This window comes from Mastacembelus armatus, chromosome 20 (genome assembly GCF_900324485.2).
Source record: "Mastacembelus armatus chromosome 20, fMasArm1.2, whole genome shotgun sequence".
NCBI classification, from domain to species: Eukaryota; Metazoa; Chordata; class Actinopteri; order Synbranchiformes; family Mastacembelidae; genus Mastacembelus; species Mastacembelus armatus.
The window spans coordinates 5,629,851-5,701,939 of NC_046652.1; the positions used below are offsets into that span (position 1 = coordinate 5,629,851).

Below are 72,089 nucleotides of genomic sequence, written 5' to 3' on the forward strand. Positions count from 1 at the left end.
CAATAACACTGTATTCAAATAGTGCAAACAAATAGATGATACAGTTTTCTACTTTATGAAAAATGAGCACTGAGAAAGAAAGTGTGGGAAAATAGAGAAAGACAAAGAGAAGCAGAAAGAAGAGGAAAAACACAAGAGTGTAAAAGTGTGTGCCAGCCACTGTGTTGTATTAACTTATGAAATACAGGAATAATCCTGAGGAAGATATTGATCAGGTCCTGCCTATTTCCTCAAAGGAAGACAGTGAAGCCAATCCTCAAGCACATAAACATACACTGACACATACACACATCAGTTCCAGCAAAGGAGAAAATGAGAATCAGTGGTTATCCAAAATAAACCAAAGAGGTCTTTAATATGAGGCAAAACATTCCACTGCCGCACCCTCGGCACCCATATGTTGGCACTCAAGTAACCCGAGCTAACCAGCAAACCTCTGGTCTGAGCCTCTCTTTCTGATATTGGTATGGAGGTTTGTCTGATTAGAACCAACTCATGAATTAAAGCTCTTGAGGTTTTGGGGGTCAAGGAGCAGGAGCTGGAGCAGATGGAGATACCACTGGGTGGATGGAGACCAACACTAATTTAATTTTGTGTTTATATTTATAATGAGCCCCTACCCTAAACAATTAGTAATACCTACTATTTCTGAAGAATGACTTAGCTCTAAAATCATGGTTCAATTAGCAGCAATAACCAATATATTTTTAAAGCTAATTTCACTAACTTTAAAAGGTAAAATTCCTATATTTTTTATATTCTATTATCTATATTATTGATTTTGTAGCTTATATTAAGATTCCTTACCCAATCTCTGAAGAAATATGAAATGGTGACTAGAATATATATAATATATAGAATATAAACAATTTCTTTTCGCAGGCTAATATTTAAAAAAAAAAAAAAAAAAAAAAAAAAATCACTGAAAATACCTTTATATGTAGTTTTTCACATGTCGCCTTCCTCATAAAAGATGCCCCTCTTTAACATTCAGTGGCAGAAAGAAATTTCAAATTCGTGGAGTGGTAGATGTCAGAAAACACATGTCAGAACAAGAGCAAGACAACTGGAACAGAGACAGACCACTACTTGAATACAGAGAGGTTTAAACAAAACCACATTGTAGCAGTTCAAACCAGTTCTCCCAGGATGTCAAACACCGACACTTTGTCAATTATTTGGCAAAGCATCACTAAACAGGATGATTTTATGCACAAAAAAAAAAAAAACATGGTTAGATTTAGGAGAAGACTACTAAAAACATGTTTCACACTAAAAACACCTCAGTCCTCAGTATTTGACACCTTGGGAACATCAACAGGCTTACTTGTTACGCAAAAGGAAGTGGAGGATTCATGTTTTGTAATGAGGTAGATTGCACCTTGTACACAGTATAATGTCTCTCTCCTCACACTACACATTATCTACACATTATCACTCCATGAACCCAGTCGCCAATAGTCCTCTCCAACTTAGAGGGAAATTGTGTGTGTTTGAACTCTTGAACTTGGTGTTGCTACCCCCCTATGCATAAGTCGTTGTGATTAACATGGCTGGTGGAAGTTCAATCACTTCAATATCAGAAAGGAGATACGACCCGTGAGATGAATGAGTGGCTTTTTGAGAGGTAAATGACTCTTGTGTCCCTTGGCTTACACATAATCAGCAGCCAAAGAGGCCAAAGTGTGGCGAGTAATCATACACAGGCATCATTCACTCCCACTGGACAGAGAAGCACTAACCCAACACTGACCTCCATCTCTACACAACATGGTTACTGGTAATGAGGATATACCAAGGCAGAGTAGAGAAATAAACAGAGAAATTAAGAATGATAGGAGAACTGAAGGGAAAACAGAAAAAGATGTAGACATTAAGATAGAATAGATGAGAAAATTATAAAGGGAGACAGGTAGAAAACTAGATCGATTCAGGAGCAGGGAGTAAGATCTTCCTGATGCAACAAACTACTTTCCTCTGACTCAAAACAGCACTTGACATTTAGCCAGCAGCAGAAGTAATCACTGCAGACCTAGACAGATATAAAAGTAACAGCTTAGGCAACTCTTCGTCTTCCTGCAGTTAAGTCTAGAGTGTATCTGGGTGGAAATGTACAGGTTTCTCTGGGGGAAGATAAAACAGAGTAGTGATACATCACCTCCATCTGACCCTGAATGAGTAAAGACAAAGATGTCAGATGCAGACACTCACAAACACACAAGACATACACATTCATGTAGGCAAGGTTATTAAGGAGAAGCCTATCTACTCAATCAGCTGGAAATGCTAACACAATTTATGGACTATGAAAGCAAGTGTACCGCAAGTAGCTGGGGTGGATTAATTTTCACTATCTCATCAGCCAATCCCATTGGCTCAGCAGCTCCAGAGGACGGCGGTGGTATGCAGCTGCTGATTTGTCACACTCAGGGGAAATCAGAATCTTCCTCCATTAGACACCATAAAACACCATCTGTTTAAGACACCTTGCTCAGGAAAGCCACAAACCAATGTCTTCACAGAACAGACACTCTTCTTTTCAGAAGTTTGATCACTTAGATTTATGTTACGCTCAAATAAAACTGTTTTGATCATCCACATTAGCAGCAAGCCTGATGCAACTGCACTCACTTTTGCTCAAGGCTCCGAACAAACAGCACCCAAACACAGTGCTGTCCAATGAGTTCAATTTAATTTGAAATATACAGTACATATATAATGCAAACTATGTTAAAATGTCTTGATTAATGGATATATATAATGATTAATGGATATATATAATGGATATATTAAGTAGTGTATCCATTTAAAACTGTTACAGCACTGACAAATATGATGGATCTCATTGTGTCAATATGTGTGCACTTATACAGCTATACATTTTTAAGGACCATTTTAGGCTTCAGACAATGGGATGCATGACATTTTGAGCAAGTGAGGACATTTTGACCAAAGAGTACATCACCACCAGGATTAAGGTGGTTTTAGGGTTAAAGCTAGAATTAGGTTAGCATTTGGGGACTAAGCAACGAATCACATCAGTAAATATCCTCACAAAGATGGCGTGCATGTGTGAGACAGACAAGAAAAAAAGACTGAAAATAGTATGCGAAACCATGCCCATGTATAATTGCCATGGTCAGAGGGGCTATATTTCTGTCTTTTAATTAAGTTTAATTATATTAAATATCATCTACTAAGGGCCATAGTAAAGACTAATTAGAAATCACAAAGTCTGTGGCAGCTGTGCAGATCACCTCAACAGCACTGAACCCATGAAAACAAATTAAAGCAGAACTGGTCAGAAGTCAGCAGAGAAACCCATCCTGTTTTCAAGCATTTCACAGGCTGCAGCAAGGGGAGTATGGTGAGTACCTAAATCAGCAGTCAGTGCCCGTCAGATTAAATGCCAGTGCTATTTCCATAAATTACTAAAAACATGATAATAACTCTAACTCAAACCAAAAGATGTAAAATACAGTTGTAAATTGTTCAAGGGTATCACTGTGAGCACAAATGGGTAGTGTATCAATTATAATATCACCCTGGCAGGCAATGAAAATTGATGACTCATGTGTTTAGACTGGTAATACACCTGCCAGTGTGCCCACAGAAAAAGGTCAGAAGGATTTGTCCTTCCTAGTTGCTGTGCACAGACACATTCAGTGCTGATGAGATCAGTACATACACACACAGCACTTCCACATAAAAAAAAATGCATAAAGACCCCGCCCTCCCCTATCACCACCACCACCACCAATAATGGTAGACAGCTAATCCCCACCAAAAGAGAACCACAGCCAAGGAAACACAATTGCCCCAGCAACCAGCAGACAGAAATTAACTCCATCCAGACACATTTTTCTAGCAGCTATAAAAAATACATTTATTCTAAAGATGAGGGGAGGTGAAGCAAATAGCCATGTAATGCTGTTTTACTGCCTTTCTATTTATGTGAAGTTACAATACATTATCCCTGCAGCTTTGGGCTGTTTCATTTAAAAACATCAGCTGCTAACATGGGACCAAAGGGTGGATTACGGCACAGAATAAACACCTCAGACACCGAGAAGAAAAGAATAATACATGTCTGTTTAACACAATAGAGCCATTCAACCACCCATAAACCGTGCTGGACTAGTTACACAATTTCTGGATTTTCCTTTAATAGAGGCAAGTTAGGGTCATTAGTTCACTAGTCTAGGAAACCAGGCTTATTAGAGTGAACATAAACTTTTAGACAATCTACAAGTAAAAGCAAAGAAAGTCTCATGAATGTAGTGCTAAACTCAAATTTGAGCAGAAGGTGAGAAAGGACATGACCTTAGGGCTGAAGGCTAATCTGTCCCAATTTTGTGGTGCTTTAAAAGAGGAGATGGTATTGCAGCCCAAAGGGACTGTCCAGCAGCAAACAATATCCTGTGACTGCTTCTGCTCTGAAATCCAATTACACTAATTTATTGATCGTCATGAATAAAGAACCATCAGCCAACAGAACCTCACTGTCTCTTTTATTTTGGCTCAAAAACACCTTTTCTGAAATTGTCCTCTTTTTGTGAAGATGGCTAAGTGTGTGTGTGTGTGTGTGTGTGTGTGCATGTGTCATCTCCAGACAGAGAGTCAAGAGGATAAATACAGGAGGAAATAGAGGTCAGCGGTGTCCCTGATGGAGTGACATCTATTCCAGCCGTCTTTAAAAAATACCCTGGCCTCCCAGTGTGACCCCTGTCCCTGTACCTGCTTGCCTGTCACATTCAGTGAAGGTAAAATAAGCAACAACTGACAAAAAGGAAAAGAATGAATTAAAGAAAGAAGCCATAGCCTTTAAATGCATGATTCATTGTTGGCTCTTGGTCAACAAAATCCTCTCAAAACAGATATGAATGTATTCTATCTAGAATGATTCAATCTTACAATAAAATAGGATTGATTAGGGATACAAAGTCAATTAAACCAATTAAACCTACAATACATGGTTGTGGCTACTGCTCAGCCTAACTTGTCTTAATGTAACAGCTTCATTTATAAAAGTATTCAGAATTTTCCTGATAATTTTAACTGTGGTGTAGATGATGATGTAGAATCAATTTTTGGCTTTATTTAATATTAATGCAGAGCCTTTCAATAGCAGGGACAGACTTGTCACAGCAGAAAATGGAATGAGTTTTGAAGTAAGCATTACAGGTACAGTAATTGGCGTACCATACAAGAACTTGCCAGATGTGAAAGTGGATCCTTTGTAGTATTGAAAGCAAATTACTCATAAGAGTCACCAATAGCTTGAGCTCCAGCAATTACCACTTCTTACCACTCACACAGAGACAGTGCAGGATAGCTATTTTCTATCTATAATCATTTCCCAGCTTGTCTCTCCTGGGGCTGGGGCTGTTTTTTTTTTTTTTTTTTTAAGTAGACCCATGCCTGGGCTCCCCTGAGCTTCCTGCTGTTCCATAATGAGCCTCTCCAGCTGGATGGCCACAGAGACAGTGGAGGCCAGAGGTTGAGTTGCTCACCCTCCATAATTGGCAGAATCACACTCTCACCCTTTAGTAGCAAAACAAGTGCAAAGCAAACATAAGTGTTAGTATTATTTTTAGAAAGTTTCATGGGTACAACCAATGCAATAAAAACGAACTAAATAAACTAGAGGGACACAGACAGATTTTAATTCAGATGATCAAATTTACTGTTGCTGTTAACTCCAACAATTTAATGAGGTTGTCTTCCTTTTAAACTGCCAAAATGGATGGCTGCTATTTTCTTTTTTATTAAATCCACAAAAAACTAAAATCCTTCTAATTGGTGCAGATGTTGCTAAACCAAAAATGACACATTATCACTCAACAGTCTTCAAAGCACCCTAAGCCTCACAAACCAGGCTTGTTTTCACCAGCTTTGAATAATCTCAAATGTCAAGTCATTTTTATTGACAATAAAAAAAAACTGTTATTCATGCCTTCATTTCATCTCACCTGGATTATTTTAAATCCGCCTTTTCTGATAAAAAAAAAACTTGTTAAATGCTAATTAGAGCAAAAATGCAGCTGCCAGGATTTCAACAGGTGCCACAAAAAGAACACATTGCCTTTCACACATCTTTGTAGTGTTTGCCTGTTTTAGGAATTTTACTTATTGATTTTGTATAAGGCTGGCTCCAACCTACATATCAGAGGTTTTAATCTAAATATGGTTTTATTTTCCTTTAAATTGTGTTTTTATCTTCTCTTATGGTTAGCAATCCTCAATGGAACGTGAATGGGTTAGTATTCCTATGAAAGATTCATAACCAGATGAAATGATACTTAACGTATCATGCAGTCCCAAGAGGGGCTATCAGCAGCACCATTTTTCCAACCTATCATGAAATACACATCATAGGCACCACTACAGCATTGGCAAAAATGCAGACAATCCTGTTGGCTGAGGCGCACTGCTGTAGTTAAATATACTCAGTGGCAACAGGACAGCTCAAGCCCCGTGTTTACTTTACAGCGTTGGTGTTTTTCTCTGTGAAGCATTTTGTAAACCCTGTTTTATTATGAGGCACTGCTTGATGAAACAAACTAAATGTAGCAGTAACTGCTGAAAAAACAAATGAAAATGAGATGAAAAATGATATGTAATAGGTTTTTAAGTTTAAGTTAACATGCACATCAGTTTGCATCTGATATCTCTTTTTGAAACTTGTGCATAAGACTACAAACGAAGAGCATGAAGAACAGCAAATATCTGCCTGTGATTACATCAACATTAATATGCTCATCTTTTTCCAGTAAACAGCTGTAATAACAGCCTGAGAGGCATAAATTTCTTTTTCATCATTCATGACAGCTTGGTGGGAGAACATTTTACAGCCCAGTAATTTGGGAATACACCATCGTTGCTTTGAAACTGATTCTGGGAAAATGAGATTTTTAAGCTGTACAGACCAACAGTTGCTCTTTGGTTTGTAAAGTAACTTTGCTATGCTCCTTAGAGTCTAATCACACATCCACTCAAGCACCAAACCGCTAAGGATCTTTCAAATATGATGACAGTCATTAAATCAAATGTAGCCGATGAAAGAAAGTAGTTAAAAGGTACATTACCAAGAGGTACACCAGAAAAATAGAAGCAATGAGAATAAACTGGATGTTCCCAATGAGTGTACTCTACAAAGTGTACTCTCACTGGCAGGATGATAAAATGAAGGCAGACTCACCAAGACTGGACACTGAACAGTACTGGAAAAAACATATGTGAGAATGAAGCGGTGAAAACTGTAGGCAACGATACAGGTAACTGTCTGCATATCATTAACATTATAGCTTGCACAATAAAGAAATTCATGTGAACCATGAGAGTCGCTCACCGAACAATGGGAGTAGCTCACCGAACAATGGGAGTAGCTCACCGAACAATGGGAGTCGCTCAATGAACAATGGGAGTCCCTCCGTCACCGAACAATGGGAGTCCCTCCCTCACCGAACAATGGGAGTCCCTCCCTCACCGAACAATGGGACTCTCTCACCGAACAATGGGACTCGCTCACCGAACAATGAGAGTCTCTCACCGAACCATGAGTCTCTCACCGAACCATGACTCTCACCGAACCATGAGAGTCCCTCACCGAACCATGAGTCTCTCACCGAACCATGAGAGTCCCTCACCGAAAAATGAGTCCCTCACCGAACCATGAGAGTCCCTCACCGAGCCATGAGAGTCCCTCACCGAACCATGAGAGTCCCTCACCGAACCATGAGAGTCCCTCACCGAACCATGAGAGTCTCTCACCGAACCATGAGAGTCCCTCACCGAACCATGAGAGTCCCTCACCGAAAAATGAGTCCCTCACCGAACCATGAGAGTCCCTCACCGAACCATGAGAGTCTCTCACCGAACCATGAGAGTCCCTCACCGAAAAATGAGTCCCTCACCGAACCATGAGAGTCCCTCACCGAGCCATGAGAGTCCCTCACCGAACCATGAGAGTCCCTCACCGAGCCATGGGAGTCCCTCACCGAACCATGAGAGTCCCTCACCGAGCCATGGGAGTCGCTCAATGAACAATGGGAGTCGCTCACCGAACAATGGGAGTCGCTCACCATTCCTTCGCCAAGGAATAGTAATTATGGTTCAGTTACAGCTCAGTTACAGATCGGTGAGTGTGTAGCCGGCTTCTCATTTACCACTGCCATTTTCTTAGCGACCAAATCAGTTGCTGGTCTTGACATAGATACAGGCTCCTGTGATTTCCCAGTAGTCGTAATTATTGGCACATCATAATGGAGGAGACCCTAAAAGCATGACCTGGAACCTCTGTTTTTTTTAAAGTGAAACTTATTAATTAGTTTACATGAGTGCCTGGGTTGCTGACATGTCATACCAAATATCACACATCATGTCCACTAGAAGTATGCAAAATGACTTTCTGTTTGCTCCCCACATACATGAATGGGACAAAATAAAAAATATCCTTTGTCTCTTCTACGACTGTGCAGAGAAGTTAGTATGTGTATCTGTAGTTGTGGAGGCAGCAAAATTATTTGTATGTTTATTCAAATAATAGTGGTGTAACAATCTTACTTACAATCTTTGTTTTTATTATACTTGTAATTCTAGGATATTAGTGTTAATATACACTCTCTTCAATAAATTATCAGCAGAACATTTGGTAATGTGATGTTGGCATTTGTTTAAATGCATCTGATATTACAAAAACAGAATTAAAATACAATCTGTAAAAATATAAACTGAACATTGTAGTTTGCAAAAATGCAAAACAAGCCTGCAGTCCAAATAAACAAATTATAGACTTGTTGAATATGCATTTGACTGTTCAATAAGCCCCACCCACCATTACAGTGAAGACTCACTGGAAGCAAATAACATGGTGCCATTTCTCACTACTCACTTTAGGTACAACAATGCTTCCAAGTTAGCAAATGGCTTGTTTAGGGCAATTATTGTGGAAATAGGGAACCAACAATTTACATGATAATGTGCCAAGAAACACTTTATTTTTATGCCTGAAGAGGTATTTTTCTTATGTAACCTGTAATCCCATTTAGAAATGTTCCTAGTTAATGGCACACACTACCCTGTTGAAGTAATGCAAAATGTCATAATAAAATAAAACTTTCCTATTACCAACATTGCATTTATGTTTCACGCTAACATGCTCTTAGTTTAGCAAATAACCATGAACCAGAATTTACCATGAACAGCACTTTCTCTACAGGAGGCAATGTTTCTCATAAGCACAGGGACTTTGAAATCCTTATTCCCAAAAGCTTCAACATCTGGTATCAATCTGTCATCTACACAAGTAGCCACAGCTTGTTGTGTGTTTTTTGTGCATCACATTTGGCAAGGGATTACAAGAAACAAATCTTTCCTGCTGAAAATTGTTAAAATAAATGTAATTTACATTAGCCACAAGTCTGAGTCAAGTGTGAGGTCAGTTAGGTACCAATAGCAGATAAAAGCTTTTTGTTAGACGCCTGTGAGCTATGATTGCACAATCACATTTAGATGGAGTTTAATGAATTGTAAATTAACAGAGCAATTAAACAGCAACTAGGACATATTATTTTACAGGCTTTTTGTTCTGCCTTTGTTAGCCGAGACAGCTATAAACATATATCTGGTCATTTCTGCTCACAGCTCCTCAAATCACGCTGGATCAAAACATATAAAAATACTACAAAAGGTGGTGGCAGGTGACTGCTTTCTCACCTTAACCGCTCTTCTTCCTTCTTTCGCAGCTTCATGTCCCGCTGCACCACTTTCAAGACATGCTTTGCCTCATCATCCGTTAGACCAGACAGGTCCAGCTTCCGGCCCATCGTCCCTGGCCTCACCAGAAGGAGCTACTGCTGCTAATGCAACAGTGGAGAAAAAGGACAGGAACCGGCACTCCTGCTCTAGGGGCCGGGGCTGGGAAAACCCTGAAACATAGAGAAATTAACAGGGTATTAATAGTTCATGTGTGCAGTCATTACTGTTGAGATAAACATATGTAGTATGTCTGAAAGAGCTGTTGTACACCTGGTATTTAGTCATTTTGGAATGTTATCGACCTTCATTAGCTAACAAATTACAAAATAAGTAGGCTTCTGCAGCAGTATGATTATATAATGAACAGAAAAAAAGGCACATTTTCATAACAGAAAACTTCAGCAGGTCCACTGAAAAGGCAAAAAAACATCTTACCAAGCAAAAAGTGCTACAATGTTGACTTTTATTACTTGAGAGCTAAATATAATTTGGCAGAATATGGCTCTGAGCAGCTGAAAATTGAATGAGGGTTAGTTTCTGAAATAAAGTGTATTGACAGGGAAAGCTTTTTCTTTTCACTGCTTCAGGTCATTGCTTGACACCTGAACACGTCAAACCAAATAATGTATACTGTCCTGTCAAAGTGAATATATTTTAAATGTTTTGAAGTTTTCATGGTACCTTATGGTTGCCTGTAAAAAGTAACCGTCATCTCAGTTGCCAGTGTATTGATTACACATAGCAAATGAACATAGCAAATGGATGGTTATAATGTTCACTTTTTTGTAGAAAATATTTTGGAGAGGTATCACTAGTACCCAAAAACTGAAGCCCCCTAAAGTGACCATAAACATACATCAACACCTCTCCAAAGCAACGCAGTGTGAAGCAGCTCTATTCTCCAGATCATAGACATCCAAATCACACCTTTGTATCTATTTTTTCTATGTGTGATAAGCTCTTATTTTTGCATACAACATGCAAAGCAGGCAGATAGTTGTGAAAAGCATAGATCTGTCTTCTGTCAACAAACACTAATATGATAAGTCATTTGTCTGTGTGGTAGAGTTTGTTTTTTTTTTCTTTTATAATGGGTTTTATTGTCTACCATGAGGCACAGTGGGTGTTCTAATATAATCATACTGTATTGACATAGCTGCAAACCAGTTGCAAATAAAATATTGAGTTTGTTTTCCTTACAAAATAAGATATTCAGTTATACAGCATATGAGTGAAATCCTCTATGGTATTTAACTTATTGATAGTTGATCTTTAATGGCTCACACAGTAAATTGAGTTGAACCAAAGACAGAATACAGATCTGCCATAGTGTATGGAAGGGACTGGCATCTCTTATCTGTGTGTTGCAGCAGAAATAAGTAAATTTATATAAAGAGTAAAGAAAAGGGGAAGGTGAGAAAAAGAAAAAGACAGGAAGATGGACACTAAGGAGAAAGTCCATTAACTGCACAGTCTAAACAAGATGGGAAAGCACTGGCAGTGAGGAAAGCAATGATGACTCAGAAGGCCAAACAATTATGTCCCTTCTGCGACGGGGCCAATAGGTTCATCTGCAAGCCATCTCTCCCGTCACTGAGCTGATCGCTCCAGTTCAGCTGGCGGTCTGTACCAGGACAGCCTGCATAACTAGAATACATAAATTGATCTAGTGACCCCTTACTTATGTACACCAAATAATCATGCTTTAACTTTTCAAATGTACTAAGCCATATAATGCACTGAATTGTTTACTGTAAGAGTAAGACCCATTTTAACATTATCAAACAGCTGGGTTATGTAAAGAATATACAATGTGAAATATATTTTCCCTTATTTGTCTCATATTGAACAGTACTTATAAAAGGTTTCTGGTCAAACCAGAGGAATAGCATTTCTGAAAATATAACTTCATTTCATCCTTACAGATATCTCTCCAACTGATGGTTAAAAAGTCTTTTATATCAGATGGAATATCATCCACAAGGGCAAACACACACCCACACAGCTCACCACCTCCCCAAACACACACAATCGCACAGAAAGCATACAAAAGAGTTTCACATTCTCAGTCACAGTGGGAAAAAGCTGTAAAATCTGTCAGGCTCAGACATATGGTATCACAGGATAAATACACTCTGTCATAATGCCATTCACAAAGACTCCTCATTCAGACACTGTGATAAGCGACCTTGCTCCTGTCCTCAACAGAATCACTTTTTAAACACAAAATGCTAAAAACTGTAATCAGCTTCACGTATATACACAGGTACAGTGGTTTTATAAAGTATTTAGGTTGCTTTTCTTTTCCAACCCTTGATTGCAATTTTTACTTAAATGGAAAATAAATGCCACAACAATGTTCACAGAAATGTTTGCATAAAACTACAAAAATCATAGCAAATGTTTTCAGATCCTTAATCACATACTGTGTTGAGGGCCCCGTGGCAGCATTTACAGCTTTAAGACATCTTGAGTCTTCTTGGGTTATTGCTGTCAGATCCTCTCAATCTGTTTGCAGAGGAAGTGTTCGTGGACTGAAGTCTTCAGGTCTCTCCTCTCCACATATTTTCTCTGGGGTTTATGTCTGGGCTTTAATAGGACACTTAGGGACAGAGACTTGTCCTGAAGCCTGAATTTGCTTCCAATTTGCCTCCATATGGTACCGTGACTGCTGACATTAATGAAAGCAAGGATCAGGTCTTTTGCACACCTCATGAGTGCATACCGTTGCGTTATTTTGAGCCTTGAGATGGGTTACTTTTACAGTCAAAATCCACAAATATTGGATATGTTGAAACAACACTGTATTTAAACCTCTCAATCTCCAGAAGAGCGTAAAGTAATCACACTTTATACGCTTTTGCAGAGTCTATCCAGAAACTAAAAGTAGCAGCTGGAATTCAACCTATCTATAACATATTACAATGCCAACAGCGATGGGCTGGTCTTACCCTAATGTATAGAGGCGATTAATGCACCATTACCGGCCATTATTGTATAGCCACAAGGGAAGGTAATTATTCAGACCTTCTTTTTATAGGAAGTGGTGTCAAGGACAGGGATGAAATATAATTTATGCCTGTGAGAGTGTCTGCCTCTAAAGCTTTAGTGACACACACTTCATTGCAGAATTTGCTATATACACAGCAAATCATTTTTCACTTGAGACTGTAATAGGATGCACACAAACTTGTATGGATGAATATATATATATATATATATATATATATATACACACACACACAAACAAGTGCATATAAGGTCTCAAATGTATGCTTTCTGTGTACTGCCCTACAGCAGCACTAACTTGCCATCCACAATAATATAGATGACTCTGTACTGAATCTGCTGACAGTGGAAAAAAGGTGCACTATTCTAACTGAAAAATGCTCCTCAAGCGACACTGATTGGAGACTATTGCAGTGGTTCAGTGCTTTGCCAAGTTGGCTCAGAGAGGTGGACTAAAAGTAAATACCGCATCTAGCTTTTTTTATCCAACACCTGTCAGATTTTACAGCAAATAATTCTCCAATTGCTTCTGAACTCAGCCGGCAGAGCCACGCTTTGACAAACTGCACTCCACAGTTTTAAACTCAAGTTGTCCTTGAATTTTATTTGATTAGTAAATAATCAAACTCACTGAATTATACAGCATCATCGCTTGTCATCATCCACTCACATCATATTGCATTGAATTGCACTGTGTTGAATCAGATCATGTTGATGACGCACTGCAGAGTGATCGGGGTGTGGACTGCTGACAGTGTATTGAAATACATATTGTATCACCCCAAGCCACATTAGGGACCAGTGAGCTAGATAACCTGAGCCTTGTCACATACTTTGTTTGCAGATTAGTATTTTATTAAGGTCATTGGAGTTGTAACCTGTGAACAAGCCCTATGTTTTGAAGACAAGCAGGTTACTAATAGGAACATTTAAGAAGGTATCTTTGGTCACTACTGTTACATTTTGACACTACAGCGAAGTATGCCAGTGTAATACTGTCAGATTACAAGAGAAATACATTCGGACTGACACAGTTAATGCTGAGAAAGAACGGCTTCAAAAGGGAAAATATAAAGTCACATTGATGCATCTCTCAGAAGAATGAACAAGAACCTTTTCCCTAAAAACTATGTGCATCTGTCTACCACATCTTCAATTAAAATGTGCACACCCTAATACTGATCATCTCAAATACACAACATCCCTAACAGTGCTGCAGAGATGATGGCTCTGCTGCTGTCTATCACCTCAGAGAGTCATAAGAGGATGGGTAAGCTGAGGACAAGGCCCTGTTGGAGGGCAGGTGCAGCCAAGCGCTAAATGAACTGCTTGTTTTAGACACTCTCCACTAGACTGGCTATTGTTACAACCAGAAGGAAGGCGTTTGAGAATGACTTTACTGAAATGCCATTTGGCATGATGGTGAATACAGCAAACCTGACTTGGCATGATATGCATTTTCTGTGTGTGTAATTTGGGCTGTTTATGAGAAACACAGTACTTGAAATCCTTATTTTCATTTATCTTCTTACAGCTACATGACAGCAGAAACAGTGTTCAGGTGTTCAGTGTTATTTCAAGCCATTATTTGACCACAATCTTTCAAGTTGCCATGAGGAGTCGTCATCAGAGAGAAAAAAGAACTGTGGGTTACAGATGTATTTTGGCTTTCGGTGAAGGGAGCAAAGTGGTAAATATGAAACATAGCACACAGTGTGAACAGTGCCTGTGTTTACTGCATTGAGCTTATGATAGCACTGATCATTCATATTGACAGGACTATGCAGATTAAAAATGATATACATCTGCAAATAAGTTATGGCAATTAGAAATGCTTTGAAAAAAAATCAGCCACAAATAGTATCACTTTTAAGAAGCAATACTGGTTCTAGTCCAATGGACTGTATGCACTGCCCTCATATTTCTGTGTGGTAAAACCTTCCTCATCACCACTGAAAAAATCTCCTGCAGATGCAGGGGATATGGAAAGTAAGAAGTTGCATCTTGAAAAAAACTTAAGGCTATTGCAATCAATGACTTAAACAACATACCAGAGAGTCAGTGGTCTGTGCATTTTAAACTGTGGCCACACATGGGAAATAAACTAAACCAGAATGACCAGAATTAAAATCCAAGCTTTTCTTGAACAAAAACTGCAGCAACTGACATTTCTCATGCCAACTGTCCAATGTGAATGCAGAGTGTAAATGCTGAATGTGTGTTAATGGCAACTTTCAAAGATGGTGATGTCATGTTGTTAATATTTGAGCACTGGGCCTTTTTTACAAAGGTCACTGTGTGTCATGTCACAGCAGTAAAAGGTACAGGTTCAAATTAAAAAATGAATAATGTCTGAATTCAGTTTAGCTGCTTCACGTCCAGTTCAGTAAGTAACACTTTTGTCTTCCTACTACGACGGGTCAAAATGTCAGTGTGAAAAACAATATTGTGCAATATAATAACATATTTTTGCAGTAATGTGGCCCTAAACTACTGAATTACTAAGAAAATAAAAAACATCATTATTATATCATTATGATTTCTGGAAAAAAAAAAAACATTAGCTATCTTATGAAACGAATGCACCTATAAATGTTCCAAGATCATAAGAATATTCATGTATCAGCCATAAGATGAAAATAATAGCTCAAATACAACTGCATGTAAGTACATTAGCCTTGTAGCTAATCCTGCACTGTAACTAAGAACACTGACATCTTAAATGATGCCAAAAATCAATCTCTTTTTTTTTTTTTTTTTTTTGACCTTGCACTGTGTGACAGATACCATAGGTGGTGAAGACACAACAAAACAAGACTCCTCCTGTTCCCAAATATTAGACAGTGGGAACATTTAAAGCCCCACCAGGGGCTCAGGGTGAGAAATTGGCCTTGATCATTTGTCAGCATTTGACATCCACCTACTGTGTCACATCCAGTAACTACCTGCCTAATTATCGCTCTGTGTTAAACCAGAGAGGTGGCAGGAAAGGTGAGAAATCTGCAGAATACACTCTCTCACTCACACACACACACACAGCCTACTTCATTCACGTAGGCCTTTACATGGAACCACATTGTGACCTTTTGTTGAAATTAAAACAGATGCTAATTGAATCTTTCTCTCAGTCATTGCACATGTTGTACAAGTGTTGAGAAGTAATGAAACAGAAATACTAAGAATAATCTGGCTGAGCATTCTTCATTTTCTTTGAATGAATTACTCAGAATAGCAAAGTGATTCATCCAGTGAGTTGGTGATTGTATTCCTGGTGTCTCCCTAAAAAAAGCTTCCAGAGATAACCCAGTATTATTGTCAACAGGTGCCAGATGCAGAAGAAAACAGAAATGTGCTTAATCCAGTGCAGCTACCTGCACTCCCACTCAGACAGGCTGCCAAATGAGGATTTTCAGCCTGCATTCCTTTGGGTTAGCCTCAAGGTTTTTCTGCAACCATGGCTCTGAGCCAAGCCCTGACTTTGTTTTTAATAGTGTCTGCTAATTTCCTTTTATATGGGTTTCTGTAGGTTTGTGATTCTGCACCTCCTGAGCCTGGCTTTCTTTTTCTTTCCAGCACTCTAAACTGTGTCGAGCTTTGGGCAGATTCACCTGATCATATCCTCCTCAAACCCAGCAAATAGTCCGCATCCTCCTCATTTCAAACCACAACTTGTCCATCTCATTCAGGCAGCCACGCTTGCATTGACTGTATAACATCTGCGTGAAAGCAAAGCCTGCGGTGACAGATGACAGCTTTAGCACCTCTGTGGAGAGTCAATCAGGCACCTTGTAGCAAACGGCAGTGAGGAGGTGATCTACTAAGGTATGCAAACATGCACCAAGCCTGAAAACATGACAGAGACACCTGACACGGCGGCTCATCTTCCAATCTCCATCATAGGCTAACATTTTACCTATTCGCTGTGAGTTTATATGGAGAATCACTTACAGTGGATCAGTGGGTCCCGGATGACTGCCAGTTGCAGTCTCTTTCACGTTATCCCAAATAATTAGAGAAAGATGCGGAGGGATGCGCCTCTGCAAGTGTAAACTTCCGCGCCACCACTCTCGGATACTTTTGCTGCTCCTTCCCCTCGACCAGTCGGCTTATTGTTCCCCCAAGGAGCAGACGCAGGCATTGCCGAATGGGTGATCACGAGGTTTGTATTACACGGAGAGAGGAGGAGGAGGAGGAGGAGGGGGGATGGCGCACGACGGGCGAGGTGAGGGATTTGCACCCAACCTTGATTCCTCCCGTATGGCAACACACAGCGGATTCGGCGATGGAGCAGAGAGGAAAACCCGCTGTTTGGAAATCAGAGAGAGTTGAGTGTGTTTTCCGAGCTCGGTTATCTCTAAAGCCTTTTTTTCCTGCTGCCACCTGGGCATCCTGGCACTTCTGCACCCGGAGGGAAGGGGTTACTGCTCCATTCACAAAGTCAGTCACTGTGCAATTTATTCAAGAGAGAGATGGAAACATCCCGATGAATCGAGCATCTAAATCAGATTTACATGTGTCTGTCTGCTGGATCCAACACACCACTTCTACTTTATTTAACCTTTAAAGGCTATTTAAGTGGAATAAGAAATAAAATGATGTAACTATACATTCTGCAGTGCAGCACAAAAACTAAATGAGAAAGAAACCTAAACTAACCTAAACTCAAAATGATGCATTCTGCATATTAGACAGAGTTTTATTCCTATAGGATTCATAATGGCCCTGTGTGCTGTGTCTGTGTGGCCCTTTCAAGTCCCACCCTTGATCTACACACAGTCTGTACAGAGTGCTGCTGCACAGACAGGTGTCTGGCTAATCTTAGGTGCAGTATTTGATTCATATCATAGTTTCAATGTCCACAGTTAAAACAAACACCAAATGTACTGCAAATATGTAAGCTCAAAGAGTGCATGGTTTTTGTGGGTCCATTTATGGATATGGTATAAATTCCTTACACAGTAGACTGATATAATAAACATCAATTACATAACATGTTTGCTTGTTGCTTGGGGAGTTAGTTCTCCCTACTGCACATAGTCATTCCTGTCAGTCTGAAATAGAATTAGTCGCTAAGGCCATAAACCTCGAACAGAGGCTGTTCACATTAGAACACACTATTTGCATTAACATTAAGTGCTTAGGTCAGGAACCTTGTCCATTTTCCATTTCTCCAGATCTGGAAATTTAATAAATGTCATATTTCAGAGAGAAGTTAGACAATACTAAAATAGGATTTAATAGTAGTAAATATTCGTATATCTTCTGTACTGTACCAGCTCAAATCAACCTACTATAGAAATACATGCTATAGTCATTAATGTCAGAAAGTCAGAAGTGTGGATTATTCAGCTATTGAAGTTAAGAAAACTGCAAGGTAAATGTTCAGTGTTGTACACTTTCAAATGTGTGTGCTTATTATGGTTCAGTGGTCATTGCCTGAAGATTGAAATGATTTGCCTGGTCCATTAGACTGCTGTTTTTGTAGACAGCTTCGCTTATAAAGCAGTGAAACAAACACAGTGACATACAACCACATCAGTTGCTGGTGGACTACAACAAGGACAAACTAGAGGAAAGTCAAAAGTGACAGCCTGTACAATGCAGGTTCTAATCAGGTGAACTACAGGCAGATAAGAGAGGAGGATGGAGCAGATGGTACTGTGACTTTTCTGAGCATATGCAGTCCCAGTACCATTCCAGTCTTCTATTGTGGGTCAGTAAGTAGTTCCAGTGCAAAATGAGGGGTTATTCTAGGGTCTCACTCCTCTAGTTACAAGCATATTTATGCAACCACAGACTCCACAACCACTGATTCTCTGATATGTTGTCAGTGATTGCAATAGCCTTTTTTTTCTACAACCTTAAAGTGCTGGTTGCACATATGTTTGAATAAAACTTCTGAATGGCTTCATACTTCAGTAATCCTGGTTTTCATTTTTTATACTCTGATTCTGAGTCACCTGCAGAATAACCCTGCCTATCATCTTTGGATCTGAGGTGAATAAAATATGAGCTCTTTATTTTGTGGCCTGTACGGCTGCATATGGTCTACCTCTGCTATTTCAGTTTTTACAGTATGTGTATTTGCACACTTGAATAATCCCATTAAGATGCTAAAGTAGAATATTTGGGGAAAAAAGCAATGCTCTCTGGTTCCACCATCCATGTCACACTTGAAGTCGCACATTGCTGTGTGCAGACATGTGTACAGTATTTGTACTGACTGCTGTGACATTCAGTAGTCTTATATGTTTGGAGGCACCTAGACAATCTCGGTGTTCGCATTTGAGATTCTTTGAGTTACTCTGTGTGCTTCACTGCACGCTATATTTTTCCATCCTTCAACCAAATGTCAGCTTTCAAAACCAATGCAAGCATGAGATACTTCCTGGATGTTTTGTCAGGTAAATTTGTAAAACAGTTGTTTTTGAAAAGGGAAATATTTACACTATTACTATAACTTCACAAAGCGACAAAAAACAACCAAGTCAAATGTGTACCACAGGATGAAATAATGGCAAAGTATAGGCCAAATCTCAGCCAGCAGGGGGCCTCCAAAATGTAATCTGCCATTAAATTGTTGCTTTGTGAATTATTATATATTATATTATAATTCCTGGTTTTATTATATTGGTCAGTAGCAATCCAAATTAATTTAGGGACATTATACAAATCCCTGAACATGTTAACATGCGCTCCAACTACTGATTCCCCTAAGGTTTTAAATAAGGTTTAGAATTTTATTTTATTATATGCATTTTATTTCCATTTATTTGGGAGAATCTTTACATTTATTTCTATGGATTTCTTCTTGGGTGATGTGCTTTAAAAAGTCAAAAACATACTACTGCTCTTGGTGAATCTATACTATATTTTTTTTTAGTCAAGGAAATTTTTAGAGCAATTGTGACTTCTAAATCAGTCCTACTATTAGTAATGTTGACAAGTGAAAAGTAAAGCGTGCCTTTGGACCCTGGCATTAGGAATGAATCAAAACTATCAATGTTTTAGCAAAAATATTCACACTATAAAGAGACAGTCATACAATCTCTGTGTTTCAGTGAGACAGCAGTTGCATCAGATCCACTTGAGAAAACGGTTTTGCTCCTGTAACACTCAACATTTAGTCATATTTAGTGATCTATATTGACTCACTTACATAAACCTGCCTCTTTGTCCACGTGGTCACATCAGTCATATTCTCCTGCTGACCTTTCTTTATGGTTCTCAAATGAAAGCTTTTCAAGGCTGGGTCACTTTTTATAACCATTTTATATAAATTATATAAATTTTATAACTGTGGCTGTAGGTGCCACTAACTTATATTGATTTCTTCCTCCAACATCGACATTTCTAAAATTAACACATTGTCAGCAAGGTTTGTTTGATTTTTTTTAACTTTATAGTTCAATACAAGTAGTTTATTCTTTGTTGCTTTTGGTGTCATTGAACTGTTTTACACTTTGAAATATTTCTGTGTTTGGGCGATCCACATCATTGCTGATAGAAAATGTGAATTTGGATGTCTTTCACAACCTAAAAGGGTAACAACTATCGAACAGTTGTAAAATTTGACATATTTATAATACATCCAATGACAAAAGAGTCTCTTTTGTCATTGGCCCATGAGTCTCTTTTATCTTTAACTGTCTATTTATTTTTAAGTGTGTAATTCTGCACAAGTATGTGTACTTTAATAGAAATATGTTCAGATATTTCAAAACATAAAGAGCTGCATTGTCAACATCAGAAAAAGACTAGATTAGAATCATATACAATATGATTAAACCTGTAATCAGCTAATCAAATAGTGACTCATGTTTTTTAAAAAAAGTATGTGCTGTTATTTCTCCGTCATTGGAAAATAATTAGTAAAATGTATGATTTGTTGTACTTGCTTCATGTATCAAAGTATTAAATGCTTGATATACTGCAGAGCTCTATGACAGAGTATCGATTTTCTTATTAAAGCTCCTGTTTTTAATCAAACAATAATGTGTGTTAAGTCCTGTCTATCTCTGAATGCTACAATGAGCAACATCTTTTCCTTCTCTCAAGCCTGTCAGCTTGTTCAGTCAGTCTGCAGTAGTTCAACCTATTCTAGTTAAAATACAAAGTCTTGTGTTTGCCAGTGACAGGGTGGAGGTGAAGCCTCTGCCTACTCAGCATGACTAATTGCCCATAAGTGGCCATTCCAGTGTAGGAAACAAAGCACCACAAATACCAAACAAACATAGTGAGTCACTCCATGTATTACACTGTTATTCACAGAGAGGAGAAAGGGACAAAAAGGTAATTAATAGAGATAGGGAAAAGGCGTACCTACTTTCATGTTTAACGTTTTTACATTTAATGATTAAATGAATTTGACATTTTCACATTTCATAAATACATTTTCAGAAATCTCTTGGGCGAATGGCTTCAGTGACGGAAGGGAATAATGAAGCTATTTCCCCTGTTACAGCCAATAAACATCCACTAATTGCACTCTGGGTTGAGTAATGAGTTAAAGCAGAAGCTGAGAAAAATCACCTCATACTGGAAAACAACTGATTTACCTCCTGGATATGCTATTAAAAACAACCACGATGTCTGTTAGTACTGAATGGAGCCATTTTGCTCAAGTACTGAAAACTACTTTCACAGTCGATGTCCAGGTTTATTTGCATTATGAGCACACACGAGTTAACAAGAATACAATGCATGAACATGGCAAGTCACAGCATCTGGACATAAATAGGTCAGATATGCCTGTAGGGTACACTAGCATGCAGCCTTCAGGCTTCTCAAAGTGTGAATATTGTTCTGCATTTCTGGCAAGATCCCATTAGAGAGTGTTTTCCATGTACTGTGCAAAGTTATCTAGATTAGCACTTATACTTTCAGACATGTTCTTAGCTTCCAGTAGTCCCTAACCAATTATTTCTGCTTCCAGCGTTTAGAAACCACAACATATTAACGGTTTGGTCAGTTGCCTTTGAGACTGTGGTGAAACGCACACTAACCCTGACTCTCCTGTGTTTATTTCACAAACGTGGATGAGTGAGAGTAAATTTACCAGTCGCTTCACTTTTTACTTCCCAGTTTGCTTGCCAGTAGTTTTAGCTGGCCAAGCTTAGCCACGGCTGTTTACAAAGGGGGTGTTTTGTTGCGATCCACCCAGTTCTGTAAGATATTTCTATATGGGGTCTAACATTTAGCAACAATTCTTACTGTACCATTGATGAACTCTGATAGTTTCAGCAACCTGTGAATGCACTCAGCAATCTGAAAAAAACAGGTACTTCACCAATTTAGGTTTGTACTTTTGTAAAGTTGAAAAACATGAGAGAAAGATCAAAATCAACAGAGAAAGATATATTCAGACTTTTACCGCTTCTCACGGCTTCAGACTTACAGTCTGCATCCAGTTTGTATCATGCAACTTGATAGGATGTTATTTTTATTTATTTAAAATCTCTTCCTGATAAATATCCACAACTTTCAAATGTTAATCTATCAGTCTGGACAAAACTCTTCCATTAAGGATATTATATAACTGCTTCCACAGGCTGAGGTCAAACTGATCTGATATTTAAAATTGCTGGAGAGCCCCTTTAATGAAATGGCTTCAACCTATCTTACATTTTAGTCCAAAGAATACACCACAAATACTTGGCTTCCTGCACTCATAATATTTTTTCAAATTCAGTTCTCAAAGACAAAAAGACAGTTTCCCTTCTACCTCTGAACAAATGTTGAATCTATACTGACAATAAAAATAAATAAATAAACTGTCCACACCTTGTCTTGCCTAGATACAGATATCATAGGCTCTCTCATTGTCAAAGACTCCAACCCAGCCCTCAGTGGCCTCAGTGTTTGAATCTGACTTCTTGCTGCCATGGTAACCAAAGCAGAGAAAGACTGCATTTAAATGAGAAACCGGGCCCCAATTCCCTAATTTGATCATTTCTTGTTTCTCAGTCCTCACTTGACCCATTCCTCCATCTTGAAGGTTGTCCCAAAGCTCTTCTTTCTGCTTTGAGGTTCAAGGCGTGAGGAGGAGGAGCCATGAATGTGTATACACAGAAACATCCTTCACAGAAGTTTTTTAACAGCCTTTTAACACCCCTTTATTGGAAATCTGTTAATGATTGGACTCTGGAGCTGATCACAGTATCACAGGGGTTTCATGATGAAGCATACAGATGAATCAATTTATTACAGTCAAGGAGAGAAGGGGAATCTGACTTCTTAACAATGCACACATAAATAAACATATTTAATTGTCTACCATAGGACCATAGGATAGAAGATTAGGCCATATGGTGAAGAGCAGTGCCCTTCATTGTTGGTAAGTGAGTGGGAAACAAAAACAAGACACGTTTGAAATGTAACTCAAATTAGCTTTTACAAAAACTGTCAATCATCATTCATTAATCTCGATCACTGCTTCACTGGTGTAGTGCATGTTTTTGGACTGTGGGAGGAAACCAGAGTACCTGGAGAAAACCCACACAAGCACAGGGAGAACATGCAAACTCCACACAGAAAGGTCCCTGCTGGGTTTTGAACCCGGGACCACCCGGCACAATGATGCTAACCACTAAGCCACCATGCTGCCCTGCTTTAATTACCTTAGTAATATTTCTACAACTGTACAGGATTCCCTGAGTTTTTCTGATTTGCAAAAATTTCTAAAAACATGTTTTTACCAAGTCATTATGAATGTAGACTGACGGGAAAATGTAATTTTATCCATTTAAAGTGAATAAATTAATCTATAACACAGTAGTGTAGAATTTACGAGCAGGATGCCAATAAATAGAAGCAAATACTTATCCCATGTAAAAAAAAAAAAGGCACTACAAAATGCAGCACACATATGCAGATGTCTAATAGTATACAACATGCAGCAGACTGGCAATAATAACAGCCTTTAGTGAAAAAATGCATCCCAGCGCAGTAGGATACAGCACAATTTAACTGTGTGAGTGTCCATTGTTTACTGACATTGAAAAGAGTGGGCTTATTGTTTTATTCATTTGGTTTTTAATGCTGAAACTCAAAGCTGCTCTAAAGAAACCACCTCTTTTTAGATGTCTAAACAAAAAAATGTTCATTTTTATATAGTTTAGAGTTTTATATAGTTAAAAGATAAATGAAAAATCCATAGCATTGGGCAAAAATAGCTGGAATTAGTCATTTAAATTGCTCTACTGCAGTTTTAGGTTATGTTTTCAAACATAACAGGTAAATGTGGGATTTATGCTGCAGCTAAGACAGGTGACAGAACAGATGCTTGCCTGTTATCACACCAATACAACACGCTGCTGCACATTTTACAGATGCACAGCCAGAAAAAAACTCCCTGTCAAATAATGGAGAGATTTGACACTTCAAAAAGAACTCAAAGGAACACTGACACATCTCATCTTTGTGTGAGATGACTGAACCAAAGCAGACCAAACAAGTTAAAGTCAGACTATAGAGTGAAAGCTTTTGGGCTTATCGCTTTACATGGACAGGGGAAACTCAACTTAATATTTATTATGGCGCCCTCTGTTAACAATCACACTGCACGTCTCTCACCATTTCAAATGCTCAGAAAATGTATTCTAGTGCAATCAAATGTTTTTTATCCTTTTGCCTATTTCCTTGCATTTGTGAAGTAATATAGAAGTCTGCTACTATTTTAAAACCAACCTATTTGTGTGAATGTGTTGATTTGTTTGAAATGTCCCATCTCCACAGAGCACCCAGCCACACTGATTTGTGATTGAATCGATTGTCCACAGACTGAATGTTTTCTCTTCCTGGGAGCTCTGATGTCTAAATTGATATGTTATGGTCATTTGTAGATGGATCAAAAATGACTGCAGTGGAAAAAAAATCTGTATATCTGTCTAGTATTAGAAAGCAGGGGCTGTGATTGCTGTGATTGTGAGATTAAAAACAAATGATGTTGATGATAAAATTGACTTTGGCTTTGAAATGACCGCTGCTCTGTGTGAGCACATCAATGTTTAAACAGCCAAGGACACATGAATGGAAAAGAGAGGCCAGACAAGAATACCTCCCTTTCCTCCAACTCATCTTTGGTTTCCTCCCATTTCCAAAAGTGAGTACTGCTGCTTTTCTCTCCCTCACACCTTTTACAAAGCTGTCACTGAAGCACACATAATAAAGAGGACTATAGATTTGCAATCATAACCATGAGCCTGTCCAAGTGGTGGGATGGGGAAGTCATTTATCATCTAGAGGAATTTTTCTAGACTACATGACCAGACATAAAGTACACACCTTTCATGCATGTCCATTCCTACACATGGGAGTTCTCTTCATATATAACACTCACTTATATCTGCCGACAATAACATGACTGAAAAGTGCCAAATGGGGGCTTAAATAACATACATTTCACCTTGATGCACAATAAGACAATTATTCTTGTTGTGTCATTATGCAGTTCATCTGTAAGCAGCTCATACACTTAAACGGTGTATAAACGGTGTATAAACGGTGTAACGGTGTAAGTATTCACATAAACAGGTAGCTGAGGTTTTTCATTTACACTTAAATTGCTATAAAATGCACTTATCTTTAAAAAGCAAAACATATATGGTGAGAACACATAGCTTACTACAAAAAAAAATTGCATAGTAGAGTGAAACAATTGTGCATTACATGGGATTTTATAAATCTGCTTTATAAACAAACAGAAGGAGAAGGAAAACCAAGAGTGAAAGGGAAAAAAATACTGAAAGGAAATAACACAGGAGAACAGGAGTTAATGTGTCCTGAGAGACTCCGGGCAGAGAAGAAACAGGCATATTGCCTGTTGTCTGTCTATTGCTTGTTATCTTAAAGCTAATATAAAGCTGGTACAGCCCTTCAAATTAAATCTCATTCACTTTCTATGTGAACACACCTTTAAAGGAATATTTGACCAAACATACATTAATATCACTCAGTATTTTATCTTATAACTAACCTTTAAATATACAATACTGATGCAGTGGGTGTGTTTTATGATTGCATTACGTAACATAAGAAAACAAACTAATTTCTCAGTTACTCTTACAAGAATGGAACAGGCAACAAGACAAATATTTTAACTTACCCCTAGTCCCACTATGTCAACAATTTTTGTAAGGCATACTTTCTGCCAAGACATAGTCCACAAAATTGTTCACAGCAAGATTTGTGGAATTATACGTAAGAGGCAAAGACATTTTGAATGTATGTGTATTATTTTAAGCTCTCACTGCCACAAATAAAATACCTTTAACTTAAGTAGTATCTGGGCATCTGGATTACTTCTCAGAGACAGACATCTTAAAGCCTGGGCAACAACCCCAAATTTGTCTGCATGGATATGTACCACTATAGTGCAGTGAGAAAATGTTTTCTGTAATTTGGGTGAACCAACTGTTTAACAAATGAAGCAGTAAGAGAGTCAGTGTTTCAATTACATAATCCAAAACATCCATTAACTCATGAGTCATGTGTTCTAATCCACATGTTGTTTCCTAAGTCACATTTCCTGTTTTCTTTTATCAGTCATGCAGCTGCCAAACAGCACTGTTGGTAATCCTCACTCACAGACATAAACCAATCCTTCAAGTAACTACGCAGCACAAATGACCTCTATTCTTATTTCTGGTGTTTTTTCACATAAGGTCAGCAGCTGATAGTCATAAAGCATCATCCTTCAACATGCTGTCAGCAGCTCAGTGCAGAGAATGACAAAGGGAGGTGAATGCTGAGGATGACTGTGCAGACTGTGTTTATACAGCCAGCTCCATTAGATGCTTTAGAAATCTATGTTAAAATTGAAAGTTTGAATAAAAGGGATTTGGGGTATAAAATAACTACTTACATATTTACATTGTGGTTAATGTATACATGCAACCTTGGTAAAACTATTTCAAGGTGGTTTACAAGAAGTCATCTGGTTTTTTGTTAGAATAAAGCACATAATATGATTCTCTGCAATAATGACACTGAATTACAAGCTTTTCTAGTAAATTGGCTGACATGTTTGTTTCCTCGCAGTCCGTTTTAGACGATCTGCCAAGTAAAGCAGGGTTTCCTGTTTGATGTTATTTTTCACTCCTGACTTCCCTTGTCTCCTGACTAAACATCTCCACTTCATTTGCCTGCAGCTGTCTACCTACAGGTCTCGCTGAACCTCTAGGGACGTGTGAGCAACAACTGTTACTACAAAGCATCAAATGCATTTTAGAAAAAAAAAACAAGAAGATGAAAATGAATAACTAGTGCAGTCTCTATAAGGTTTGCTGAGTAAGAAGTCACATCTGACAGGAAGACAGGAAAATGGTATATGAGGTTGTCAACTAATTTCCCCAGTTTTCACAGCAGTGTCTGTTTCCTGAAGCTTGAAGGCATTAAGCTGGATTCTCCTCTTTCGCCTACTCCCACTCACTTTTTCCATCCTGTAATACACCTTGAGACAGAGTGCCTATTCATGTACCACTCGCTCCATCAGGACGTGCATTTCTTATGATGCATCACACTGTAAAGGCCACATAAATGTCCCACAGTGGTTAACTAATCCTCCCAGCGTGCCTGCCAAATAATGTAAAACATACCATACAATAACGCAGAGGAAATCAATGAAAGACATCAGATTTTTGTTTTTCAGTCATTTAATTCTCACTTGATGATGTAATGATCTTGGATAGTTGTGTTTTATAAACAGTAGTCTTCAGGCTGAAAGATGTGTTGGCTGTTGATAGCCACTGTATATCCCACTAAGAAGTCTACTGAGAAATAATTATTGCAATTGTAACAGACTTGCTGAAGTGTTTAGACCACTGAAAAACTTCCTAAACAGTTACTGAAAGTATAAATCTCGAAAGCACAAGGAAAGAGATTCAGCCACAATGAGTCAATAGACAAATTCACTGCATAATGCAGCATTTCTTCAAGACATTACAAAAATAATTTTTTCACTTGTTATGTGCAGAAGTTTGACAACTTAGGTTTCCTTCCTTTCTTTCTTCTCTCTTTGCTTTTACTCAATTAAACACACACAAAACACACACACACTTTGGCAGGAGCAAGAGTGCAGGGATAAATAAAAAATGGTCTTCATGCTCCTCTTTTGGTTAGGATAGTGGGGTAGGGGGGAGGTGGTTTTTTAAAGGGGAGGCCTTTCAAGATGTCTGACATGTTTCTGCAGGACCGCAGGCCACTGGCTGGCGCAGAGCATAGGCTTGTGGTGAGCTGTTTGTCTGCGTGAATCTGGCATGGCCTCCCGTTCCCCTGCATCTGGTCCCCATTAGCAGAGCCGAGAGTATAAAGCAGGGAGCTGACAGGGGCTGGGAACAGTCTAGTTCCAGCCTGGATCATGGGGTTTACTATCTGGCTGTGTGTGCTCTGCCTGCAGGCGAACCTGCTGTCACACGCCTTCGACTGCTCAGAAGTGACTAAAGGAGAGCTGTGTGTCAGTGGACAGACCGCAGACGAACAGGTAAGAGACGCCCTTCAAGCGAATCTGATAGTTAGGGAAGGACAAGGGTGTTCATTATGTACTCATCATCATCTGAGCTGTTGTGACACTATAGGGGTAAGTGCAGCCTGTCACAGTTTATTTATTTATTTTGCCTGGACCAAACTACATAACTCTTTTCGCAAATCAAACTGAAAAGAAGCTAAATTATTAGCACCTTCTTCACCAAGGACACTGCTACTTAAGACTTTATGTAATGTAATCTGGCAGTGAAAAGTGATAACTCATCTAGTATTAAGTTAGATTGATTTTCAATTCAAGGACTTTATTTTATATTTCTTGGAAAAAACTGTGAATGTGAATAGAGGTATTTCTGTTATTCTCTTCTGCATTAACAACTGACAGCTAACATTGATTGAAAATCCATCTAACGCCTCTGCTTCTTTGAAGCAGCTTTCCTTTATGTGATTAGTATAGATTTAATCAGGGACTTCTTTCAGGACACACCTTAACACCTCATGAAACGACCATCTTCAAAAGTTCAATTGACCAGTAACATTATTTAGCATTTAGAGGTTTCTCTTACCTAGACACTGACTTCTTAGAACAAAGCTTCAGGATGGCAGGAGACATGTACATGAACGCTGATCTGTGGAGACATCTCATTTTTTTTCTACCAAAAATAAAGTCTCATTGTAATGGTTTTTACAGCCATAATGCCACTGCACCAAAATATACCCCTCTGTGGAAGAAACTCTTTCAACACCCCTTTTTGGCATTTCATGTGGCTACCGGCTGTTATACTTTAAACTTGTGGTTAGCATTTTTCTGCGGACAGTCCTCATGTTCTGTCCAAAGTAATCACCCTCATCTACACAACAGATTCAACAGCTGCAGGAGAGAGGAGGATTTTCACCCACACATGAAAGAGTTTGAGCTGGAAATTCTGTTCCATCTGAGGGAGTTTGTGCCACATATGTGCTTCTCTGCACTAGTTATTTGTAATGTAATTACAACATGTGCAATTATAAGTTTTAGATGTGGTGGGAGCTAACTAATACCAGAGGCAGCATCTTTTAAGAAGCTAAATTTTCTCCCTTTGGTTTGGTTTATTTGTGTTTGCCACCAAAGTCACTTGTGTTTATAACTGAATGGAATATATTAAATGAGTAATCAACGTGTGATGTGCATAACGGCAGAAAACCAAATGGACTGTAGCAGGTTTTGATGAATATCCGTAACACACCCACACACATACAAATCAGAGAGCTCCATTTTATGAGGTTGTCAAGACACAGAAGATCACAGCTCTAGTTTTCTCTAACAACTACTGAAAATGGTATGTACAGCATAAATGTTGACTCTTGATCCTGTCCTCTGTCTCTTCCCAGTATAATGATCAGATGCAGCAGGAGGTCCTGCCTTTAACCGATGGACTGGTATGTGCCACCACTAAAAGCTATCCTTCACAAGGTTATACTTTGAAAAGTCTGAATGCTTCAGTTCCTCTGTAAGAGTGCATTAATTATGAGTCTTGATTATGGTCATAACACCCAAACAGCAGCAGGTATAAGAGAAGAGAAAATACACCAGGTTACTAGACAGAGGTGGCAGAGACAGAGTTGGGTTTTCAGCTACCCGACAGTGAAACTACAGAAGCGCTGTCATTTTTTAAATTGCTGTGGGAAACAGAAAAGCATCGACTGTTATACACAGATAAATAATATGTGCATCCCTGCAGTTTCAGTTATGGAAACAAACAGCAGCACTTGCACATTGTGGTTCTGCTTCAGCCAGTTCTAAAATATTCCATGCCACAGAGCTGAAAACTAAATTATCAAAATGTAGGTCAACAGCAATCACAGTAAGCATTTTAAATGGCATCACCAATTATTTGGATGCAGATATATCTTGTAGTCTTCTTGTTTTCAGCTGAACGGAAAAATAGAAAGCGTAGGAAGTTATTATCCCATACTGGAAACAATCTCGTTATTTCCACACTTACATAACTCGGAGGAAAAATAAAAACAATTATGGACTCAAGGCCATGTGGTGCTGTTATAAATGTACCTCCAAGTCTGAAAACAGAAATCTGTTGTTTTCCAAAGTGACACTCAATGTATTTGGAGAATGAGTGGATCAATAGTAATGCTTCATTTGGGTGTGGATCAATGAGAAATGTAGGAAATGAAAGCGCCACTGACAATAATAATTTTGCAGTGTCCTCCCCTTAATGCTGGAGTTTGCTATAACACAAGGGAGATTGAACGTGACCATGGCAGGTCAGAGCACCATAAAGCAGGATGAAACGGCACATGAAGTCAGAGAGCAGGGGAGAACAGAGCACAGCAGAGACACACAAGAATGTGCTCCACTCCGCATACACCTCACATAAGACTTCATGTGGTTTATCACATTGGAAGACTTGTAGGAGTTGTTGTTTCTCTTTGTGGTTGTGACTGTCTCATCCTTGTAGGTTTTGCTCAGACGTAAGAGACAGTTGGACCGGAGGGGTCCCACCCACCTCAGTCACTCCAGCCTGCCTGGGGCCGTCTCTGTCAAAGGCTTCCCTAACACTCTCATACAGGTAAACAACTCATGCTAGTCACACAGGAGTCAGAGTGAGCAAAAGCCAAGAGCGGGGGAGGTGGGGACTGGTTTTCAGCTCTGGCTGCGGCTGACCAAGGTCAAGTTTTAGTCATACTGTATGATCTGTATGTGTTGAAATCCAAAAAGAATAGCATACAAAAATCACATTATTTTGTCACTAAATTGATAAAAGTACCGTGCTGCTGCACTAAGAAGGAAGCAATTATGTAATGGTCAAAAAATGTTGGGCTGGTTTTCAAAATCCAATGTAATGGATTCAAACAGAGCACAAATGTATGTAGAGTATGTATCATTGTGATATATAATAATGCACAGGCCTATGGTTTCTTAGGCTGACAGGGCCAGGCGACACTTGATGATTAAGAATAAGAAAATGAGCAAGCCTATTTCCCGCGTTGGCTCCTTCTCCCTCCTTAGCAACGACAAGAAATCCACCCCCCTACAGGTGAGTCTCCATGACAACCTCTGTGCAGGGTTGCCCCCCCCCCGGGGCAACAGGCCAGATGCACAAGCTGAGTTATAAGGCCACTTTACTTGGTTTTATTGGATCAGTTTAGTGTACTTGCCAGTAGAATCTGTTTGTTGAAATGACTTTTTGACTTAAGGCAATCATTCAGACAATATCCTTTCAGTGGCAAATAGTCACTGTAAAATGAACACTTTCCTGAACAGTGTTTCATTTCCAGGTGACCAGAGCAAAAAGACAGCTGAAGCCCGAGCTCCCTAAGAGGGGAAACACAGATCGTTCTGGGGCTTTCTCTGTTCTGGTGAGTCATTTTACAAGCTTTATTCTCCTACAAACAAACTGTCTATGTTTGATGCATATTTACATTTGGTGTTCTGTGTTCTTCAGGGAGATCCACAGAATGATGTGCAGAACAGACCCAAAATAAGCATGTAGAAGAGAAGTGCCGCAAAATATGATGTTCCTTCTCATTTTGGCAAATTCTAACATGTGGTGTGCTCAGCAAAATGTGTTCACGTTTTTACCAAAAACCACACCAACAAACTGAAGATTGGTGTAAAATCTCACATTTAGAGTAACAGCTGCTGTGTTTATCTTAATGCATGTGCCCATTATTACTGTGCCAGCTCGCTTACATTTACCAGCCAATCTGTACTTATTGATACTTTTATACATTATTTTAAGTTTCTAATATATTCCTGCATGTTATCACAGCATAAAATATCCAATTTTAATATTATCTATGTTGACATTTTGTTGTAGCGTATTTAATCAGATTCCTTATGAAGACTTGAGGTATATTTTTGCAGAAATGTTTCTTGTGTTATTGTATCAGATTCAATAAAGGTTTAGTAGAGGTATGTGGTGTAAAAGTTGTTAAATGTTAAGTACTTTATGCTCCAGTGGAGCGTTCTCTGTAAAATTGGATAATAGATTTCACACTCTGAGTTCCATTAAGAAATTGTTTAACATTTCTTATAGTATAGTAGCTCAGTCTTTCCCTCTCACCTTCTCAAACTAAAATCTTACATTTCCCATACAAGGGTTGGCCAAATTGCCTATGACTAATTCAGAAAATTGTGTATCAGGAAAATGATACAGTACCCCCCTCCCCCCAAGTCCCTAATTAAAGCTGACAAGTATTACATATATAGTGCATAGCTGGCAAAGAGGGCAGCAGTACACAGCAGCAGGAACCTTGCTTCAAGAGAAACACAAAAGCTTTTATATTAAAGCAGACAAGATTAAATAGACATTGCGTGTAAGAGAGAAAGTAAAAATGTAAATGTAGTCCACACCATCCATTTCAGAAGTCAGACATTGTCTATTTACATATCTCATGTTGGTTTAAATTCGTAGAGGACTGAAAACACATTAATTTCAGTATATCTGCGGACTCTGACGTAAAGATATAGAAAAAAATCAGATTTCCATGGGCTGCATTGCGTCTGGTTCTTCACCTATAGAGCATAGGGAATTAAGCAAATTGTACAACTTATTGCCCAACCAAAGGTAAAACCACCAGAAAATCCCAAACATGAGGAAATTTGATGATGAAAACGAGCTTGTGTAAAAATGGAAGTAAATCTAAAGGAACAGGATGACTCATACTGACACTCATTTTCTGATCAAAGCCCTCTGCTCATGACGTAGGTATGCAGAACATAATCATTTTCATGGTTATATAGAAGCAGTGAGAAAAGAAAAAATAACAAAAAAAAAAAAAAGTTATTTCTAAACATTTCCCAGAAGCATATGAGTGGTGCTGAATATGCTTCCAGAGCTGGCTGCCCAGACGTCAGATAACCTCAGTGTTTCTGAGCTGTCTCAGTTGTCCTGGTGACACACCACCACAGGATGCCACTGTGATTTCTCTGAAACAGTGACCAATATATAGACCAAGGTCTTATTATTTCTACTTAAAAGGCACAAGAGGACACAATGTCAGCTCACTCTCCTGATATCATTTCACACTCACTGCTGTGACAGCTGCCAGCAGGGTATCACTGACTCACTGTACCCTTGAGCTAATACGTATTGAGAAATTCCTGGCTGATGAGCTAATAGAACGAGACAAAAGTGTTAAGAGTGCATTGCAGATTGTGCACAGAGACACATACGCACGCACACAAAGTAAATTCTCCATCACGTCAGAAGACGTAAGACTGGCTTACATTCATTTCCTGGAGACTTACTCTGTAGCCTATAACCACTACTTGTCTAACCCAGCTTCCCCACATTTGACCTAAACTCAACCTTACCCTAACCTTAAACAATTAACTTCACCCGAAAATGTAATGTGTTAGATTTTGAGGACTTGCCATTTTGTTATTATGTCCCCACAGGGTAAACAGATTTGTATCACCCTAGATGAGTAATAGAAGTACACAAAGACTCATGTTTGTCTTTCTAGAGTTGTGGGGGCCCTTATTGACATTATGCATTTCCTAGCCCTTTACACTAACCTTATTCTAAACATAACTCTAACCTTATAACTAAAACCAAGTCCTAAGCTTCATCCAGCCCTTTGAAGGTATGAGGACAAAAATGTCCATACAATTTGGTTTTATATATAAAAACTGTTCACCTGTTCACACAACCACAGAAAGACATGCAAACATACATACACACACACACAGAACCACACAAGTAGATCTATTCATAAGACAATGGTAATGTACACAGACACATTATAAATAGAAATCAACCCATATAAACCCATTTCCTCTAGTGATGTAAATGTTAAATCGAGGTCTTCAGTCTGAGTATGTGTCATGTCATATACGGTCAACACAAAGGGAACCCTTATAGCTGTGTTTCACTCTTTGCGGTTGTGTAATGGTGTGTGGCATTGTTTCCGCTGTGCTTTGGCTCATTCATCTTCTTGAGTACAAAGCTGGTGATAATCACTACCAACAAAATTACTTAGAAGTCTTCAATCTATAGGACTGTGGTAGGAAATAGCGTAAGCAGAGTAATATGTCAGAATTTTCCATAAACGTTGGGTAAAGTTTGAGTGTAGTTAGTGGCTTTCGGTCAACATCCTTTTCGAGCAGCACAAACCACTGCATAAGTATTAGTTTCTTGTTGACAGGAGTATCTCATCGAAGACAACATGCAATGTGCGAAAACACGGTTGCAAACAATGTTAACAGTGGACTGGCTTTACTGCAATGTTTCCAGAATCATTAAGTACTGAAAATATAATACTTCATCTTATTTTTTACAGTGAAGTTTCATTTCAAAGATAATAGAAAATATGACTTTGCCCTTTGATGATGTTTTCTTGTAGTTTGTAGTTGTAGTTTGTAGCAAATACACCAAGCATATTATAGTTTAGCAGAACTTTATGTTTAGCTACAACCATGACAAACAACAATGGCAAAAATCACAGAGAATATGCTGTATGACTTCTAGTAAGTCAGCAGTGGCTTGTCTCATTTTAAGGTAACAAAATCCACCAGCACCTCAAAAACGGATTAATTTACTCATCAGGCACATATGTTGTTTATTTAGTCCATAGGAGGTTTAAAACACTCCAGATGAAACAAATGAAATATGACATTCCACTTCTTCACATGTAGCAACTACTTTTTAGTCATCTTTTTACTAAATCATCTTAGTAAATTAATCATTAAACTGATATTTCTTTGATTCAAAATAAAATTAATTACTCCTAGAAATGTTGATATATCTAAATAAATCACCAAAGAGCTGACCAACACTGACATTAGCACTTAGTATTTTACTATCACACTTGCACATAGTCTATTCTTTATTATTATTATTAGTAGTATTATCATTATTACTATGTTTATTGTAATGTTAGCTCTACTGCTGTAACACCTGAATTTCCTTCAGTAGGGGATCAATAAAGTCCTGTCTAGTCTAGTCTAATCTAATCTAATCTAATCTAATCTGAAAGTGATTTGGATCCTGTGACCAAATTTGTCTGCTAGTCAGACTGCTTCAATCCAGTCTTGAAAATAAATAAAGCATTGCAGAAAAGTAAAAATTATTTTAGGTATGATGGGTGTTCTCTGCTCAGTATTCCTGGATTGGTCTTCCTCGTCCGTTCTGTCTCTCCTGACCTCAGACAGTGACAACGCTTACAGACTGAATTTGGCTCCTTCTCCTGCCACTTCCCATCAGATCAGATATAGGGTGTTGACTGTCCGCCCTTACCCCATGTCACTCTTCTCTTGCCTGATATCACCTCCCCAAAATAGCATGTCAAAACTTCTGTCATAGCAGCCCAATCCTGTCACATCGATTTATCCTAATAAAAAGAAGGAGAGAAAAAGAAATGCATGTGTGTGTTGCATGTATAATGGTGCTGTGATGTTAGCTTGCTATAACAGCTTCTTGACTTTTCAACATGTATGGCAGCAGGAAGGTTATTTATGGGCCAAAACAAAAATTCACAGATTTCCCTAAACAAAACCATTTTCTGTACATCTAGATGTAATCTTCCATCTCTAATCCCCTCATTTTGTCACTATAAACAGAAGTCCTCTAGATATTTGACACTGCTGAAATATAATTCATATTTTCTAGTCACAATCTCTACTGTAATAACTTAAAGTTATCACAAAAAGCCTATGATACAGTACAGAAGGACTACACTTTCAAATATGTTATGAACTACTACTGTTGCTAATGGTTTGTCTTAGATAAAAATTTGTCAGAAATGATCAGGAATTGAAAAAAATGCTGTTTTAAAGAGTAGTTCAACATTATGAGGAATACAGCTTTTTAAGAATGCTAGAGAGAAAATGTAAACTATGGCTGTGTGTTAGAACAGAAACTAGAATCAGGAGGAGAAAAATGAAATTAGAGTCTCTGCCAGGTTGCCTGCATCCACATGCTAATGAACTAGACTGGACTGGTTCCTGCCAAGTTCCCATAAAAATTCAAATACTTTGTTTTTGTAGGTTTAACCAAATGAAACATAATGGATTATTTATTACAGAACCAAACCAGCAGTTTCATCCTGTTTCCAGGATGATATAAGCATTAGCTGATAAAAGCTTGCAACCTCTCGGGTCAAATTGAACAGACAGTGCATTGGCCTTGAGCTTCAAGAAAACAACTACACATATTTCCCATAATGTTTAATTATTTCAATAAAGTTACATAAGCCCAGCTCATGTAGAGTGAAATTGGCACTTTGATTGTGATTGAAAAAATACTCATCAACATAAAATGTCAGGTACTGAGCCTAACATTGTTGGTTTAAGATAGATTACAGTGTTAAAGTCCTGAAAACCCCGGCATCAGCAGTCCCTACATCATTCATCATTAGCAAATCACAGGCAATAAATGTCATTCAGTTTGATGCATAAATTGCCACAGACATTCAAAAAGCCAAATGCTGAGATTAGCAGAACTGAAAGAAAACATCCATGGTTTTATCAATTCCATCTCTGGTCAAGTCATCTGTGCAGCTTTCCTTAAAGATGATGGATGCCTGCTGATTCAGTGCCATGGGCCAATCTCTGCCCTGCTCAGTACATAAAAGCAGAAAATACTGCTGAGTTTGACCTACTACCCACTATATAGGTCTACTGAAAGCTGATTTATTAAAAAGGGAATACTTGCAGACAGGGAGAAATCAATTTCAGAGATACAGATTAGGATCCCTGTGAGAACCGATGATTAATTGAGTAAGAAGCATTAGTTAAAAATGTAACTTAATGAATAAGAAGCCACAGCAACTAGCCTAAAGCCATATCAACTCAATCACAATTCAAGGCTTGGAAATTTCTGTTGCATGAACAGGACAACTTATTAATAGTGAAAAATACACACAGATGGAAGAGGTAAAAGAATGAAAGTGGACTCAAGTGGGCTGAATTGTGATCATTCCCTCGTTCTTACTCCCCTCTCATTGGTATGACACAAAGGTCGTTGCAGGCTGTGAAGTGGACAGGGCTGTCAGTAGAGAGAGGAGCTGAGATGGCCTCACAGGAATTTGAGCAGCGTGGGGAGGAATTCCAACTAGCCTGGGACATTTTGAATGGAGCCACAAAGTTGAAAACATCTTATAAAACCAAACAAAAACAAAACAATATGTGAACGTGAAACAAAACAATGTCCCTTCAGACCAGTAATAGCAAGTAAGCTGGAAAAATATCATCTGGGCTTGGAAAGTAAAAACTATTGGCTTGTATCCAGCCACCACCTCATTGACTCTGCAACCATAATGTGAAAATTACAAAGGCTAAACTGCCACAATAATATACTGTAAATGAAAACAAAGGTGGAAAGAAACAATACATTATTCAGCTACAATACTCAAAGGCAGCAGTGCAATCGAATCTCTGGGCTAGGAAATATTAGGAATAGGTAAGAGCAATGTAACACGTCACAGGTCATGGTCTCTAAGTGTACAAGCACTTCAGGGATCTTTGGTGAAGAAAAAGGATAACACTACTATTAGCCTGCGGTTGGAAAGAAACCTGCTTCCACTTTTCCCAGCCAGATTTGCATGTAGAAGTAATTTTAAAAGACCAAAAGCACAAAAGACTTCTGATTAAATCTTGCAAGATAAGAGACTACTGATAGAAATCTGTCTTTTCATTTCTTTATCACTCATTCTGTAACTGCTTTATCTCTCTATCTGTCAGACTTTGTACATTGAGTGCATCAGAATAAACATTAGTCAGCATCACAGACACTTGGGAGTGAACACAATACCAAATGTTCAGTGGGATACAGTTAAAGAGATGACAGTGAAGGACATGGACATAGTAAAGAAAGTATGAAAGAAGAAAAAGCTTGGAAACTTCCCAAAGTTTGACACCAAGCCCTTGAAGTTTACCAAGGCAGAAGTATATTAATATTTCATTTAAGGCTAAATCGTTCTCTGACCATCATGAAGAGAGAGAAGGAAGGCTTGTAGTCTTATATTGAATTTTGAAGTCAAAATGGATATTTCAAAACTGCAGAGTTGGTCCTGAGAAGATCTTTAAATCAATTGGTCACATGTACTGTAACTATGCCTGGACTTCTCTGGATCAAAGAGCTCTGTAGGCCTCCCTGTACCCCTCTAAAGTTGAAGCATGAAGTGCAAAAAGACAGAAAACATCTCTGTGAGAAGCTATAGCTATGTGCTGCATAATCTACTTGTAATGCCAGTGAGGCATCTGAGGCCATATGATATTAAGCTTTACTTAAATTCTACAGATCGATCTCAGTGGAATAAATAGTAGGCTATAACCACTTAAACAAAATACCTCTGCTAAAATGCAGGAAAGCAATACTATATTAGGCTACATGCATTGTGCCAGTACCAAAGTTTCTTTACACCTCCAGCAGGCCTTTTTGAAATAGCAGCGGAAACACAGGTCTTTTTAACAACATTGATAATGGCTGCATTCCACATAGGAGAGGTCCTACTTCTACAGTGGGTACGGAAAGTATTCAGACCCCTTTAAATTTTTCACTCTTTGTGTCATTGCAGCCATTTGCCAAAATCAAAAAAGTTCATTTTATTTCTCATTAATGTACACTCAGCACCCCATCTTGACAGAAAAAAACAGAAATGTAGAAATTTTTGCAAATTTATTAAAAAAGAAAAACTGAAATATCACACGGTCATAAGTATTCAGACCCTTTGCAGTGACACTCATATTTAACTCACATGCTGTCCATTTCTTCTGATCCTCCTTGAGATGGTTCTGCTCCTTCATTAGAGTCCAGCTGTGTTTAATTAAACTGATTGGACTTGATTAGGAAAGGCACACACCTGTCTATATAAGACCTTACAGCTCACAGTGCATGTCAGAGCAAATGAGAATCATGAGGTCGAAGGAACTGCCCAAGGAGCTCAGAGACAGAACTGTGGCAAGGCACAGATCTGGCCAAGGTTACAAAAGAATTTCTGCAGCACTCAAAGTTCCTAAGAGCACAGTGGCCTCCATAATCCTCAAATGGAAAAAGTTTGGGACGACCAGAACTCTTCCTAGACCTGGACGTCCAGCCAAACTGAGCAATCGTGGGAGAAGAGCCTTGGTGAGAGAGGTAAAGAAGAACCCAAAGATCACTGTGGCTGAGCTCCAGAGATGCAGTAGGGAGATGGGAGAAAGTTCCACAAAGTCAACTATCACTGCAGCCCTCCACCAGTCGGGGCTTTATGGCAGAGGGGCCTGACGGAAGCCTCTCCTCAGTGCAAGACACATGAAAGCCTGCATAGAGTTTGCCAAAAAACACATGAAGGACTCCCAGACTATGAGAAATAAGATTCTCTGGTCTGATGAGACCAAGATTGAACTTTTTGGCGTTAATTGTAAGCGGTATGTGTGGAGAAAACCAGGCACTGCTCATTACCTGCCCAATACAATCCCTACAGTGAAACATGGTGGTGGGAGCATCATGTTGTGGGGGTGTTTTTCAGCTGCAGGGACAGGACGACTGGTTGCAACTGAAGGAAAGATGAATGCGGCCATGTATAGAGATATCCTGGAAGAAAACCTCTTCCAGAGTGCTCAGGACCTCAGACTGGGCCGAAGGTTCACCTTTCAACAGGACAATGACCCTAAGCACACAGCTAAAATAACAAAGGAGTGGCTTCGGAACAACTCTGTGACCGTTCTTGACTGGCCCAGCCAGAGCCCTGACCTAAACCCAATTGAGCATCTCTGGAGAGACCTGAAAATGGCTGTCCACCAACGTTCACCATCCAACCTGACAGAACTGGAGAGGATCTGCAAGGAAGAATGGCAGAGGATCCCCAAATCCAGGTGTGAAAAACTTGTTGCATCATTCCCAAGAAGACTCATGGCTGTACTAGCTCAAAAGGGTGCTTCTACTCAATACTGAGCACAGGGTCTGAATACTTATGACCATGTGATATTTCAGTTTTTCTTTTTTAATAAATTTGCAAAAATTTCTACATTTCTGTTTTTTTCTGTCAAGATGGGGTGCTGAGTGTACATTAATGAGAAATAAAATGAACTTTTTTGATTTTGGCAAATGGCTGCAATGACACAAAGAGTGAAAAATTTAAAGGGGTCTGAATACTTTCCGTACCAACTGTATATATGCTAGCTCAGTGGAACAGCTCACTGGGACACAAAGGCATTTTTAATGTTAATAAATACACTTGTGCATACACTTCTATAGCAAGTCAAAAAGTCTGCTGTGGAAAATGTGTATTCTTGAAGCTGCAATTTCATGACATTCATTCAGCGGCGGTAAAAACAAAGCTTGCAAGAGGTTGTCCTCTTGTGGTTATATTTAATAATGCAACTTGCCTGAAAGTAAATCCTGACCAACTGCATTTTAGAGCACAGTATTAATGATTACGGCGACCAGACATTTTTCTGGCAGTGTTGACTCTGAAGGTCCAAAAATAACAATGTGAAAATTTATTGCAATATATTTCATCCAATTTGTGCCAAAACAATCAGTGTATATTTAAGTGTATATTTAGGCCTATTAGCAAAGGTATGAACAGATCTGTTAGATACCTAACAAAACATATCACATTATTCTGGTAAATATTGTTATTTCTCAAGGAATCCACCTTTGGCTATGTTTAGATTAACATTAAAGTGGTTGATTGAATAGATGGTCTCAAAGGACAGGAATTAAAATCCATATTTTATGTACAATTTTTAATATATTTATATTACATACATATTTTTCATATAAAATTAGCGTATGTGTACTGCTTGAAGGAAAGCTCTGCACCTTGGACTTGCTGGCAAGCTCAGTGTAAATCCAACCAAAGAATTAGTGAGCCATGTTTTTACCTATAGGACCAAGGCTACACGCATTAGAACCGCAAATAAAAGCTCCTGAATTATTTCATGCAAAGGGTTTGATTTATTTGTCAAAATCCCAATATATGTTATATTATTTCACACACAACTGTTTCTCATCTGATGTACGGAATTATAAAGTATAGGATTGTTATTATCAAGCGCTGTTGTACGAGACATTTGCCTTCACCGTGTGCACCCTAGGGTGACTCCGGGGGTGACTCCTGGGGCGACCTGGAGATGCAGGAGGTCTCGGCTGGGTCACTGGATACACTCCAACCTTGACATTTGGCTCTTCTGTCTTGTTTATTGCTTCATCGCCGGCATTCCCACAACACGGTATGTTGTTCACCTGCCCTAACGCCTTGTCCCGCTCCATTGCCACCAACGTGGTCTGCCTTAAAACGGCTCGGTATTTCTCATTCATCCGCTTCACTTCATCCTCGTAGCTGTTGCATTGCACTTTGAGCCTTCTCATGTCCTCGATGACTCTGTTCTTCTCCTGGACAACACGCTTATGCTGCAGCCGATGGAAATCTCTGGCTCTTTGGACCCTCTCCAGAGTCCCAGCGGCGGCAGCGGCAGCCAGCCTGTACTCCTCCCTCTCCCGCTGAGCGTTTTTCAGCTCGCTGTCCAGGCGCTGGTTTTCAGTGTAGATGCCCGGTACCACATCGACCCGCTCCGCATCCACCAGTCCTTTCTGCACCATCTCGGTCCATTCAGTCTGAAAACAGTCAAGTGTTTTCGCCATGCTAGTTTGAAACAGAAAGTTGCGTAAAAAGTCATCCACGGCTTCAGGCTGGTATGTGTTGCTGGTTGCAACGCGAGCTTTGGCCTTAGCTCGGTCGTGGATAGCTTTCACCGTTGCTTCCAAGTCTTCTTCCTCTTCTGTTAAACTCCAGTCGTCTACCAACGATACTTCTTCGTACTTAAAGTCGTCTTCATCACTGTGAACACTCTTGTCCTCTCCTTCTTGGTTGCTCTCGGCTGCGTTCATCGTTTCACTTGACATGAGCGAGATAAAGGTTGATATGTTGCCGTGGCAACACTCGGCCAAATAACGCGAGATTTCAGGAGTTCACGTTTGTCCATTCACCCCCTAACCCCAAACAATCATGGCGGACTATCAAGAAGCGCCCTTGGCCAGTCGGCCAAAGACATTGGATCCAAGTGAGTATTTCAGTCTTTCCCTGGAGCAGAGACGTGCAGAAGAAGACAGAGCGGCATTACGGGCGAATCTGAAGCGGCAGTATCAGCTCCAACTCAACAACCCGCACAGAAAAGAACTCATTGTAAGTGGCTAACTGCTAGCTAGCTATGTTAACCAGGCTATCTGCTGGATGCTAACGGTAATTAGCACGTCAGGACAGACAGTGAGCTCACATCTCCTTTAAATTTATGAATAGTCTGTGTTTGTTTATCAGTATTAATAAGTGTAACCTGTGAGGCTGTGTGCTTTTATTGGCATCTGCATGTTTTCCTTTTTATTAACGTTAATTAACCCACCGTGTTTTCAAATAGACCGAGGTCGAGTTGAGTATTTTGTGCTGAAAATGTTTTTATCTTGAACATGTCAGCAGCTCTAAGCTAGTATATATCATAACTTAAGTGATTATTTCACTTCTGATAAAAGTTTAAACGCTACATTCACACTACGTACAAGATCATGTTTATTTTAGTGCAAGTTTTCAGTGGTAATGAACATTAAAAATAACTACGTTAAATTCAGCACAAATTGCATTGCAAATCATTTTAGCCAAGTGAAGCATCATCGTCATCCGCAGCCGCTTGAAAGCTGTAATGAAACAGCTCATTGCAGTCTGCAGGACTTGTGCCATTCACACCAACACTGTTACACTTGGCCTGAAACTGCTACCATTGTAGTATGTTTTCATTAGGGACTGTTTGGATGAGCTTGTCTTTTAATTTTCCCATGTTGTAATTCTTCTGCTGCATATATTTTACTAGTAGTATTATTTTGTTTTACGTTACTACATGTCTTATATGTCTTTTTCATTGCAGACACTTGTCATAGTAATAAAAGTGCACAATTTTTTTTAACCCTTGTTTTTGTATACTTTTCTCTTTGCAGGAAGACCCCGCCTTGACACGCTGGGTGTATGCACGTGCCAACCCCTACCAATTCTTCAGGCCCACAAACAAGACATCTCTGCTGGGCATAATGTTTGGAGTTGTGCCTCTCTTCAGCCTCTACTATATCTTCAAGACAGACCGGGTATGGACAGACAGCGCACTGAACTCTCTGTTCAACTACCACAGTGATTATTTAATGACACAACAAGCATGTTATTCTTTACGCATCAGCTTCAACAACTGCACCACTAGCTCTGTTTAGGTTTTACAAAGCATAAAGCAGCAGCATCATGCTACAGCATATACCTGCTTTATTTTCCATCTGCTCTGTCACTGTCTTTTCTTTGTTGCAGCTCTCTGTTGTTAAATTGGCAATACTGTGTGAGACAGTTGGTCAAAAGTTGAAATTACTTGACATAATGTGAACAAGCATGCAGTGGGCATGTCATTTTATCATGTTGTAGCTCTAATATCAGTTTTATTAGCTGATCTAATACACTGATAATATTCTTTATGAGAATGTTTTTGCCCAAAATAATTCAAAAATGTTATATTTTGTCAGAAATGGTTTCATAGATATTTTAAAAGCTTTTTAGTTGAGGATGGAGGCTCATTATTCCTGCATGTGCACAGTTGATATGGATTTCTTTTTTGCCACAGTTCCATTCACATTAGAAGTAAATGCTTCATTTGAAAGGCTGTCTGCTTTCATTTTCCTCCCCATTGTCATGGAGATTCACCCCCTAAATCCTCACCAATAGAAATTCCAGTAAGAATTTGGTGCAATTGTCACACTGCTGGGCTATCATGGTCGTCTCCTTCTCTCTGCTGGGAGGGTAAAAAATGGTTGAAAATCATAAAGCGCTCACTTATAAAACATGCAGTTGAGAAAATGTCCGCAAGGTGAAGAGGGTGAGGGTGATATGACTTTGTTGCCATGGAAACTGTACTAACCCATCATGTGTTTGTCGTCTATTTTACAGGATAGGAAGGAGGAGCAGATTAAGGCTGGAACCCTTCAGCGCAAGTTCAGTTTGTCATATTGAGCACTGATGAATTAAGACCTTGTCTATGTTCTAGGGATGATGTCCATTTGTGTAATTATTAACAAAATAAAATTATATTGTCAAACACAAACCATGGGGCTTTGATTACTGGGACAAAAGTGTGAATGATAGTTAAAAGGCACAGTAGACTGCAAGTGAGCACAATATAATTGTCCACAGACCATGGTATTACATATAAATGAGTATTACAGAATGTTATTTACCACTGGACAGTATGAAAAGGTGCTGACAACTAAAAGTCTGCCCAGTGAAAGATACTTTTTTTTTTCTTATCGACACCATAAAATGATCATTTTATATTTTTAAGATGATTTCCTGCTAAAACAACATGCTTGGGCAGCAGTAAGGAATAGTTTTTAAGTGTAAGCAGATAAAATAGTAGTGAACAAGAACTGTTTTTTTTTTTTTTTTTTTTAAATTGCGATAACCAGCTGTTTACACATGCTTGTGCAGGATGTGGTCACGTTTTAAAGTAAGGCTTTGTGACTTGTTACTTGTTTTTACAAATAATGGCAAATTTAGTATAACAGTGGCACAGGTAGAGAAGAGTTAAACATCTAATATATGATCTATTAGCCATTATAATAAGCAAACTAACTTAACATCTACACGTGTACGTACAGACAAAGCTAATCTTCAATTGGTAACAAATCTGGAAGTTGCAAATTGGGATTTTTATTTTCATAAAACATCTGTATTTGGTTCACCTTTCATCTGAGTCACTTTTTGGTGAGTTTCCAGTTGGGGTTAAAGTGGCTACGAAGAGGTTCCCAGCACTGGTAGTAGCTCTTGTCAAGCTTCTGACATGTTTGTAGACCCCATTTGGTCACTGCCATACTGAAGGATGACTCAAACATGAAAGCCTAAAGGGGGAAAAAAGATATGAGATATTTCAACTGATGTATTGACTTGGCATTAGAATTTTTCTATTGTAATGTAATATTGTAATTGTAACATTTTAAGTTCTTAATTGTGGCCTGTTTATTCTGGTTCTCTATTTGGCCTTAAAATTTTATATTTTTACCATGGTTCCCTCAGCCACCCTCTCAGGTTTGAGCTCAGCAGTGCTATTCTTCTCAAAGCAGTCAGCGTCTGGGCCATGTGGGGACATTATGCTGTGGAGGCTGGCCCCTCCTGGTTGGAAGCCCTCCTCTTTAGCCTCATAGTGGCCTTTGATCAAACCCATGAATTCACTCATGCAGTTACCTAAAGACACAAGTAGGAGGAGCTGTAACACAACAGTATACTAGGTACAGTTTGCTTTACAAAGACAAAGTTGTAGCACTCACTCCCGGTAGATGGCCTTATAGATACAGTATGTGGTGAGTACAGACAAAGAGTGTTCCAATGGGGCCTCAGCTGAAAAGAGTCATACAGCAGGTGCACTGTGTTCATCTACTATCTTTGCACTGGTTAGATAAATGGACACGCAAGTTTTTGGATGGCTTGTTTCATTCAATAACAGACTAAAATCAAACCTCAACAGACAGAAGATGACACATTCAAATCAGGATTCACATCACTGGTGTTTTAAACACCCAATTCTCAAAATTCTTTGCTTCTGCTTTTTTAAACCTCCTTCCCTGTAATCTGGAAATACACTACTTTGGAGTTCAAGTAAGGTTTGTGTGTTACTGTGGACATACGGTGATAATAAGGTGGACGGAAGGTGTGGTCAGCCACACCCCACCGTGGGGGGAAGATGACAAAATCAGCAATGGCCACACCAGGTCGTGTGGATTTTGCAGTCAGCACAGTGAAGATGGATGGATCCTATAGAAAGAACATGTGACTGTTAGGGTACGCTTATGTATTGTGAATGGGGCCTATTCATTTAAATGGCATAAAAATCCAAAAGAAAACAATGACATCTGCTCAATGTAAATTAAAAAGTACTGTCAGTGCATTTATGTCTTTAAATATGACTCTCACCGCATGATCGAAGGCCACACAGTTGATAACCATGAAGTTCTTCAGGTTGTATTTGTAAGGTGTGTAGTTTCCGTGCCAGGCAACCACATTGAACGGAGAAAAATTCTACGTGCCGAGCACAGAACAAAACAAATAAGACGGGTCTACCAAGCAACAAACACAAAAGACTTTAAATTGAGTTTTTTATGGGGAAAAAGGAACAATGAATAATGTCTTTGTAATCTTAAATTCCCAGATAGAGTACTTCTTGACATAGAAAAAAGTGGTCATAATGAAAAGGGTTGATTATGAAAGATGGTGTGCTTCTTACATTCTTTCTTCTCTTTCATTCCCTCTGTTCTTTGTGATACACGGCTACAGGTATTATGGGGTAATTGGTTTCAAAATCAAACTTTCCCAAACTTTGAGCATTTTGACGCTCGCGGCAGTGCAGTTGGGGGGGAGCAGCATAACAGTGGGTGCAGAGATATTTCTTTATCTTGATTGTTAAAACCACAGCAATTTTATATAGTTTCTCTGTTCTGATAATGTCACTGCAAAAAAGACATTCAACAGCAGTTCTAAAATCAATATAGTTCATTACAACTCAAGCTGCCTCCTGAGTGACCTCCATGCTCCTTACACACGCATGCTCACGTGCACTTCCACACATGAACAGCTCTAATACACTAGCAATAAACATACATACATAGACGTGCGCATATGTAAATTCAACAGTTATGCAACTAATAGAAACTTGCAACAACCAGACGTACTCAATTCAAAGTAGTTGCCATACAAAGGCCTATGGGAGAACTCAGCGTAGGTAATTTTGCAGACATTTATCTGTGGTAACTCCACTATTTGATTAAAATGAATGGGAAAATGGAAGAGAGCAAGCACTTGCACACAAAACACAAACATATTGGCCCAGTCAAGCAAATAATAAGTTAATTTGAGCAATTTCACAGCCCTGCAGGGGAACAAACCAGCAGGACCAGACAGGAGCAGCAGCATCTTCCAAGCGATGAAGCCCACGTCCCCCACTTTATGTTTTTACTGCTGTAGGCTCACCCTCCAGGCTCAGTGAAGGATGGACACCAAGAGTGTCAGGTGCAGCCCACAACCTCCACCTCTAACCACCAGCACATAACAGGAGGTGGATACTCAAATAGAGGCAACGACAAAAAGTGTTTGTTTTGTTACAAAAAAGACAGTATCTCGCCCTTGTGTAGTTCCTACAATGAATAATAACAGTGTGGTTTGACATGGTTTCCACGGTTACAACCCCCCCCCAACATCCACCCTTGAAAAACCTTTCCTCCTACCTCCTCCCTGTCTCAGTAAAAAACCTCCTGTCAGACATTATGTGTCGATCCAATTATGCACCCAACAGGACATTTCAGGAGGAGGAGGAGGATCATTCCCTGAGTGAAATATGGTGAAATTAATGCTTAACTTCTGAAAGGTTTTTCCTACAAAGCAAAGCTTCACAGGTACACGTCTGTAACTCCAGAATGCCTTAAGTAATTATGAGTGATTAAGACTCATAAGGGAGTCGAAGCGGAAACCTGCTGAATGGATAACAGCTAACGCTTCACTATTAAATCATCAGGGATGGCAATTCAATCGGCAGGAGCAGCTAATGGATCATATGCTTCACTTGGACAGTTTCCTGTTAGTCATTGTTGCGGTTCGATGGTGTTTACTCAAGTAAACACAAATCTAAATAGGGTAATAGGGCAAGTGTGCCATATGTGTGTGATCCTGTCATACAGTGTCTGTGTACATGTGTGAGTGTACTGAAACACACAAACTAAAATGTGACAGAAAAACACCTGTTGGCAGGCAAAAAGCTTTCCTTGGTACTTGTTGATAATGGTATAACCTGTGGCCACTTTGCGATCCTCATACCAAGCAACTGGACACAGGAAATCTCTTGGGCTGGCCAGACCATTAGCTCCTGCAAAATATACACACACAACCATACAAATTTACACGCTTCTATAAATAAGTAAGGTGTGGGAGTGATTGTGGACACATGCGGTGTATATACTGTCAGACCTATAGTTTGAATTCTGAGTGTGAAATTTGCACACTAAAGGGTACCATCCCATCTTGCATCTTGCAATGAACCACATTTTATAGATGTGAAAATGGCTGTTGTGTGACTCCACAGCTGTCACTGATGATGCTAAATGATGATGATTAGAAAGTGTCTGCAAGCTCAATTTACTCACTATTATGTAAACTATTGAAGGTCTATTAAATAAGGAGCAGTGAATGGGGAAGCGATTTCAGATACAGCCCACAGACTACAGCCATGTTAGTGTCTTTGTTGAGGTATTCTTGGATGTAAGCACACTAATATGCTCATAGTAACAATATTTACAAGCAGATGTTTAGTGGGTATAAGGTTTACCGTGTTTACCAGTTTCATTCATGCACCAGTTTAGCATAAAATCTAGCAACAACAGGCAATTAGAAAAGCCAGAGCTGATAATCTTTAGTCTTACAGGCATTTTATCATAAGGCTTAAAACAAATTTAATTTTGATCTGATAATGATGCTAAACTACAAGTCACAGAAATTACCAAAGTGATTATAATTCTGCCCAAGATGAAAATGAATGTGGGAATCGATTTTCATTGCAATCAGTGCAAACATTTCACTCAAAACCATCTCATGGGGGTGCCTGAAAAAAGTAATGGGATAATCAAAGTCATTAGGATTCAACATTCAGGCACCATGAACATTTGAAAACAATTTTATGGCAATACATCCAATAATCATTAATATGTTTTGGTCTTGACCAAATTGATGGACCAGCAGACAAACAGTGTCAGAGACAGGTGTTAGTCAATTCAGACAATTATAGGATATGTTGCAGAAACAAAAATAAAGAGGCCGGTCTGCAGGAGGGAGGAATATAGATGCCAAAAACCTACACATCATACAAATACACACCTATGGGTCCCAGGTCAGGGAGTTCAAAGTGGGCTCCATACACTTCCAGTATATAGCCTCTGGTTTCTCCAAATACATCCACACTGAAGCGCATTCCTTGCTGAAAAAAAAAAAAAATACATGAATGAATGTTGATTGTGACAGGAAATTTGGTGCCACTATGTATTAAGCATTTTTCGCTGCAAATTCTGGTGGCTTTCCGTGGCTCACACTTTTCTATTGCTATATATTTTAGGGTCACCAAATTATGTCTTTCTAAATATGGTAAGAGGGTATGGGAAAGATAATGGTGGATTTCTGTGAAAGCTGGAGAAATGGAAAACACAGGGCTCACCTGGATGACACAGATCTCATTCGGCTCAACAGTCATCTTCCCAAACTCAGTGGTGATCAACAGCTCACCCTGCTGGGGGACTAGAGAGACAAATAGACAAACACAGCGACAGAAAAGAGAAGATTCAACAGAGACAAAAGACTGTGAATTGAGGTTTTATTGTTCTTTTGATAGATGACGATGAAAACATCAAAAGTTCCTTCCTCACCAATCAGAAAGTCTCCATCAGAGTTGTTGAAGCACCTGGAACAAGAAAAATGGAGGAGCTCTGAAATTGACTGTCAAAGTATAACCAAGGATATTTTTGCCTCTTGATAGGTGAAAAAAACATCTACATGAAAGGGTTCATTTGCAATCAAATGCATACTAACCTGTCAACCATAGAGGTGTTGCAGGTATACATGTGGATGCCAATGCCATTGCGAGATTTGGCATCCCCAGCTCCACAGACAGTATGTAGGCCCTGTAAGATACAGACAGACAAAAGCCCAGTCAATGAACAATCAATAATGAAAAGATAATATGAAAACTGTGTTATACTTACAGCCACAAAGTCCACTTTCCTCTCTGTGGCTTTGGGAATGGCAAATGGCAGCCATCTCAACTATGACAGAAACCTCAAAGTTAGAATCGACTTATTCAGTAGTTAATTTAAAGAAATGCAGCTCAATGGCATCGGTGTAGAGAAGTGATCAAACCAATCCCACGGGCCTTGACAACATATCTTCATGATTAGTGTTTTACTGTATGGGATCCAACATGAACACACAATTTTCTGCCAAAGTTAGAACTTTTTTGTTACTGAGAGAGAGTTTGCTGGTTCTACTGTCATATCTGTATGATAGGAAGTTACCTTCAGCAGTATGAAGACTGGAAATAGCTACCCTAGCACATTGAAAAAAGGTGTTCCGCTGTTTCCAGTATTTATGGTAAACCAAGCTAAGATCTGGTTTTGCAGGGGCAAGATTTAAAGTTCATTAAACTGAAGCAAAGACCATATGCGCGGGGACTCTTCTCGCTGAGCCTCGATATACCTGGTTAGGGTCAGGCTCCACTTCATTCCAGTCCTCTGTTAGGTTGCCACATGACATCAGGGTAAAGGGCTTGTGTTTGACAGATGGTAGGATGCGGTACAACCAGCTAGAAAAGAAAGTAGTTAAGTATTAAAAAAAGTATTAAATTAGAAATATTATTTAAAGTCAAATTGAGCTGTAGCTGTTGATTTATGTGTCAGAAACTGATGCATACCTCCTTTTATTGGATGGACGTGGGCAAGTGAAGGCAGATCCAGAGAGCTGCTCAGCATAGAGGCCATAAGGACAAACCTGAGGACTGTTCTATAAAGACATACTAAAGTGTGAGGATTCAGACAAGATACTAATGTTATTTGCTGTATTATATTGTGAAAGCACATGACTGGGAGGTCTGCCTGATGCTCAACAGGGTCAGGGAGAGGGAGAGGTTTTGCATTATGATGAATAATGACAATACAGACCCAGGAAAGTCCTAAAACATATGACATTGATACATTTCGACTTGTGTGGTCACACTGCGCATTTTTTTTTACATTTCATAGTCACATAAGTGTCAAAATAAGAGGGAATCATTTTCAGGAAGGAAAGTACACTGGAGTCAATTAAGATCAGATTTTTATATTTTCCTGTGTAACACAAGAGTCACACCAGCTGCTGGTTGGTGTCACGTGTTCTGACCCCCATGGTATCATATTAGAAATTCGTGCAATTCACTTAGGCACAAAATTTTGCAAAATGAATAAATAATGATAGAATTAATGCCAAAATGAGTTCAGTGTGTTTTTGTGCGTGCACTACCTGTCCCTCCGGTAAGGCTCCCGGGCAGCGAGGGTCTTCAGAGGACAACTCATTTCCAAAACCGCTCATGTACTGAAGAAGACAAGAGAGACAAACATTTAACACTAATTTAAGGCAGGTTAAAGTGAAAAAACGTAGCTTCTCTGTGTCGTGGAGTAAATATCTCCTTTTAAATTGCTGTCAAATGGATTCACGTTAGATGATGTAAAGAAATTTTGCTGAGTCACTGTTAGTCTGCATAAAGGGGCAGATGGTTTCCACATGTGCGCGTTCATGAGCTTAAAGTGCGTGCATAAAAGCGGGCTCGAGCGCTCCAGTGTGCCCTTCGTGAACTAATGTTATGTAAAGAAGGTTTTCGAGGCGAAAGTCCAGCACCTCTCTCACATGGACGGTGCATCGGTGCAAGCCTGCATACAACAACTAACTAAAATGTCAATAGAACTATCAAAAATCCTTTCATATTTATTGCATGGAAACAAATCCACTGAAGCCATTAAGCTATTACAGTTTAGGCATCTCAAACAAACCACATCTGGGCAGCTGCTCAGTGCAGCTCTCTGATTGGTCGGATGCACCGCCGCCCTTCAGTCTGCACTTCTACTTCTGTTATAGAGTAGTTTAGTTTATAGTTTTTATACACGACTTGACTTTGCTTGACTTAAGCATTAGATCCCAAAGCTCGGGAGTGCATTCTGGGTAAAGTGGTTTGTTTTTCCTTACATATGTGTAAGTCGAAGGGAATGTTCGCATCCATGCTTCTCAGACTATTCTGAAATGTGTCAGATCTAAGCAGCAGTGAATAAATATTGACAATAAGCTGAAAGCATTTTTGAAAAATCAGACACACTGTCTTACCTCGAGTCCAGCCATTGTACCTTCTGTTAAAAATTTTGCTTCTAAAATTGCTTCAGTGGTTACAAATTAACTTGCAGATGTTTCTGTCTGCTCTTAACCAAAATCCACTGCACGACCCCAGCATGCCGATGTGGACTGAGCGAAAGGGGGCTGGATTTATACTCTTCCACAATATGGTTTTGATTTAGGCCTTGACAGGCTACGTGACGCAGAAGTGGGGTCTTTAGCAAAGGGGACGGGTTGGAAGGACGACATGTGCGCAAACAAGTACCAGTCACTGCCAAGACAAACATGAACTAAGACAACATATTCAAGTTTTAAGTGCAACATACATTTAACCAATACTTTGCACTGACTTCAATATATGAAGAGAGTCTAAATTACCCATAGACTCGTATTGCTATGGAGGAAAACTAATATTAATTCTAGATATTAACGCAAATATGATGTGTCTTTTTGGGGCTGTAATGACGTAATGTTAAAATGCTTCCATTATAAACTGGCAATGTTATTCTGTTAGAGTGACTTTTGATCACGGCGACCTCATACAGGACTGCTTGTGCAAACAATGGTGACATGCACAACAAACATCTGGGCAGAAAGAGACTGTGAGCTCCCGCATGTCCTGCACCTTCATTTTAGACGCGTCTTCATTGTGAATACAAAGGTAACGCACAGTCTCTCAGGATTAATGGCGCGCGGTTCATCAGGCTGTTGCTGATTTTGTCATGCTTCTCACACGCTGAGTTACTGGTTTATGCAAAGTGAGTTACCATTTTTACATAACAGCTACATAATTAATTGACTTATCTTAAACCAGCATAAAAACGAGACTGGATTGGCTTCTCATGCTGCACCAAGCGATGCTTTCATGGAATCAACAGCAGCAGAGGCCTATGCATTGCGCAAAATTTATTCAGTTCATTTCTTGTAATAGATGGTCAAACGAGGGGTACCTAATGTCCCCCATGCAGCATGTATCAAAAAGAATCAATTTCGCCTTTCGCATTCTTGCCTCGCTTCCTCTGTTGTCTATTTCCTTTCTTTTTGGGAGGTGCTGGGGAAGGGTAAATGATGGCAATTCTCATAGCGAGGCGCAAATAAACTCGCCGCAGCAGAAGTAACTGTGCTCCGGCGAGGCGTGCAGTCAGGCCCAGGCCCCCCGCTGGCAGGCAGTCAGGGTGCTGTGCCAAGGACGAGAAAGCCCAATGGCAGGAAAATATCACGTCCCAATCTCCGGAAATTGATCTGCTCCTTGTACGGAGAAAGAAAATGGGCGATTTTAATTTCATCCCCGAGTCTGATGATAGAATTCTAGAGTATTTGGGTCCAATCCGGATGGTGCCTGTGTTTTAAGACCGGCAGGAATAGCTGGAGACGGGAGAAAGGAAACTGTTGTTGCCTACTGACAGTTATATCTATGCATGCGTAAGTGGACCATAAATGCTTTGTTATTAGATGCCTGCTGAACTCAATGGTTTGATGGCAAATGGTACACTCACCTGGCACAGGCCCTATATGCATAAACAGGCAATCTCTCCCTCTCTCTCTCTCACACACACACACACACACACACACACACATTGTGTGATGGCATCTTTAGTCGTTCATAGCAGACAGGTACCCATTTGTCAGTAGGTATAGCAGGTAAACCGAGTTCAACCTAATGCTGTCTAATGCTGTCACGTAATAATTTCCATTTAATAAATAGAAATGATAATGTTCTGTTTTTGTTCAAATATTTCAGGGGTGCTGTTTCGTTTCAGTGATCCTTCTGGAAGCTGTAGCTGGTGCTGCTGTTGAACTTTGCATGTTGTACTGCATTACATGGAGAGGTGTGTCTAGCCTTAACGACACGACTGGTGAGGTCACAGTAATAGAAACATAAACAGCAGCGTAAGCTACAGCCTCCAGAATGACCATACAATCGGATCAACACCAAAACTGAACATCAGTACTTTCATGATGTGGGGATGAATTGCAGGACTGTTGTATTAGACTACATATGTTTTAACTTGGTGAACCTAAACTTAAAAATTAGTGCATGTGTGATTTTTTTGGCCCCTACATATTCTGCCCTTTAAAGGGTTACATCACTCAAGCTTCACATAAAAACATATTGTGAGATCCAGCTACAGAAATTGCTTTTGCATATTTTGGCAAATTTTTTAGATATTCACTTATGATATTTTTGCTGCCTCCCAAATATAATAGATATGAGCAGAATTTTGGTAGTACTGCTCAAAACACACACAAATAATTAATTGAACAACTCAGTGAAATGCGCCTCCTCAGAATCACTGTTCTTATTAGTGTGAACAATCCAGACTTTGCCCTAAACTGTTTTTACTGGAACAATTTCTAAAGATAAAGTGTTTGATGTTTCAAACACCACAAACAATTGGTGGTAGCAGTCTCAAAGACAGATTACTTAAAACCTCTGCGTTATGAGGCTGAAACTATCTGCATGACTAGATTTGCAAAAACATGTTTTCTATATTGTATTTGGGCGATTAGATCCTTTCAAGGGCACACCCACACAGGTGTCACTTACTGCTGCTGCCATACGCTGTGAATAATGCACTAAAAATATGAGTCTAATTTGTCCCACCCCAAAAGGTGTAACAAAGATAAGAGTAGAGCCTAGAAAATGTTAATCAAGCACAGTCTGTACCAGTCCTGTTGTATGTGCCTATATGCCCACACAGTCCTGATCAGAGGTGTCATCAGCCACGATAATTAAAATGATCTGTGTGGAATTCCATGGCCTTTTTCATGACCAACACAATGGGCCTTATAACAAGTCACCACTGAGGCTTCCAGCACAGCTTTTGTAGTGACATACACTAATGTGCAAAAGCTTTAGGCACACAGGGGATACCTTCCATATAAATTACATTGTTTTTTCGTGTATCAGTTATGTTGGTGATGGTGTTGTCTGATAAAACTCTAATGTGCCTAAAACTTCTGCACATGACTTTTTATACATTACATGTCATTTATACGTCCAGAATTAATTTGGGCAGGTTCAAACAATGGTCAGACCTTAAAGGAAACAGATAGAGTGGTTAAGAAATGCTTCTATCAACAGTGACAATTAACCAAACAGAAAAAGTAATGGCACTGTTTGTATGCAAACATAAGTGATGGTGGGAAAAGTAATGGCAACACTAGGCTTCTGAAGGTCAACTGGAAACTGGTGTTAGCAACCTTAGAGTCCAATCACTGAAACAAGAGTGAAGGTGTGATTTAAAACTGCCTTGACTTATAAAAAGACTCAAACAGTGTCAGTGTGCTATTCACAAATAGCTTCAGCTGATGTGAGTCATGCCTCACTTTAGAGATCTCAGAAGACCGACAGTCAAGAGTTGTTGGTTTGCATGTAGCTGTAAAGGGCTGCAGAGTCATCTCAAAGACTTGACATATTTATCAGACCACACTTAGACATGTTGTCTGTAAATGGAGACTACTCTCCATAGAAGTGAGTGCCCAGCCAAGACTCCTCCAAAGGTACAGCTCAGAATGATCAGTGAGGGAAAAATAAGCTCTAAGGTAACAGCTAAAGACCTGAAGGATTCATTGGAGCTGGTGATCTTCTCTCTTCATGAGTCAGCCATACGCTAAACATTGAACAGACATAGTATCTGTGGCTGCGGCAGGACACCACAGAAGAAGCCATTTCTCTCATTGCATCATGCCTGAAGTTTGCCAAAGACCACCCTGACACACCACAGCACTGCAGGGAAAGTGTCTTGTGAAGAGATGAAACAAAGGCAGAATTGCTTGGGAAGATCACACAGCACCACATATGGTGTAAAAAGAGAACAATGTACCAACATGATTTGAGGCTGCTTTGCTGCCTGTGGACCTGGACCACTTGTCACTGTGGAGGGGACAATGAATTCCCACGTTTATCAAAGTGTCCTGCAGGATAATGTCAGGATGGCTGTCTGCAAGCTGACGCTCAGAAGAAGCTTGGTGGCGCAGCAGGACAATGACCCTAAACATTGCTGGTCATTCCACCAGTTACTAAAATACCAGACCTGCCAATCTGTGTGCGTTTTGTATAGAAAATATTCTGTTAAATCCATAATGCTGATATTACCTTACATGAAATGATGTACATCTTTGCATTTTCAGACTGATGTAAAATGAAAAAGATTCAGTGACAACTCCCCCTCTTGCTGATTTTATGTTTTATCAGCTTAAAAAAATTACATTTGTTGATATTTGTGACTTTCAAATCACATTTTATGACCAGTTTATGCAGAAGATTTGTGCTATTCCCTTTTCTTGAAACTGTATATAGTATATCTACACTGGTAATTATATGTAGACCAAGTGTACTTTTGATTAAATTAATCAGGCAGTAGCAAGTAGCAATAATTAGCATGTGCTTACATACTTTTCCTACTCTTGTTTTACTACAGTATTGAAATTATTTCATAGTATTTTTATTCTTCTTTGAGGTGAGGGGGAAAACACTGTCAGATTGTTTACAGGCAAAGCAAAGCAAAACACCAGATTACAGTATACAGTATAGGTGGATGTTGAATCTACACAAAACATGAAATTGCATCTTTTGTTAGTCTGCTGATACCACACAAAATAAAACCAGCACTGCAAAACACATCAGCAATTTAAAAGATGGTAGCAATGTGATTTGTTCTAATTTACTACTTCTTTGTATTTCTTAGAGCTGCTACAAGTACGTACAATTCACTCAACAAATTGAGGAAAAAAAAAAACATATTTTAAAAGTTAACTTTCTGAAGGACATAAGTGCATGTGAATTGTCACCATCTGGCTTGATCTCGTGTATCACTGGAGGGTAACGGCTGTATTTGGATGTCACGTCTAACAAGAAATAGTTGGATTCTTGAATTTTGTAATTACAGCCCTGTTACACACTATTGCAACTTAATGTTAAATGATTCCTGACATGAGTCATCCAGTACCACACACACACACACACACACATTTGACAGCTCCATTTAACGCTGATTAGATTTGCAAGGACATGTAGTATACCCTCTCTATGTCTCCTGTGCCTACTCTCTCGGTTGCTCCCTGAGTAGGTTGAGTATCTCCTGAATCCTATCCATTGCGGTAATGTTATGCAAATGGTTTAATATGAAGATAAAAGACTGTTGCAGCGTGTGACACTCTCCTGGTTCACAGCCTTGTGTTTCCAGGACGATAGCTCTAACGAGGAGGGCACTATTTGGGAGTCATTAAATGATGGCCTTCCTGACATGCACCCGCTCACCACCACCACCACCCGCCCCGCATTGGCCATTAAAGCTGCTCACACCCACACCAAGACACACACTACAGATGCCTTTTAGCACCAGCTCCCAGTTTCTTACACATCACAGTGTCACAGAATAGAAAATTACACTCTCCTCCCACAGAGAAAATTGCTTTGGAATTGCTTGGTTATAAAGATGTGCTTTAAAGAGAGGGGGGGTGCATGCAATAAAAAAGGACACACACAAACACAATTACTTAAGCACTCTAAGGACAATTCTTACAAGTTAATCAGAGGATTTACCAATTATTGATGTCAAAAGGATTTTTTTCTGTTTATGGCCTGTGTTTGTGTAGGAGCATACTGTTTGTGGTCTGTTTGTCTTTACATTCGTGGTATTTAGTAGCCATGCATTCTTCTCCTTTGTCGTCTATGTATGCTGAAGTATAGGAGCATACAATTATAGCAGAGCATATAGAAATTCCCAAATGAATTGTACCTTTCTGTGAACCGACAGATAGGTCATTAAGCAGGAGACCTGAAAACAGTCACAAACACTCAGGCTGATGAAGGGAAAACATAATGTAAGGCACCACAGTAGAGATACAAATGGAGGAATGAAGACAAGGTGAAAGGTGCATCGACATCGGGAGACAAGAGAGGCGTGAGAGAGACAACAGGAAGAAAATGCAAAGTGGAAAATAGTAGACAAGATAGAAGGAAGGAGAGAAAATGCAACAGCAAAGATAAGTCAGATTGGACAAGGACAGAGACGGGTGGATGGATCTTAACGCCAATGATGCATGATGAGACATTACTTAGTTGGTTCAAAAGAGCAGAATGACACCTATAGTAATGAAGGATATGTGAAGAGAAAGGATGTTTAGAGCTTTGTACTGCAAAGCCTAAATGGTGTTGGTTAAAATAAAGTTCACTGGATCTGTCTGGATTTGACATGTTTTATATTATAGGAATCATTATGTCACAGGAACGTCTGAATTGTGTAAAGAGGAGTTTTAATTTGCAGTAACTACAAAACCAAGCTAAAAACAACCCACAGAAGGAGGGCTACAGTCTGGTATTTTGTGGGCTTTATGCAAAGTGTTCAGCTAACAGTGAAATAGTCAGAGCTCGCAAGAGTGTTGATTCTTTCTCCTAGATGTTGTTTACAAATGAAATACACAAGTTTTGATGAAGCAACACCTTGGTAATTCAGTGTTTTATTCCACAAAATCACATTTGCTTCCAAAGCTAACATCTCAATTTTTCAGAGTTGGTGTAGCAAAGCTTTAGCTTTGGGGGAAGAAGTACTGAGATTATTAAGTACAAATATAAATACCATAGTTTAATAATACACTGTTAAGTAAAAGTCTGCATTCAAAATTTGACTTCAGTAAAAGTGCAAAAGTACTAGGACTGAAACATAATTGAAATACGAAAAGTAAAAAGTACATAACACATCTGATGCTTTATTGTGTTCATCACTTTACTGCTGCAAGGTAGAACTAAAGTTAACTAAGATACATGTTTATAATTTGAAAGTCTTTTCGTACTCCTGGGTAGCTTGTGAATTTCCTGCTGAGGATCAGTAAAGTTTTATGATTATACTGTAGTGATGATTTTGTATGTGATCACAAAAAGCAGCTAGTTAACTAAAATTTAAAAATAAATGTAGTAGAAAAAAAGTATGACATTTTCCTTTGAAATATAGTGGAGTCAAAGAATGAACGAGCAGAAATTGAAGCTACTAAGTAAGGATATGTTAAAATGGTACTTAACTACAGTACTTGAGTAAATGTATTTAGTTACTTTCCTGCACCATGCTTTACTATCTCATAATTACATTTGCATTAAACTGTAGATTATTAAATCAATTTTAGTATGGTAACATTAATTTGTATATGCTTTTGTGTGCATATGCATATCATATGCATTTTCCCATTAATCTATACACACTAACCCATTATGATGAAGTTAAAATATGTTTTAAGAAAGTAAAATCTTTTTCCACATATATTCCGACCCTTCGCTGAGGTCCTCCCCATTGTGGTCAGGTACAACCTCTTTACCTGAATTTTCCTTAAGTTGTGTCTAGAACTTGGTTGAAGTCCACTCTGGGCATAGAGTGCACATAATTTACAAAAGCACACACCTGTGTATGTCACATTCACCCTACACGTCAGGGAAAAAAGCAAACTTTAAGTCTACAGTTCTTTCTGTAGACCTTTATGGTAAAACTGTAATGAGACATAGACCAGGCCAAGCACACAAGAGCTATTTCTAAAGCTTTGAGTGTTTCCAGGAGGACAGTGGCTTTAACAACTGTACAGTGGAAGATGTTTGGAACCAGCATGAAATCCAAAGTGAGAAAACAGGCAAGTTGGGCCTTGTTCAGGGAGATGTCCAAGAACCCAGTGGTCACTTTAACAGAGGTCCTCTGCAGAGATGGGACAAACTGCAGGAAGGACAGCCATCTAGCCAATTAATCAATCAGGCCTTTGTGGTAAAGTGGCTGGACACTTAGATTAAGCCACATGACAATCTGAGTGAAGTTTGTCAAACAGCGCTGGAAAGAGAGCACAAGGAAAAATATTCTCCGAGACAAAAATTCTCTTTGAGGAAAGCTCCAAGAATTAAATCTGGAGAAGACAACAGTTCACCTTTCAGCACAACAATGACCTGAAGCAAACAGCCACAATAAATCTGCAGTGACTCTGGGACATGTCTCTCTGTCTTTGAGTGGCCCAGCCAAAGCCCAGACTTAAACCCCACAGAACATTTGCAGAGCAGCCTTAAGATTTTAGTTCACAGACACCAAAGCACATCGATAAGAGGCAGATATACATTGGTTGAAAGTGGTGATGCTCGTCACTGCAATAATAAGCAATCAGAAACCAACTGATTCCACCTCAGTTAGAAATAAAACACTGAGTTGCGAATATGCCCCCCCCCCAGTTCTGTACTTTCTTATTCACCTCTGCAGTCTGTAGATGAGCTATGTAGTGCCCTGTGAGCAGATAATGAGGTATGCTGAGCCACAAATGTCCACATATATGATATGTTTTCACACTGTTTCTGGACCCAACCAAGCAACACATCAGACACTTCATCACAAATAGAATTAGCTCCCTGGACAGAGCCAAAATGACTGGCTGGATGTTTGGCAGGAACCATAATGGCATGGGGGTTGCTGGTGGAGTTTTCCTTTTAGGGGAACCAAAGGGCAGGAGTGTGCATTGGTCCAAACACTTAGTGTGGTGCCAGTTATACTATTCACACCTCCCTCTGAAGTGTGTGGACAGGTAGAGAGGATGCCTCCTCTAAATCTGTAGTTTAGCTAGGTAGTTTTGAGGGGTGGTCTGAGATGTGAAGAGGGAGTCTTGAGGTGAATAGTCTTTGGACAAAGAATGAGTGTGTTCAACATCACAGAACAAGGAGGACGTATTTATACCAGTGTGTGTTTTGACTGGTGCAAGACTATGATGTTATATCAATCTGGGAATGATTGTGTGTGAGTTTCAGAGTGTGTATGCGCACACACCCATCTCTGTTGCTGTGAATGCATGTGTATATGTGTGTCTGTCCCCAGCACCATCATTAGGTCGTAGGCAGTCCCAGTGTTGGGGGTGTATCTCAACTGCTCCTGCGGCCTCTCAGGCCAATTTAGAGGGAGAAAAGCACTTCGATCCTGGCCTGCAAGTCTGAGGGTCCCCAGCGGGAGGCAGCGCAGCCCTGCAATCTATATTGGATTTATTCCTTTCCCATCTACAGGCCCTACACACCCCACAGAGAGGAAGTCTCAACTGCACTCTTTCAGTCCCCTAAGACAATATGTTATGGTACACACATGAGTACACATAATCGTGTAAACACTCACAGGCATACACATGCAGACACACACACAGTGCCACACACACACGTAGTCAATCTTCAAGCCACACTCCCCCACAGCAAGGAAGTCATAACGGCACACTTTCAGTCCCTGTGGGAGTTGCACTGGGGTCAAGATATACTAAGATTTGTGAGATGGACAGACAGAAAAGAGACAGACTCATCCAAGCAACTGACAAGATGAGTTATTTGAGGCTGACCATTGTTTCCCTCATAGAACATATTTGTTCAGATTTATAAAGGCAAAGGTGTAAAATGTATTTTTATAGCATTAAAGCAAGAAAAAAAGAATTTACATAAAACTCAGACAAGGTCAGGGAGAAACGAGCTTCTTAATTTAGTCTAATCAACTGTCATTTGCATAGCGCCATTTGCGCAAGGTATTGCCACTAACTGAATAAATGGACTTCTTCAGACTCAAGGGGGGGCACTCCGCTTTTGATAAGCTGGCAACATAACTGATTTGCATATATTACTTTGATTATCTCATTACCAGGATGATTCTTGCGGAATTTTTGACACTCGCGCAATCGAATTAAAATTAAGGCACGCAATCAATAAAAGGGCAACGCGGCTGTGAAAACACACGGCACCACAGGTTTGTATGGTCCACTAGTGAGGATTATGGTGGTGGTGATGGTTATGGTGATGATCTGGAAGATGATGATGATGATGATGATGATGACGATGATGATGGCCTCTTTAGCTCACGAGCTCCTGGACTCCGCAGTTGGTTTACGAGAGCCTCGGACTCTTGATTCCTGTGATCAAAGCAGTAATCAGTGGAGACAATAGAGGCCATGAAATTGCCGCTCTCGTGTGGGTGACCTATCTCATCCACCTGCCATGAATCTCAGAGTGGCCCGCAGGCGACTCATGTTCCCCCAATCGATAATAGCGCTCACATCTTTCGTCCGACTCAACCCATCTGTGGAATGATGAAATCATGCGTAACGACGCGCACGCCTTAGATAATTTTGCAATGCAGCAGCCACAATAAGTTGGCACACTGTAGGGGACAGGTACAGGCTAAAGGGCCCTCAGTTCAACTCAGCACCAAGATATGATCAAGTACCATCTGTCAGCAGAACCTCCAAACCTGGACAGACGGATGATCTCAGACAGTACATTTTAGTGTTTATATGGTTTTAAAAGTCTACATTACTCCCAGATTCTGCAAAATATTATTATGAGTAGTATTATTAGTATATTGTAATGCCAGCATCTGCAATACTACATTATGACAAGTGGCTGCGTTGTTGCAGTACACGATTTGTTAGAGGGAATAAGATGTAGAGACTCCTTTCCTCTACCAATAAACTCTCATTCGTCTGCACAGCAAGCAAAGGCACACGTTCACGTTTTAAAATTATGATGTAAATAATTATAGGCCTGGAAATTGATTTCCTTACGACCTTCTCCTTCAAACGAGGCCTCAGAAATCCCCCAGCCCCCTCCCAAAGAAAGCTACTTCTGTTGAAGCATTAAGTCATTAATTATTTTCCTTACATAAGGACAAATTATCGAGTCAGTTGAACGAAATTAGAACCCTTTGTTTCTGATCAGACCGCATTACCGCTGGAAATTACGGATGATGGCTGCGTGCGCACTGGCTTTTGTTGTTTCGATCATCGCCTGTCGCTCTGAACTCGCGCTAACAAAGTCATTAAATTGACTCCCTCTCGCTCTCATTATGCGGGCTGTTAATAACCGCTAATTAACTTTGCTTACGCGCGCCTTAAAAGCCTCCCTCCCCTCCCAACACACCAGCTTTCCCCCTCGCTCCTTCCTCTGCCTACTTTCCTTCTTTTCCTGCTTGGCCTCTCAAGCAGAGAATGTGTCCAATTATGGTATAGCGCAAGGATGGACGGAGGATGGAGGACTCCTACCAAGGCCATGAGCCAGTCGTTGTACGTTAGGGACCAATATTTACACGTGTTGCTTTAGGATTAAACAACCTGAGAAGAGAGTGTTACATAGAACTAAATATTATTACATATGCACAATTGTAGGCCACCTGGCTTCTATTGGTGGATGAAGGTTGAATATTTGTTAAAAACCACGCACACAAGTACTTTTGTGGTCTGTGCGCCAAAGAGCCTTGTACGCAGCCGTGACAGAAAACTAGGATGAGGAGTAGCTACGATGCATTTGTGTATGGTAGGTGGTGGATTTGGAGAAAGATATGTTTTTAGAGAACAGGCCTCTGTGTCTGTATGATCTACCTGTTGGAGCAGTTTGGTTTTCCGTCCAGGAGATGGCGCCAGTTGAATGACCTCCAAACCGAAGCACAAACTGTTGGTCCTAAAAAACTGAGTTCCTTTGTACCACTTCCATGGCCTTCACTGCAGAGGACAAGACATAAAGAGACCAGACACTGAAACACATGAGAGAAAACTTTTAAAAAAACCAAACGACATATCAACTTAAAGATGTTTGAGTTAAATGTAATTGACACCACAAAGGCCAGTGGACCTACACCACACAGTGGCACAGCAGATATTAGACGAAACCGTGCAATCCGGTGTTTCCCCTGGATACTATCAAGTTAGTTATCGATGTTATGAAAATACAGGGGAGGCGGTGGTGAGGTGGTACTGAAGCTGAAGGCGGCCTCTCTTCGCCATCTCTTCACCTGCACGTCAAATAGACGGAAAATTGAAAATGTGAAAATTGCGCTCGGGCTATTTCGTCCCCCTCTAATGTATGCGCGTAATTAGTGCATTTAAACAAAGCGCGGATGTCCTGCTGGCTGAAATGGCGACTGACATCTCTTTTTCCACAGGGTTAATAACAGTGTGCGGATAAATGAATCAAATTGTGGCCCCCAAATTACAGAGCGACTCTAAATACCCGTCTGTATTACGCACGTCTGTTTGTGACCGCGCAGGAAAATGGCATAACATTTTATATTGTTATTACGCTCATTATATTACAAATAAACAAGCTCGGAAATTTGTGACAGCACAAAAACTTGGGGATAGATCTGACACCATCCGTGTGGCGACAGTGTGTGTCTGAGAGTGTTAGAGTATTGCCTGTTTTATGAATGCAGGAAGTCAACAAATGATATTGGCATTGTATTGCCTGACAGCATACACTTAATCGGCCTTATCGCACAGGAAGTGCGCTACACAAAAGGTCAGATGTGTTGGAAAAGCATTATTCTTCCACTTACATGCTATTTCAGCAGACTCATTTGAAAGCATCTAAGCTCTTAGGATTTTATGAGGCTCTTAAATGAAAGATGAAAGAGAAGAGTTAGTTTGGTGTACCTCTACTAAGCAGCGTTCACCTTAACTAAAGTTTAAATGGATCAATGGCGCTGTTATTCCAGTTCCAAACCCAAAGGGTCATAAAACTATCGCTAAAAAAATAGATAAAAGAAAAAAGAATACCTTCTGCAATTTTGTGGACATGTATTTTATTGTTATTTTTCGTTTGCTGAGATGCTCCAGCCCGGGCAGATACATAACGGAGGGGGAGAAGAAAGAGAGAGAAAGAAGGAGAGAGTAAATTGCAGCTTGCTGAAGTTTTGGATTGAATTCTGAAAATGATCCTTTTAACAGTGATGGGCTCTGAGGCGAGGATAGGGGTCATGCCATTCACAGCGGGTTAAATAGACTTTCATTTAAAATTACATTCTCGATCCATCTCTCCATCTCTCCCCCTCTCCCCCTCTCCAGAGCGGAGTCCCTGCGTGCTATCCCGGCTCCCCGTACGGCGTCTCATCACCGCCGCACCACCCTCACTTTTTAAGTCAATCCACAACTCCAGCAGAGAGCAGGCAATTGGAGGGTGAGGGAGGGAGAAAGGCCATGAAAAAGATAGATAGATAGATAGATAGATAGATAGATAGATGGATACATGGATAGATAGATAGATGGATACATGGATAGATGGATAGATAGATAGATAGATAGATAGATAGATAGATAGATAGATAGATAGATAGATAGATAGATAGATAGATAGATAGATAGATAGAAAGAAAGAAAGAAAGATAGGGTTTTATTACGCTTTATATGCGAGTTTGTCATTTCTGTCTAAGTGTAAAACCTCTGATCCACTGATATTTATTTTCTTATTTTCTGTATTTTCTCTGACATGAGTTTAGCAGGTGTTGCTTGAAGATAAATACAAACTGAGCCACATTTTTCTCAAGACGGTAAAACAGTGTTTAAAAGCTTTAGCTTAAAGACAATGTAGGCCTATCACATACATGCCTACAAATATATATTACAAAATATTCTAAAATTATTATTATTATTTACTATATTATTACTAATTTCTAATTATTTAAGTAAAGTAAGTAAAGGTATAAGTCAGAAATTACAACAAACATGTGCCCATATGTATCTGGCTACATAGGGGAGGGTTGTGAAAATGAATAAATATTTTATTTTCCTATTTGGCATAGATAAAAAAATATGATTGTTTTTGTTAAAGAAATAATGTCATATAACTGTTAATAATTTACTTTGCAATGAGATAAAACATTTTCAACACACCAGCTTCATGTAGTCCTCCTACATTAATTGCAGGACTGCTGGATTAGACACATTAGTTTTATCTTGCTGTACAGAATAAACTGCCAACTGTGTGTGTGTGTGTGTGTGTGTTTATGAAACACTGAAATGTTCTGGCAGAAGTGCACATGATTTTCCTGTTATTACTATAGCCTATCTGGTATCACATACATGCAGTCCAACCATGTTCCCAATAGGTACAAACACAATTATCAGAATAAAGACTGGTCAAGGAAAAAATGGCGTCAGTAACAAGATCATGGCTATATTCTGAAATATCACAGTAGGAGAAGCAAGTGTAAACAATGAGATGAATTAGACTGAATTACATTTAACTGCTGAAGTTGGAGGATGTTCAGGATTACAACAAGTTGTTCACACTGCTTCCCTGTCACACTTTCAGGGTACATATGGAATGACATTTGAGACAATAAGAACTAAACAGAAATGAGGACATTGAAAAAAAAATTATTAAATAATAATTTTTAATTTCAATTTTCCATTTTTCAGTTTCAATTTTTTTTCATTTTCAGTTCATTGGGGCGGGCTTACAGGACTGTGTCCTCACTGGTCAGCTACTTTTGAGTGACTGTTATTGTACTTCGTTCCTACTGGCCAACTACTGATTAAAGCTGCAGGAGCACTCAGCTTCTTAAATGTGATTCTGGCCCAGATTTTGTTGGATTCAAACTGTAATAAAGTTAGAAAATAGACACTGCAACATGCCTGTGGTAGTACGAAGGTATGTCTTTGTAAAACTTGCATTTTTGACAAAATGGTAACTGAATAATCGCCATAGCGGTCAAAGGAAGCAGTAATTAACTTTGAATTCTTTAGTCGCACCTCATGGATGGAGGTCACAAACAATCTTTGAATATCTGCAACATCTGTCTGTAACATATGTCCATAAATTAAAAAACAAAGCTTTTGAAATCTTTCTACTGACTCTTTGCATTTTCTTGCAGTAAACTTATAAACCATCCAGTACCTTTGTACCAGTTTAAGTATCTGTAAACATCCAACAGCTCTGCACATTGGCTGTGGTTGGTGAGATTATATGGTACTGCTTTATTTTAAGAGATGTTCCTATCATTTTGCCCCCAGTATGCACTTAATTATTGTTGGACATAAAAATGTCAGTTGACACCATCTTGCATAATTTGTCAAAGAATATATGTCTTAAAAGGACCAGTGATTTTGTGTTTCTTGTGTGTTTCACCAGTGTTTCTTGTGTGTTTGTCCTTACCAGACCAATGTGTTAACACTGAGAGGGGGCATGAACATCAAACACTGTGTTTGGACGAGATGAGTCATCTCATGACAAATGCCCTGGCACTTAAAATAAATTGGAGAGGAACTAATGGGAAGGTTGCATTCCATTGTATGATTTTGAGGGATGTTTTAACAATAAGTTAATTGAAGGTGGGGGGTGTTTTGGTTAACTGAAAAAAGATGTGAACCTTAGATTTTAATATTAAACATGTTTTACTTAAAGGGGCAGTGAGACAAAACATACTTATGACTAAAGCCAGCAACATGGATGTTGAAGCTGGGATAAAACCATAATCTGCACTATTTCAGTTTTCCACCCTGAACTCATTCACATTTGCACACAATATTATAAAATTAACACTTTGTGTGTTTCTGCACTGCTCTGGTTGCAGCTTGCCTCTGACCGTGATGGAGGGGGGAAAGGCTGAGAAGGTTGAAAACCACAAGTCAGTGATGAGTCTGGACCTGTTTGTTGTTTGGGCAGTGTCTATTTTCTAACTTTGTTATTATGGTTTGATTACTACAAACTCAGCACCACATTTAACAGGCTGAGTGTTCCTGTGGCTTTAATCATTAGCTGGCCAGTACAACAGTCACTCAAAAGTAGCTGACCAATGAGGACACAGTACTACCATCTGAAAAAAGTGAGTTTTTTAAATTGAAACTGAAAAAAATAATTTACTTTCAATGTCCTCAATTCTGTTCAGTTCCTATTGTGTCAAACCTCATTTCATTATTTACTAAAGGCTATCACTGAAAAAATAAAAATGCAACATAACCCTGTAACATGACACCCTATAGGCCCAATATATGCACAGGACAACAGGGCTATATATTTCTGCTTACAGGAGACTTTCTGAGGTGACACAGAAAAAGCACATGTTACTGATATACTGATTATCCACAGCTCTGTTCTACCCAAGTGTCCCAGTGTACCCTGAAAGTGTGACAGGGAAGCAGTGTGAACAACTTGTTGTAATCCTGAACATCCTCCAACTTCAGCAGTTAAATGTAATTCAGTCTAATTCATCTCATTGTTTACACTTGCTTCTCCTACTGTGATATTTCAGAATATAGCCATGATCTTGTTACTGAAGCCATTTTTTCCTTGACCAGTCTTTATTCTGATAATTGTGTTTGTACCTATTGGTAACATGGTTGGACTGCATGTATGTGATACCAGATAGGCTATAGTAATAACAGGAAAATCATGTGCACTTCTGCCAGAACATTTCAGTGTTTCTTAAACACACACACACACACACACACACACATAGTTGGCAGTTTATTCTGTGCTGCAAGATAAAACTAATGTGTCTAATCCAACAATTAATGAAGGAGGACTACATGAAGCTGGTGTTTTGAGACGTTTCAGGTGTGGATGAAGGATAATTTTGGAAGCTGTAGTTATAGATGTTCTTAAATTGGACTGCATGATAAAAAAAGTAATACAACAGCAGCAAACTACATCATCCAATCCAAAACGATCCTATAGTTAATCCAACAGTCCACAGAACATTATCCCCGTGGAGAAGGGACGGCCTAACCTATTACAGAACTACATGCAAGAAAACCCGCTTCCCTTTTGCAACTTTGTCTTTACAGTTCGTTCCGCGGAGACTCCATGTCGGGTTTTGTCGACTTTCCCTCAAACTGACTTTGATCGTAAAATATATAAAGCAGCACCGCGCTGACTCTCTCCCTACATACACACATACGGGCCAATCAGACGCGCAGTAACAGCCCACACGTATGCCGAGCGAGTGCGCGTAGCGGAGAACCGCCTGGCACACCGGAGCGTAGAGCGAGGCAGCCAAAGAGAGTAAGAGAGGGAGAGAGTGGGAGACTGACAGGCGTTAAGACTAACGAAACTAGGCACACCGAAGCATCGACATGAGCAATCAGTTTGAGGAAGATATCCACGACCGTGGAGAGAGGAAGAGCAGTAAATCCCCGACGCTGCTGTCCTCTTATTGCATAGACAGTATTCTGGGCCGCCGGAGCCCCTGTAAGGTCAGACTGATAGGGGCGCAAAGTTTGACAGTTCTGCCGGCCAGAGGGGAGCTGGACGAGGCTGCTGACGGTAAGTTACTGGGAACTGCAAATAAAAGCATCGTCCATAGGCCTGTGGGAGATTTGCTGCAAATGCACATGTCACAAATCAGCTTGTTTTGCGCACATGCCAGTGCGCAAAGAGTTTTGTTGGGTGGCAAGAAAGCATTGCTTTACGAGAAATCAAACTGGCGCTTTTCTAATAGTTCGATAAAAAAATATTTCCACGATGAAATACTTGTTCTGAAATCTGAACAAATTGTTTATAGGTCCAGAAAAATATGCTGACATGCACCTGCCACCCAAGCTCCGCCGGCTGTACGGCCCCGGGGGAAAGTATCTCCACGACCAAACAGAAAAGCTCGACAGAGAGCGGCTCCTCATGGAACAAGCCAGCGAAAGCCTCAAAATCAGCCAGGCGCCGCAGGTGAGCATCAGCCGCAGCAAGTCTTACCGGGAGAACGCATCGCTGAGCCGGGGCGAGGGCGACCAGAGCCCCGGGGAGCGTTCGGAAGATGGCAGCCTGGGCCTGGTGGAGCTCGGTCCCCTGAAGTTCGAGGAGGAGGGAAAGGAGCAAGAGAGCTGCGGAGACGCGACCGCGCTGTCCCCGAAGGACGAAGAGAGCTTGAACGCCGGAGATGGAGACGTGAGAGATGGGGAAGACAGCGTCTGTCTGTCGGCCGGCAGTGACTCGGAGGAAGGGATGCTGAAACGGAAGCAAAGAAGATACAGGACTACGTTTACCAGTTACCAGCTGGAGGAGTTGGAGAGGGCTTTCCAGAAGACACACTATCCGGACGTCTTCACCAGGTAGGAAAAATTAAACCAGCAAAAATTAACATTAAAAAAAGTTGCCCTGAAATTATTTTATATAATTATTATAAATTATTATATAAAAAAGTTATGCATTATAGGTTTTCTGTGGTACTTAGAGCCACCTTTACAAATTTAAATTGTTCAAATTCTTTTATGCCTGAAATTTAATTCAAATGGTCAATAATAATTACATTAGTCTACAATCACAGAGTATTAATATCACTGTGATTATTCCACATGTCTGTGTTTAAAAAGCAAACACAACACGCTGTGCATGTTTTCCTTCAGTGCATGAAGGCCATAAATAAATGGACTGGTTTTTAAATGAACATCTTCCTATACAGCCTCTAACATTTTCCTGGAGCAGACAAAAACACTAAGGGCCTAAGAGCAAACCACACGGCAGGTGTACTGAACAAACGCACACACACACAGTCAACTCTTCAGTGGTAATTTCCAAAGCGTTGTGCACTAGATCTGCAAGTCACAACTACATGTTATGAATTTTATGTAGCGAGCCTAAAAAAAAAAAATAAAGATTAAATATGACACTTTTTCTCTGCTAAATTAACATTAACATGACACATCCGAGTCTTCTGCTTGGAAATAAAAGCTTATTGGATAGCAGCCTATACAGGCTTGTAATCGCTTTACTTAAGGCGACTTGTAGGTCTAATTTGCACTGCAAGCCTATCTGGCAGCTGAAAAAAAGCGTCAATTGCTTTGTGGCAGGCTAGTTTAGATGTCATTATTTGGAACCATTATGTTGTTACAGTGACAGGCCTGGGCTAAGGAAAATCTAACAATCACTAGGCCTATTTCTACCCATCCGTGACAGGGAAAATAGAATATGGCTATGGCGTCTTTCTGCAGAGGAGAGGAAAAAAACATCAAGCCTATTTTGGTCGTCTATTGTTGACAGTGAACAACAGGAGGGGACAAAACAGCAATTCCACGTTGCTTCCAAACGGTGGCCTGTAACCTTGAATTTTTTTTTTTTCCTTTCTCTCCGTCTGCCTATTCCACTTCCTCTCGCTTCACTTTTTTTATTCTTTTCAGAGAAGAGCTCGCAATGCGCCTGGATCTCACCGAGGCTCGCGTTCAAGTAAGTGGCTCTCTGTTTATCCTTATCTGAAAAGATGAGCCTGAGAGTTGTAAATCAAAGAAGGAAAAAAGCAGCATCGTCTAATGTTTTATGTCCTGTATAAAATGTCTGGTACACAGTGTTGGATAATAACCGCTGATATGCGTCACTGATTGAGGATCAACGATTAGGGGCCAATTTGAGGCAGTAATTTATTACTGTAAAATGTGTTAAATGGCCCCAGTCGCTGCACGGGGAAGGTCTTTGCTGTTATTGAATGTTATTACACGCGAATGGGAGACGTTTTAGTGGCAATTAAGCCGACGCTGGCGATTCATAAAAAGCTCACTTAGTACAGAAGCAAACACTGTCTATATTCCTGGGATGAGATGGTGTTTGAATTCCCATCAGAGAGGGGGGCGATGCCGAGATATGTGTGTGTGAGTAAAAAGATGTGTGTGAGAATAAGAGAGAGGGGAGGGAGGGGGGAGCAGAGCGGGAGAAAGAGGGGAGGGATAATGCTATTTGATTTCCCATTATGTGATTGCAATAGACCTGCATTGATCCGATGCTTTGCACTTGGGAGCGAATGAGAGACCATTAAAGGTGTTTGCTCCCCGCTCCCCTCCCAGTCCCTCTCTCCTCTCTCCTCTCTCCATCCCTCCGTCTCCTCCTCGCCTCGCACTGAAAGCGTGGCTTGCATGTCGAAAGCCCGGGCTCATAACCAGAGAGACAGTTCAAACACGGTGGAAGCTCCGGGAGGTTATGGCCGACGGTAGAACAACAGATGTCTCTTTAGGGGCCGTAGGTGAACAAATCACTTAACGGGCGCCATCAGGAGGTGATAAAAACTCATAAATTCCCGAGGGGCTGAGTAATGCTAAACAGCCCTCTGGGAATAATGTGGGAGTGTGTGTGTGTGTGTGTGTGTGTGTGTGCGCAGTCCCTGTCGCTCAAGCTGGCTTGCTCAATCACTTTCCGCATGTTGACATTTTGCTCATTGTGAGAGCCCCGTGCTTGTGCAGTGCAAACTGGGAAACAGTGGATGCGTGGGAAAGCTAAA

General features: G+C 39.7%; 4 protein-coding genes across 8 annotated transcripts in view; 2 read left to right on the top strand and 2 right to left on the bottom strand.

The window, feature by feature from the left end:
* myripb (myosin VIIA and Rab interacting protein b) overlaps positions 1-9,833 on the bottom strand; it is an 89,821-nt gene extending 79,988 nt beyond the window's left edge. For 2 of the 3 annotated variants that reach the window (XM_026292470.1, XM_026292471.1), the window contains exon 1: positions 9,718-9,827. In XM_026292470.1, the coding sequence (XP_026148255.1) occupies positions 9,718-9,827 (110 nt within the window). Of the gene's footprint in view, positions 1-9,717 lie in introns of all 3 variants that reach the window. The other variant, XM_026292472.1, reaches the window with a different exon arrangement.
* A 32,321-nt stretch (positions 9,834-42,154) lies between these two features.
* ndufb4 (NADH:ubiquinone oxidoreductase subunit B4) lies at positions 42,155-44,302 on the top strand. The gene is made up of 3 exons (XM_026292475.1): positions 42,155-42,363; positions 43,164-43,307; positions 44,149-44,302. Exons 1-3 carry the CDS (start codon positions 42,187-42,189, stop codon positions 44,209-44,211), a joined length of 384 nt encoding a protein of 127 aa, XP_026148260.1. The 5' UTR covers positions 42,155-42,186; the 3' UTR covers positions 44,212-44,302.
* hgd (homogentisate 1,2-dioxygenase) lies at positions 43,548-52,267 on the bottom strand. 2 transcript variants are annotated; one of them, XM_026292474.2, is made up of 15 exons: positions 52,132-52,267; positions 51,277-51,348; positions 50,693-50,781; positions 50,479-50,584; positions 49,989-50,048; positions 49,816-49,907; positions 49,653-49,687; positions 49,445-49,524; positions 49,111-49,210; positions 47,982-48,106; positions 46,165-46,269; positions 45,879-46,005; positions 45,257-45,438; positions 44,940-45,095; positions 43,548-43,993 (listed from the first exon to the last, which is right to left on the bottom strand). In XM_026292474.2, the coding sequence occupies exons 1-14, from the start codon at positions 52,144-52,146 to the stop codon at positions 44,952-44,954; spliced, it is 1,332 nt and encodes a 443-aa protein (XP_026148259.1). In that variant the 5' UTR covers positions 52,147-52,267; the 3' UTR covers positions 43,548-43,993; positions 44,940-44,951. The 2 variants fall into 2 exon arrangements, with proteins under 2 accessions (XP_026148259.1, XP_026148258.1); XM_026292473.1 differs by lacking the exon at positions 43,548-43,993 and having other exon boundaries at positions 44,603-45,095.
* Positions 52,268-68,797: 16,530 nt separating this feature from the next.
* The window catches only part of arxa (aristaless related homeobox a), a 6,920-nt gene continuing 3,628 nt past the window's right edge, over positions 68,798-72,089 (top strand). For both annotated transcript variants that reach the window (XM_026291719.1, XM_026291720.1), the window contains exons 1-3: positions 68,798-69,157; positions 69,396-69,936; positions 71,002-71,047. In XM_026291719.1, coding sequence (XP_026147504.1) covers positions 68,968-69,157; positions 69,396-69,936; positions 71,002-71,047 — 777 coding nt within the window. In that variant the 5' untranslated portion in view covers positions 68,798-68,967. The remainder of the gene's footprint in view (positions 69,158-69,395; positions 69,937-71,001; positions 71,048-72,089) is intronic.

Bases quoted from the DNA above. Each gene is read 5' to 3' on its own strand.
- hgd (XM_026292474.2), bottom strand. The intron at 50,782-51,276 runs GTAGTGCACGCA...ATGTCTTTATAG, and splicing joins GAGCCTTACCGGAGGGACAG to AACAGTCCTCAGGTTTGTCC. The intron at 46,006-46,164 runs GTGAGAGTCATA...TTCTTTCTATAG, and splicing joins GTGTGGCCTTCGATCATGCG to GATCCATCCATCTTCACTGT.
- ndufb4 (XM_026292475.1), top strand. From the start codon at position 42,187: ATGGCGGACTATCAAGAAGCGCCCTTGGCCAGTCGGCCAAAGACATTG. The intron at 42,364-43,163 runs GTAAGTGGCTAA...TTCTCTTTGCAG, and splicing joins CGCACAGAAAAGAACTCATT to GAAGACCCCGCCTTGACACG. The intron at 43,308-44,148 runs GTATGGACAGAC...TCTATTTTACAG, and splicing joins ATATCTTCAAGACAGACCGG to GATAGGAAGGAGGAGCAGAT.